At 43.5% G+C, this 72,089-nt stretch overlaps 1 protein-coding gene across 1 annotated transcript; it reads right to left on the bottom strand.

Moving 5' to 3' along the window:
- Positions 1–31,359: 31,359 nt before the first annotated feature.
- Positions 31,360–68,453, bottom strand: LOC137359793 (scavenger receptor cysteine-rich type 1 protein M130-like). The gene is made up of 18 exons (XM_068025492.1): positions 68,340–68,453; positions 67,442–67,626; positions 66,758–66,786; positions 65,391–65,699; positions 58,942–59,256; positions 51,014–51,328; positions 48,387–48,701; positions 43,511–43,551; positions 43,119–43,203; positions 42,771–42,839; positions 41,028–41,069; positions 40,521–40,631; positions 39,742–39,899; positions 38,428–38,602; positions 34,642–34,752; positions 32,780–32,911; positions 32,277–32,433; positions 31,360–32,009 (listed from the first exon to the last, which is right to left on the bottom strand). Exons 1-18 carry the CDS (start codon positions 68,451–68,453, stop codon positions 32,006–32,008), a joined length of 2,667 nt encoding a protein of 888 aa, XP_067881593.1. The 3' UTR covers positions 31,360–32,005.
- Positions 68,454–72,089: the final 3,636 nt, after the last annotated feature.

Here is a 72,089-nt window from a genome sequence, read left to right as displayed (position 1 = left end):
CTGCACTTCCGGGAACCGTATCCTTCTATTCCCATCCTATTCATGTATTTGTCAAGACGCCTCTTAAACGTTGCCATCTACCAGCCTCCATCACCTCCCCAGGCAGCAAGTTCCAGGCAATCACATCATCTGCACATTTTGGAATTCTACTCTGTATGCCAAATGCATGTCATTAATATATAGAGCAAAAGGAGCAGAGGTCCGAGCACTGATAGGGAGGAACAGCACTATCCACTATCCTCCGGTCTGGAAAAAAAAAATAATTTACCAAATCTCCCCGTTATCTGTCCTTGAGCCAATGTTTTATCCAATTAGACACTGACCGGTCTATTCCATATGCTTCAATTTTGTTAACATGCCTTATATGTTGTACTTTGTCGAAGACTTTCTGAAACTCCATATTGACCGCATCCATCACATTCCCTTCAATATTCCTTCACTGTTATTTCATCAAATACATTAATTGGATTTGTCAACCATGATCTGCCTTTAGGAATTCCGTGCTCGCTATCCCTACTGATGTTAATCTCTAACCAGTAGGTGTAGTGCATTTGCATGTCCAAAAAGCATTCGATAAGATGCCACATAAAAGGTTACTACACAAGACAAGTGCTTATGCTGCTGGGGGAAATATATTAGAATAGATGTAGAATGGCTAACTAACAGGAAGCAAAGGCTTGGGATGAATGAGTCATATTCCGGTAGGAAAACTGTAACCCGTGAGGTGCCATAGGGATCAGTGATGGGCGGCAACTATTTACAGTCTATTTTAATGAATTACATAAAGTGGATAAAGTGACCGACTGAATTGTAGCCAATTTTGCTCACAATACGAAAATAGGTCGGAAAGCAAATTGTGAGGAGGGTGCAGAGTTATATGAAGTGTTATAATTGGTTAGGTGAGTGGGAAAAACATTGGCAAATGGAGTATAATTGGGAAAATGTGAGCTAGACTACTTAACTTGGAAGAATAGGGGTAAAAAACAAATATTATTAAAATGGAGAGCGATGGAAAAATTCTGCGGTGCAGGGGGACCTGGGTATCGTTGTACATGAATCAGAATAATTAAGCATGTAGAAATAGCAAGTAATTAGGAAGGCACATGGAATGCTGACATGTATTGCAAGGCGGGGTGGAGTATAAAGTTGGGAATTCTTGCTAAAACTGCACATAGCGTTGCTGAGACAGACTTAGAGTACTTTATAGAGGTTTGGTCACCATACTTAAGGAAGCATATACTTGTATTGGCAGCAGTTCAGAGAAGATTCACTCGGCTGATTCCTGGGATGAGTGGTTTGTCTTATAAAGAAAGGTTAAGCAGGTTGAACCTATAGTGTTTGGAGTTTAGAAGAATGAGAAGTGATGTTATTGAGGCATGTACGATTCTGAGGGGGCTTGACAGGGTAGCTGCAGAGAGGATGTTTCCTCTCGTGGGGGAATTTGGAACTGTTGGGCACAATCTGAAAAATACGGAAATCTCCCATTGAAGGCAGGGATGAGGAGGAATTTCTTCTCCTCCAGGGTTGTTAGCGTTTGGAATGCTCTTTCCCAGAAAGAGTTAGCGGCTGGGTCAATCAACGTATTCAAGGCTGGGATAGGCAGATTTTTCATTGACAAAGGAGCCAAGAGTTTTTGGGGCAGGCATTAAAGTGGAGTAAGGACACAATCCAATCAGCCATGAATGGTGCAGCAAGCTCGAGAGGCCAAATAGCCTACTCTTTCTCCTGTTTCTTATGTCCTTATGTTATTTTCTTATATTTCTAATCGTAGCCATAGAATCACCATCAATAACTACCCTTTCTGTTACCACATTGTTAACACTGGTGTTCCCAATGTCCGTGCCCCCTTCCTCTCCCTCGTCTAACTGCTGTCCCTCAGCGGTATCATTTGAAAGCACAGCGTTATTTTTGACATGTCTTCTTATGACACTCAACTCTACCGCACCGCCATTTCTCTTCACGTTTCCAGTGCTGCGAAATTATCAGACTGCTGATCCAACGTCCATGTTTGAAAATGCAACAAATTCATCCAATTAGCTACTGTGATGACGAAACACAAATTTCATCAGCTCCGACACAAACTCAATTCCATACTTACTGATTACATGCCTTTAATATAAAATAAACCAATTTGGAAGACAACCAGATTCGATAAATTTTTTTCAAGCAGCCTATGTGGTCCATGATAAGCTGCTAAATGGCCGATGAAGCCAAAGTGTTTGGGAAGATGGGCATTCTCCAAGGGTCAGGTTGTGAGGAAAAATTAGATAAACTAAACCTGTATTCCCTGGAAGACAGAAGGTTACGGGGTAATTGCTCACTCTCTCAGTCACGGGAGGACCGTATGTAATGTTGCTCAGTCAACATAAACTGATGAGATACATCCAAGAATACTGATGGAAGTAAGGCAGGGAATTCTGGAGATACTGGCCATAATTTTCCAATCCTTCATAGATAAGTGTGCGGCCAGAGGACCAGAGAATTGCAAATATTACACCATTGTTCAAAAAGTGTGCAATTGCAACCTCAACATCTACAAACTAATCAGTTTAACCTTGGGGGTGGGAAATCATTTAGAAACAATAATCTATGAGAAAAGTAACAATTATTTGGACAAATTTGGATTTATTAAGGAAAGTCGCATGGAGTAGTTAAAGGAAAATCATGTTTAACTACTTGCTTGAGTTTTTTTTTGATGAGGCAATGGAAAGGTTGATGAAGGTAATGTGGTTTATGTGGTGTACATGGACTTCCAAAAGACATTTTATAAGGTGTCACATAACAGATATGTCAACAAAATTAGAGCCCATGGAATAAAAGGGACAGTAGAAGCATGGATTCTAGGTTGGCTGAGAGATAAGCGAGTAGTGGTGAACAGTTGTTGCTCAGACAGGAGGATGATATTTAGTGGGGTTTCCCATGGGTAAGCATTAGGGCCACTGCTTTCTTTGATCTAGATTAATGACTTAGAGTTGGGGGTGCAGAGCATAATTTCAAAATTTGAAGATGACACAAAACCTGGAAGTATTGTGATCTGTGAGGAGGATAGTGAGAGATTGCAAGAAGACATAGACAGGCTGGTGGAATGGGCGGACATGTGACAGATGTAATTTAATGTAGAAAAGTGCGAAGTGATTCATTTTCGTAGGAAGAACGAGAAGAGGCAATTTCAAATAAGGGGTACAATTCTAAAACGAGTGCAGGAGCAGAGGGATCTGGGGATATATCAATACATATCACTGCAGGTTGCAAGGCAGGTTGAGAAAGCAGTTAATACAGCATGTGGAATCCTGGGCTTTATAAATAGAGCGATAGCATACAAAAGTAAGGAAGTAATGGTAATGCTTTATAAAATGCTGGATCTGCCTGTACTGGAGATTGTGTCCAGATCTGAGCACCACACTTTAGGAAGGATGCTTACGCAGTTGAAACGGTACACAAAAGATTTACAAGATTGGTTGCAGGGCAAGGAAATTCTGAAAGGTATATGCTGCAGAAGCTGGAACCATTCCCCTCAGAGAAACTTGAGAGGAAATTTGATAGAGGTGCTCAAAATCACGAAGGGTCTGGAGAGAATAGATAGGGGGAAACTGTTGCAATTGGTGGAAGAGGCAAGAACCAAGCAACACTGATTTAAAGTGATTGTCAAAAGAAGCAAAGGCGGCTTGAGGAAAAACCTTCTTTATGCAGCCAGTGGTTAAGATCTGGAATGCACTAGCTGAGCGTGTCGTGGAGGCAGTTTCAATCGTGAACTTCAAAAGGAAATTGGAGAAATTTTCGGAAGATAAACAATTTGTAAGACTATGGGGAATTGGCGGGGGAGTGGGACTTGGTGTGTTGCTCTTGTAGAGAGCCAGCTCAGCCACAAGGGGTCAAATGGTCTCCTTCTGTAAACATTCTACGATTCTATGGAAAACCATTTAAACGTTCTGACTATGAGAAGAGCTTTGAAAGCAAAAATAATCTGTTGATACACAAACCCACTCATATTGGGGAGAGGCTGTTTATCTGCACAGCATGTGGGAAGGGATTCAATTTTTATCAACACCTGCTGATCCACAGGTGAGTCCACACCAGGAAGTGGTTCTTCATCTGCTCCGTGTACGGAAAGGAATTTAACTGATCATCGAACCTGCTGAGATTCCAGCAAGTTCACAAGTGACTGCAGGGGTTTATAAAGCTCTGGCTGGGCCACAAATAGAGTATTGTATCCAGTCGTAATTACCACACTTTAGGAAAGATGTGAAGGTCCTAGAAAGGGTGCATGGGAGATTTGCCAGAACGGTTTTAGGAGTGAGAGATTTTAGCTACAAGGTTGGGTTGGAGAAGCTGTGTTGGTTCACCTTGGAGCAAAGGAGATGATGGGAAATCTGATCGAGGTGTTCAAAATTATGACAGGGCTAGGTAAGGTAGACAAAGAAAAGCTGTTCCTATTAACTGATAGTACACCGGCTAGGGAACACAGATTTGCGGGGTTGGGCAAAATATACAGGGGGGATGTGAGGAACTATGTTTTTACATAGTGAATGATAATGACCTGGAACTCGCTGCCTTACAGTGTGGTAGAAGTGGAGAAATTCAATGATTTAAAAAGGCAAATGAATGGGCACTTCCCGGATTTAAACCTGCAGACCTATAGGGATAGAACGGGGGAATGGGATTATTAGATTTGTCTAAAGGCAGCTGGCATCAAGTCAGAAAGCTGAATGTCCTCCTTATGTGCTGTATTTACTGTGACTCATTTGTGTAATCTGTCCTTGTCAGGTTTTAGTTTAGTCAGGCTTCAAGATCGGTGCAGGCTTCGAGGGCCAAATGACCTGTTCCTGTGCTGTACCGTTCTTTCTTCTTTGTTAATTTAACCCTTGGAGACAAGGTACCATTCAGGTAAATCTATGCTGCACTGTCTCCAAGGCCAATATATCCTTCCGAAGGTGTGGTGCACAGAAGTGAACACAATAGTCCAGAAGTGGTCTAACCAGGGCTTTGTATATCTCAGTACTGATACTTGACAAATTTTCTCATGGACAGAAGTGACTAATCTTTTTTCCTTCCACATTTAAAGACGTTTGATATTCAGGTCCTCATGAATCAAGTGACAGTCAGACCTTGATGTGTTGCTTGATTTGAATTTCCCATTTGTCAATCTTCCCCTTCCAGATCCCTGTAAAAGGAGTTTACAAAAGCCATGACTGTCAGTCCAGCAGCGGAATTCACAATATTCTCTCCCCTTGCTTCCTGGTCCAGGATGGCTGCAGAGGCGCCCTGCAGCACATTGTCCCCTCCAAAAATGGCAGCCGTTAACCCGGGCATGTCACCGGGTGAAACACCGCAGCTGCCACCCTGCTTGGTGTAAATGTGAGACCTGGAGAATGTTATGGGGGTTTGAGGCCTACACCAGGTGATTGGAAGTCGGAAAATGTTCCCTGTTTTGCACTGGAGTCTGGGTCTGCACTCAGTGAGTGTGAAGCTTAATTTGCCCCGGAGTTTATGAACCCGTTCCCTCCAGCCTCCTCCTTCAATTTCCATTCCATTTCCAGGACTTTATCTCAAATTCCTTTGCAGATATGGTTCTCTTGTCCTCACCTTCCACCCCACCAGACTGTGCATTCAATGCCGCATCCTCCATCATTTCCCCCATCTCTAGTGTGATGCCTGCAAACACATCTTCCCCTTGCCTTTAAGTATTCCGCAGGGACCATTCCCTCCGTGACACCCTGCTCCAAACCTTTATCCCATTCAATACCCACTCTCCCTCCCATGCAAGAGCAGGGGATGTAGCAACTGCCCTAACACAGTCTGACTGTCCAAGGCCGTAAATACTCACTCAAGATGAAACAGCTATTCATTTGTACTTCATTAAAGTCAGCATACTGTATTCACTGCTCATGTTGCAGTCTCCTCTACAATGGGGAGATAAACGCAGACTAGGTGACCACTTTGAACATTTCTATACAGACTACAAGCTTGACCCTGAACTTCTGATCTCCTGTCATTTTAATTCTCGACCTTGCTGCCATGCTGACATCTCTGTCGTCAGCCTTCGGAACTGTTCCAATGAAGTTCAACAGCCGCTCGAGGAAGAGCACCTCATCTTTAATTAGGCATTACAATTCGGCGCAGACTCGTTGGGCCGAAGGGACTGTTTCAGTGCTGTATGACTCTAAGATCAGCCACCCTCTTATTGAATTACAGAGCAGATATCAGCCTATGCCTGGAAAATGTCTGGGTCTTGCTGCATTTCTACATGCAGTCATGAATGGTGCTAAGCATTGTTCAACCAGCAGCGAACTTCTCCATTTATGACCTTATGATTGAAGGAAGGTCATTGATGAAGCAACTGAAAATGGTGGGGCTTGGATACTATCATGCAAAACTCCTGCAGTGATATCCAGGAGCGGAGATGATTGACGACCAACAACTGCAACCATCCTCCTTTGCACGAGGTACATTTCCAACCAGCGGAGTGTTTTCGCCACGATTCCCATTAACTTCAGTTTTGCTAGGACTCCTTGATGCCATACTCGTTCAAATGCTGCCTTGAAATCAAGGGCAGTGGCTCTCACCTCACCTCTTGAGTTTAGCTCTTTTGTCCATGTTTGACCCAAGGATGTACTGAGGCCAGGAGCATAGTGGCCCTGGCGGAATCCAAACTGAGCGTCACTGAGCAGGCTATTGCTAAGCAAGTGCCGCTTGATAACATTGTCGGTGACACCATCCATCACTTTACTGATGATCGAGAGTAAACTGATAGCGCGGTAATTGGCTGGGTTCGATTTGTCCTGCTTTTTGTGTACAGGACATAACTGGGAAATTTTCCGCACTGCCAGGTTGCTGCCAATGTTGTAGCTGTCCTGGATCAGTTTGACTCGAGGTGTGGAAAGCAATGAACACAGGACTTCAGTAGAATTGCCGTTATATCGTCAGGGCCCATAGTTGTTGCAGTATCCTGAGCCTTCAGTCGTTTTTTTTTTATATAAACCCAAGTCAAGCGAATTGGCTGAAAACCGGGATCCGTGATGCTGGGGACCTCAGGGACAGGTCGAGATGGATCATCCATTTGGAACCTATGGCTGGGGATTGTTAGAAATTCTTTAGCTTTATCTGTAGCACTGATGTGATGAGCTCCCCCATCATTGAGGATGGGGATGTTTGTGGAGCCACCTCCTCCAGTTCGTTATTTAATTGTCCACCACCATTCACGACTGAATGTGACTTGACTGCAAAGCTTAAATCTGATCTGTTGGTTATGAGATCGTTACGTTCTGTTTACTGCGTGCTGCTTACACTGTTTTGCATGCTGTCAGGCGCAAGTTACCTGGTTGACACCTCATTTTTAGGTATGCCTGGTGTTGCTGCTGGCATGCCTTCCTGAACTCTTCATTGAACCGGGGTTGATACCCCGGCTTGATGGTAATGGCAAAATGAGGAACATGCCGGGCCATGAGATTACAGATTATGGTTGAGTACAATCCTGCTGCTACTGATGGCCCACTGTACCTCAAGGATGCCAGGTTATGAGTTGCTGGATCTGTTTGAAATCTATCCCATTTAGCATGGTGGTAGTGCCGCACAAAACAATGGAAGATATCCTCAATGTGAAGGTGGGACTTTGTCTCCACAAGGACTGTGCACTGGTCACACCTCCCAATACTGTCAGTGACAGATGCATCTGCGGCAGGCAGATTGGTGAGACGCGGTCAAATAAGTTTTTTTCCCTTGAGTTGGTCCCCTCACTTTCTGCCACATGCCAAATCTAGCAGCTATGTCCTTTTGGACTCGGCCAGCTTCTTCAGTAGTGGTGCTCCTTAGCCACTCTTGCTGACAGCCATTGGATCTTCCCAACCAGAGTACATTCGGCACACATGCAACCCTCAGTGTTTCCTCCTGGTGCTGTTCAACATGGAGGTGTACTGATTCATCAGCTGAGGGAGGGCGGTAGGTGGTAATCAAGAGGAGGTTTCCTTGCCCATGTTTGACCAGATGGCATGAGGTTTCATGGGGGCCAGAGTCAATGTTGTGGACTTACAGGTCAGCACCATCCCTACAGTATACCACTGTACCTGCACCTCTATTGGGTCTGTCCTGTCGTTGAGCAAGTGCTGTTTGATAGCACTGTCGATGATCCCTTCCGTCACTTTGCTGCTAACTAAGAGTGGACTTCTAGAGGAATCGTCTGGGCCTTTGTGTTACTGGTCTGGTGACATCACCGCTGTACCACTGGCTTCTCTGCATGTTTCTATGTACGTGAAGCTTATCCAAAGTTCTAACTAGGAAGCAAAGTGAAACATAACTTTGAAGTAAGTCTTTTTCGGTTTTGACTCAAGTTGTATGACCTTTCCGCTTTTTGTTAAATATTCCGCAGCATGAATGTGGTTTTTTTTCTTTCACTTGTGACTCCGTTAATCTGCAATGGAAACTGCTTGAAGCAATTAACAGGTTACTTTAGCTTGGAGAAAAAGCCCTTTCGGCCTTCAAAATTCATGCTGGTCAGGTTCGGTCCGTTTCCTGTACACCTGTATCAAGCATAGGGCACATCAAGGGCAATTTGGGTTGGGAACAAATGCTGGCCTTGCCAGCGAACCTCATATCTCTTGAAAAGATTAAATAAAAACATATCTTCCTCTATTTGTTTTAAAATATCGATGTTCCTGAGTTGAATAGTACAGCAAGTAACAATCACAAATGTTTCCGAAAATAATATTACCATCTCTTACCTTGTCTGACTGAAGTTAATAAGAGGTCCTTACCAGTGATAAGCAAAGGGATGACCTTATGTGCTGGGGGCTGGAATAGGAGGCGTCCACCTTGGGTACCTGGTCCCTTGGTAATTGGACCATTGAATGAGAAGATGTAATTGGTCAAGAGATTGGCATAAGACAACCACCAGCCCCCAAATTAAAGTACATAAATGGGCATCAGAGAAGAGAAAAACACGGACGAGATGAGGAGGCTCCTCAAGGTGGATCCATGTTCACTTCGGCTCAATACCGTGATCAGCCGAAAGGCACGGCAGTGAACAGTATGGCAGACAGCAGAGGCCAGGCCATTCCATCCATTCGATCCCGGATAGTAAACCATTCTCACCTGTCACAGGTCAGACAGCAGAGACCAAGGTGCAACTGCAATTATGGGTGATGTTAATCTGCATATAGACTGGACAAACCTAATTATCAATAATACTGGAGAGGATAAATTTCTGGAGTGCGTACATATTTTTTTTGGTCCAATCTGTTGAGGAACCTGCTACAGAACAGGCCATCCTAAACTGGGTATTGTGAAATGAGAATGTGCTAGTTCACAATCTTGTTGTGTGGGGCCACTTGGGAAAGAACGACCATAACATGGTAGGATGCATCATTCAGATGGAGAGTGAGAGAGTTGATTCCTGGACTAAAGTCCTGAATTTAAATAAAGGAAACTATGCAAATATGAAGCGCAACATGGCTCTGATGGATTGGGGGACGTTACTTAAAGGGTTGACAATGGATAGGCAATGGCTAGCATTTAAAGAGCGCATGGATGAATTACAACAATTGTTCATTCCTGCCTGGTGCAAAAATAAAACGGGAAAGGTAACTCAACCGTGGCTGACAAAATCAGGGATAGCATTAGATCCAAAGAGGAGAAGCATAAAATGGCCAGATCAAGCAGCAAAGCTGTGGATTGGGAGCAATTTAGAATTCAGCAAAGGAGGACAAAGTGATTGATTAGGAAGGGGAAAATAGAGCATGAGTGTACGCTTGCGGAGAGCATAAAAACTGACTGTAAAAGCTTCTATAGATGTGTGAAGAGAAAAAGATTAGTGAAGACAAATTTGGGTCCCTTACAGTCAGAAACGGGGGCATTTATAATGGGGAAAAATAAGTTACAGACCAATTAAATACATACTTTGGTTCTGTCTTCACAAAGGAGGACACAAATTATCTCCCAGAATCTTGGGGAACATAGGATCTAGTTAGAAAGAGGAACTGTATGAAAGCAGGAAATGGAGTTCGGGAAATTGATGGGATTGAAAGCCGATAAATCCCCATGACCTGGTAATCTGCATCCCAGAGTACTTAAGGAAGCGGCCCTAGAAATAGTAGATTCATTGCTGGTCATTTTTCAAAATTATAAAGATTCTGGAACAGTTCCAACGGATTGGAGGGTAGCTACTGCACCCCCACTATTTTTAAAAAGGAGGGAGAGAGAAAACAGGGAATTATGGACCGGTTAGCCTGACATCATTGTTGAGGAAAATGCGAGAGTCCAGTGTAAAAAATGTAATAGCAGAGTACTTGGAAAACAATGTTAGGATCGGACCAAGTCAACATGGATTTACGAAAGGAAAATCATACTTTATAAATCTACTGGAATCTTTTTGAGGATGTAACTAGCAGAATAGATAAAGGAGAACGAGTGGATGTGCTGTATTTGGACATGCAGAAGGCTTTCGATAAGGTCCCAAATAAGAGATTAGCATGCAAAATTGAAGCAAGTGGGATTGGGGGTAAGGTACTGATATGGAAACAGAATTGGTTGACAGACAGCAAAAAAAGAGTAGGAATAAAATGGGGAATTTTTCCAAGTGGCAGGCAGTGACTAGTGGCGTACCGCAGGGATCAGTGCTGGAACCCAGCTATGCACAATATCTACAGTCATAGAGAGATGCAGCAATCAAACAGGCTCTTTGGCCCAACGAGTCTGTGCCTACTGACAACCACCCAGTTATACTAATCTTACGTTAATCCCATATTTCCTACCACATTCCCACCGTTCTCTTACCTATTCTAGGGGCAATTTACAATGGTCAATTTACCTATCAACCTGCAAGTCTTTGGCTGTGGGAGGAAACCATACCACCGGGCAGAAACCCGTGCAGTCACAGGGAGCACCCGGGTCGCTGGAGCTGTGAGGCTGAGGTGCTAACCACTGCCCCACTGTGCCACCCGAATATTAATGATGTAGATGAAGGAATTAAATGTAACATATCCAAGTTTGCAGATGAGACTAAACTGGGAGGGAGTGGGAGCTGTGAGGAGGATGCAAAGAAGCGCCAGTGTAATTTGGACAGGTTGAGTGAGTGGGCAAATGCATGGCAGATGCAGTATAATGTGGATAAATGTGAGGTTATGCACTTTGGTGGCAAAAACAGAAAGGCATACTATTATCTGAACGGCGATATTTTGGAAAAGTGGGAGGTGCAGCGAGAACTGGGTGTCCTTGTGCACCGGTCGCTGAAAGAAAGCATGCAGGTGCAGCCAGCCATTAAGAAGGCAAATGGTTGTTCGCCTTCATAGCGAAAGGATTCGAGTACTGTAGCAATGGCGTTTTGCTGCAATTATACAAGGACTTGTGAGACCACATCTGGAGTATTGTGTGCAGCTTTGGTCTCCTTATCTGAGGAAGGATGTTCTTGCTATGGAGCGAGTGCAGCGACGGTTCACCAGACTGATTCCTGGAATGGCAGGACTGGTGTATGAAGAGAGATTGGGTCAATTCGGCTTGCATTCGCTACAGCTTAGAAGAATGAGAGGGGAGCTCACAGAAACCTACAAAATTCTAACAGGACTGTACACACTAGATGCAGGAAGGATGTTCCCGATGGCAGAAAGCCCAGTACAAGGGGTAACATTCTTAGGATAGGGGGTACGCAATTCAGGACTGAGATGAGGAGAGATTTCTTCCCCCGTAGACTGGTGAACCTGTGGAATTCCATACCACGGACAGCAGTTGAGGCCAGTTCATTAAAATATCTTCCAGAAAGGGTTTTATGTAGTTCTTTGGGCTAATGGGATCAAGGCATACAGGGAGAAAGCGTGAACAAGTTACTGAGTTTGGAGGAACAGCCTTGATCGTATTGAATGGCAGAGCAGGCTCGAAGGGCCGAATGGCTTAATCCCAGTACGATTTGTCTATGTTTTCTATTCCATCAATCCAATCCAGGATAGCAAACCATTCTCCCTGTCGCAGTTCAGAAAGCAGAGACCAGGCCATTCCATCCAACCGATCCGGGATAGAAAACCATTTTCACATGTCACAGGTCGGATGTCCATATTGTCTATTCTGATTTTGTGTTGTATTTGAACTATTGCTCCGAAATAAACTGCTTATAAATCCACGACCTCCTTTTGGGTAATCTTTAACACTTGAACAGATCTTAGAGAAGTGTTGGAGAGGAATCACAGGGCGGAAAAAAAGGCTTGGTTTACTTGGTTTGTGAGAAACGATAATCTCAGTTTGCCATGAGACAGATAGAGCTTACACTCGGTGAAACGTGTGTGACCTTACTAAGAGGGGTCCAGAACGTTGAGAGAACTTTGAATGCATGAAGCCAGAAGTGCAATGCCGTTCGCACATCACTGGGAATAGTTGATCAGCAGCCTGACAAAAAAACAGTCACCAAAATGAAAACAAAATACTGGGGATGCTGGAAATCTTAAATTAAAAAAAACAAGTATTTCTGGAAATACTCAGCACGTCTGGCAGCATCTGTGGAGACAGAAGCAGAGTTAACGTTTCAGGTCAGTGACCCTTCGTCAGAACTGGCAAATATTAGAAATGTGAAAGGTTTTAAACAAGTAAAGCGGGGGTGGGGCAAGATATAACAAAGGAGAAGATGTAGATAGGACAAGGTCACAGAATAGCTGACAAGAAGGTCATGGAGCAAAGGCAAACAATATGTTAATGGTGTGTTGGAAGACAAAGCATTAGTGCAGATAGGGTGATAACGAACTGAGAATTGAACATCCACAAGCACAAACATTAAAATAGTGGGTAAGGAAACTGAACAAACTAAGATTAAATAAAATAAAATAAACACTGACAAAATATAAAAAAGAAAAATAGAAAAATTAATTCAAAATAGAAGTAAAATGGGGGCCCGTCATCCTCTGAAATTATTGTGAAAAACAGTCACACCTGGAATAATGTATTTTGGAGGATTCCAGTGGGGTTTACAATTCCATTCCCAGCGGTAGCTCTGAGAGCATCCAGAAATGCAAATTTGGCTAAAAAAAGGAATGAGAACAGTTGGGCAATGGTGATCATCTCTGCACCTCACAGTTCAATAAAACAAACACAAAGCATTGAAGGGACCAGCAGATAAGTTATAGAAGGAAAATAAAGTTGGCAGGGGAACATTTGCTTCTTGCACAATAAGTTCCTCTGGGATCAGGAGGTAATGACACTGCACATTAGATGTAGAGAAAATGAGAGCAAATCTTGGATTAAAATGATTTATAGACAGAAAATACCAGACTAGATAAAGAGTTAGAAGATGTGAGGAGGGAATTTACCGGAATTAGACCAGTGTTAAAGCTCTGCCTCTCCTCAAGCTGAATCATGGGGAGGCGGTGGCGTAGTGTTGATACCACTGGACTAGTAGCCCCCAGAGGGCCAGGCTAATGCTCTGGGGACATCGGTTCGAATCTTACCATAACAAATCGGAAAATTTAAATTCAATTAATAAACGTCTGGAATTCAAATATCTATTCTAATGGTGACCATGAAACCATTGCCCATTGTTGTAAAAACTCACCTGGTTCACTAATCTACCATCGTAACCTGGTCTGGCGTACATGTGACTCCAGACCCACCGAAATGTGCTTGATTCTGAAATGACCTAGCAAGCTACTCAATTGTAATGAACGACTACAAAATCTAAGAAAAGCAATGAAACTGGAGGGACAACCTTGCATCGAGCTAGGCGCCAGAAACAACAAAAGCAAACCCAGCCTTTTCGACCCTGCGAAATCGTCAATGAACATCTGGGGGCTTGTGCCAAAATAGGGAGAGCAGTAGCACAGACTAGATTAGCAGCAGAAAACATACTCATATTCACCGATTCGTACCTCACAATGTTCCAGGCACCACCAGAACCATCCCTGGGCGTGTCCTCTCCCAGCGGCAGGACAGATCCTTGACTGCAGACCCCATGAAGCTTCATGGCATCAGGTCAAACATGGACAACGAAACCACCTGTTGATTACTATCTACAGCCCTGCCTCAGCTATTGAATCAGTGCTTCTCCTTGTTGAACACCAATTGGAAGAATCACTGATGGTAGCAGAGGCACAGAATGTACTCTGGGTAGGGGACTTCATTGTCCATCAGCTAGAATGGCTGGGTGGCACCACTACTGACCGAGGTGGCCGAGTTCTAAGGAACACAGCGGCCAGACTGGGTCTACGGTAGTCGGTGGCAGAACAAGCAAGAAAGGAAAATCTATTAGACCTCGTCCTCGCCAATCTGCCTGTCACAGATGCATCTGTCAATGACAGTTTTAGTAGGAGTGATCATCACACAGTCCTTGTGGAGACAAAGTGCCGTCTTCACACTGAGGGTACCCACCATCGTGTTGTGTGACACTAGCACCGTGCTAAATGGAATAGCTTTCATACAGACCCAGCAACTCAAACCTGGGCACGCATGAGGCGATGTGGGCCATCAGCAGCAGCAGAATTGTACTCAATCAAAATTTGTAACCTCATGGCCCGGCATTTACCCAACTCTACCATTACTATCAAGCCGGCGGACCAACTCTTGTTCAATGAAGGGCATGCCAGGAGCAGCACCAGGCATATCTAAAAATGAGGTGTCAACCTAGTGGAGGTACAACACATGTCTAGTTGTTTGCAAAACACCGGAAGCAGCATACAGTGAACAATTCTAAGTGATCCCACAACCAATGGATCAGATCTAAGTTTTGCAGTCCTGCCACTTCCAGTCGTGAATAGCCGTGGACAATTCAGCAACTAACTGGAGGAGGTGGCTCCTCACCTTTCCCCATCTTCATTGATGGGGGAGCCCATCACATCAGTGTAAAAGATAAGTCTGAAGCATTTGCAACAATTTTCAGTCAGAACGGCCAAGTGGATGATGCATCTCGGCCTCCTCTTGAGATCCCTAACATGACAGATGCCAGTCTTTCGCCAATGCTATTCACTCCAAATGATATCAGGAAACGACTGAAGGCACTGGATACTGCAAAGGCCATAAGCCTGACAATATTTCAGCAATAGTACTGAAAACTTGTGCTCTGGAGCTTGCCATGCCCCTAGCCAAACTGTTCCAGAACAGCTACAACACTGGCATCAACCCAGCAATGTCTAAAATTGCCCAAGTATACCGTGCCCACAAAAAGCAATAGAAATCCAACCTGGCCAGCTCCCACTGTTTCGGACTACTCTCAATGCTCAGAAAAGTGATGGAAGGTGTTCTCATTAGGTCATGGGATGTGGGAGGCGCTGACAAGGCCAGCATTTATGGCCCGTCACAAATTGCCTTAACAGTGAGTGGCTTGCTCGACCATTTTAGAGTCAACCACATTTCTGTGGGTCTGGAGTCATATGTAGGCCAGACCAGGTAAGGACGGCAGATTTCCATCCCTAAAGAACATTAGTGAACCAAATGGCCTTTACAACAATTAATAATTTTGTATTACCTTTTCACAACAATGGCACCATGAGACCAGCTTTTTAATTCCGGATTTTATAAATTGAATTCAATTGTCACTATCTTCCCTGGTGGGATTCTAACTCATGACCCCAGAGCAATAGCCTGGGCCTCTGGATTACTATTGCAGTGTCATTATCACAAAGCCAACGCCTCCCCTGCCATCAACAGAGCTATCAAGCATCACTCACTCAGCAGTAGTGTGCTCAGTGAAGTTCAGTTTTGTTTCTGCCAGGGCAAATCAGCTCCTGACCTCAATACAGCCTTACTTCAAACATGGATAAAAGAGCTGAACTCAAGAGCTGACATCGAGGCAGCTTTCGACCGAGTCGGAAATCAAGGAGCCTTAGCAAAACTAGAATAAATGCAAATCAGAGGCAAAGATCCGACGTTGGCTGGAATCATACCTAGCACAAAGGAAGCTGGTTGTAGTTTTTGTAGGCCATCGATCTCAGTCCCAGGACATCACTGCAGGAGTTCCTTCACGTTAGTGTCCTCGGCCCAACGATCTTCAGCTGCTTCCTCAATCACCTTCCTTCTAACCTACGGTCAGAAATGGAGATGCTCACTGCTGAGTGCACAATATTCAGCACCATTTGTGACTCAATGTGTAAATGCATCAATACCTGGGCAATGCGGCACGACCCGTCATCCACCTAGGTACCAGAAGCAACAACGACAAATGGAGGCCTGTTAACCCTGCAAAGTCCTCCTCACTAAAATCTGGGAACTTGTGCCACAGTCAGGAGTGCTGTCCTAGAGACTAGTTAAGCAACAGCCTGACATAGTCATACTCATGGAAACATATATTACAGATAATGTCCCAGACACCTGCATCACATTCCCGGATATGTCTGGACCATCCGGTAGGATGGACCCAGCAGAGGTGGCGTCCCAGTGGCATACGGTCATGAGGGAGTAGCCGAGCTGCCAGGGTGTTCTCCACATACACTCCAGACCCCATGAAGCCTCATAGCATCAGGTGAAACATGGACAAGGAAACCTCCTGCTGATTACAGCCTACCGCCCTCCCTCAGCTGATGACTCAGTCCTCCTCCACGTTGAAACCCACTTAAAGGAAGCACTGAGGGTGGCAAGGGCACGAAATGTACTCTGGTGGAGGACTTCAATGTCCATCACCGAGAGTGACTCCGTATCACCACGACTGACCGAGCTGGCCGAGTGCTAACGGACATAACTGCTTGACTGGGTATGCAGCAGGTGGTGAGGGAACCAACACGAAGGAAAACATACTTGCCTCGTCCTCACCAATATGCCTGCCACAGGTGCAACTGTCCACGGCAGTATTGGTCTGAGTGACCACCGCACAGTCTTTGTGGAGACGACGTCCCGCCTTCACATTGAGGAAACCCTTCATCTTGGTATGTTGCACTACCACATTGTTAAATGGGATACATTTCGAACAGATATAGTAATGCTAAGCTGGGCATCCATGAGGCGCTTTGAGTCATCAGCAGCAGCAGAATTGTATTCAACAACAATCTGTAACCTCATGGCCCGGCATATCTCCCACTCTACCATTACCATCAAGCCGGGAGATCAGCCCTGGTTCAATGAAGAGTGCAGGAGGGCATGCCAGGAGCAGCATCAAGCATACCTAAAGATGAGGTATCAACATGGTGACGGTACAATACAGGAGTATCTGCGTGCCAAACTACATAAGGAGCATGTGATAGTCAATACTCAGCCATCCCATACCCAATGGATCAGATCTAACCTCTGCAGTCCTGCCACATTCAGTCGTGAATTGTGGTGAACAATTAAAGAACTATCTGAAGGAGGTGGCTGCACAAATATCCCCATCCTCAATGATGGGGGGAGCCCAGCAAATCAGTGCAAAAGATAAGGCTGAAGCATTTGCAACAATTTTCAGCCAGACGTGCTGAGTTGATGATCCATCTCGGCCTCCTCCTGAGGTCATTTGCATCACAGATGCCAGTCTTCAGCCAATTCGATTCACTCCGTGTGATGTCATGAAACGACTAAAGGCATTGGATACTGCAAAGGCTATGGGGCCTGACAACATTCCGGCAAATGTACTGAAGCCCTGTGCTCCAGATCTTGCCACACCCCTAGCCAAGCTGTTCCCGTATAGCTACAACACTGGCATCTACCCTGCAATGTGAAAAATTGTCCAGGTATGTCCTGTACACAAAAAGCAGGACAAGTCCATCCAGGCCATCTTCGCCCCAACGGTTTACTCTCAATCATCAGTAACGTGATGGAAGGTGTCGTTGACAGTGCTTTCAAGCGCCACTTGCTCTGCAATAACCTGCGCAGTGAGCTCAGTTTGGGTTCTACCATGGCCATTCAGCTCCTGATATTATTACAGCCTTGGTTCAAACATGCACAAAAGAGCTGAACTCAAGACATGGGTTGAAAGTGACTGCCTTGACATCCTGAAAGTGGCAGCCTTGACATCCAGGCAACATTTGACCGAGTGTGGCATCAAGAAGCCGGAACAAATCTGAAGTCAATGGGAATTTGTGGGAAAACGCTCTGCTGGCTGGAGTCACACCTAGCACAAAGGAGGAAGGTTGTGGTTGTTGGAGGCCAATCATCTCAGCTCCCATATATCACTGCAGGAGTTCCTCAGGGTAGTGTCATATGAACATACAGACATACGAGCATACGAATTAAGAGCAGGAGTAGGTCACTCGACCCTTCGAGCCTGCTCCACCATTCAATAAGTTCATGGGTGAACTGATAACTGCACATTTCCATGTACCACGATAACCTTCTAACCTTTGCTGCAGCACAACATTTTTCAGTTCGGAAGAACATTCTCCAGCAGGGTAGTTTAAGTCTGTTTCTCTTTCTAAAAATGCTGCCTCGCCTACAAAGTAGGTCGAACATTTTCCGTTCACAGTTCAGATTACCAGCATCCGCAGTATTTCGACTTTTCTGAAGAAGATGGTATCAGGATGGCAAAGGGGAATATGATGGGATTAGGAAAGTGATCTCTTTAGGCACACACTTGGTCAAATGCTGCCTTGATGTTGAGGGCAGTCCCCTCCATTATCATTACCAACATTACCAGAAATACAGCAATCACTTATTTTCTTGTACAGTTTTGCTGCATTCGCCAACTGGAGAGTGGCAGAGTGTTTCTGAACCGTTCTTCTCAGAAATGCTGCACAACTATACTCCATATAAGGACTGTGTTGCTTTAGAAGGTAACTTGTGAAATCTTTGCGGAAACGTGGCCACTCAGAGAGACTGTCGAGAGAAGCAGAACACAAAGACACACTGACTGGTAATCAGAAGGTCTAAAAATTCACCATCGTTGAATTGTCCGGGGTGGGACGTGGTGTGTTCCCTGCAAGCATACAGGAATGTGCTTTATAAATGGTGATCATTTAGAATCAAAAAATAATTTCCATTACCGAAATATGTGAAAAGCAGCTCACAGTCTGCAGAGCCTCAGAACATTCACTGTATGCTTTGTTGTTCTGTTGAACTGACAGGAAGCGCCTGACATTGTGACAGTCACTAAACATACAAGGTCAGTGACATGCTTTCATCTGAACACCTTATTTGTCAAACAGTGTACTTGCCAGATATTGCACAGGCAGGAATTGAAACGTTCCAAAGCCCAGAATATAATTTGTTTGACTATTCCACTGCTGAAAACTGCACAGCGCTATAGTTACATTGATATAATACTGTCCATATCTGCCTGTGGATTTTGATCAGTGCCATGCGTGCATTTAACAAGTACTGCCTCCCTCTGCTGGTGAATACTGCATAGTACAATTGTTGCGTTCATACAGTAATACCTCCATTCTTTTGTCGGTATGACAGTGCAGTATTATAGTTATATATCAACGATGAGCGCAAAGACTACATTGATATAGTAATATCTACCTCATTTGGTGAATACCAGTTTATACCTCTGGTGGGGAAGACTAAACAGTGCACTGGCTACATTTGCACAGTGATATCCTTGTCTCTTTGGAATACGGATTAGTGCATTGGTTATTGTTACGATCAGGTGATGAGGGTCACACGACTCCACACTTGTCCTTCCTCTTATTTAACCGCAGCAGGGTTTATTCCTTTCTAAACACTGGATGTATTTATCACTTCAGTGAGTGTTTTACATTTTTCCTTTGTTGTGATCGTAAAATAAACAATTGGACAGGTTTTCTTGAGGTTAAACAAGGAAGAGGTGAGTTTATTATACTTAATAATCCGATCTAAGAAAAAAATTACACCACACATTCACACACGCACACAGGCACACAAACAAACAGAGGCACGCAAACACACACCTAAATTACAGCGTGATAATAAGTTGATTGGTGTTTGGATTAGAGTCCAGAACACAGTCTATCTTGCATCCAGCAAACAGCTTTACTTGCCCCACACGAGGTCTTCTGGAGCGAGGGAAAGAGACACCCGTCATGGCTTCTGCACATGGCTTGTGTGCTTTTTCCAAGGGGTAACTCCCAGCTTTCACAGAGATGGACCGACGGTCACATGACTGCCTCAGTGTATTGCCTGGAACATTGTAATGGGATTCAAGTTTAGTAATTTCAGTCCCTCAGGCCTCAGGATGTTAACGTTTACACCTGGAGGATTGGCTCTTTCAAGGTTAATGTTGTAGGCTGGCTCTGTGCAGCCTTCTAATGAAAGGAATCTCCTGTGATTAACTCAGTAGAGCAAGTCATTATTTTGTGTACAGGCCCATCACGCACACAGGCACACAAACAAACAGAGGCACGCAAACACACACCTAAATTACAGCGTGATAATAAGTTGATTGGTGTTTGGATTAGAGTCCAGAACACAGTCTATCTTGCATCCAGCAAACAGCTTTACTTGCCCCACACGAGGTCTTCTGGAGCGAGGGAAAGAGACACCCGTCATGGCTTCTGCACATGGCTTGTGTGCTTTTTCCAAGGGGTAACTCCCAGCTTTCACAGAGATGGACCGACGGTCACATGACTGCCTCAGTGTATTGCCTGGAACATTGTAATGGGATTCAAGTTTAGTAATTTCAGTCCCTCAGGCCTCAGGATGTTAACGTTTACACCTGGAGGATTGGCTCTTTCAAGGTTAATGTTGTAGGCTGGCTCTGTGCAGCCTTCTAATGAAAGGAATCTCCTGTGATTAACTCAGTAGAGTAAGTCATTATTTTGTGTACAGGCCCATCAGACATGTGTCTCCTCTTTGAGGCCTTGGAATGTGCAAGGTGTTCAAATACAAATTGTGGTGACCATCTTGTCTGCCAGCGTTCTAAACAAGTTAACTGTCGAATTCCAGCTTCTTCTGTTTCATTAAACGTTTAAAGTAGGTTTCCTATCCATGAATTTTTTTAAAAATCCCCTTTTTACAGCAGGTTTTCTTGACATTATGTTTAATATCATGATGCTTACCGCCACTGGTAGATCCTCCTCCATAAACTGCACTAATGGCTCCAACTGATGCAATATGTGTTTTCACACGAGACACCCTAAATTCATACAGTATTTCTTAACTGTTTCAAGGTCAAGAAAATAAATGTACACGGCATCTATTGAATGGCACACAGAACATCAACTGGTGACTAACCATAAACAGTCAGTAGTTAGTTAGAGATACAGCACTGAAACAGGCCCTTCGGCCCACCGGGTCTGTGCCGACCATCAACCACAATTTATACGAATCTGACACTAATTCCATATTCCTACCACATCCCCACCTGTCCCTATATTTCTTTACCAACTACCTATACTAGGGGCAATTAATAATGGCCAATTTACCGATCACTCTGCAAGTCTTTTGGCATGTGGGATGAAACCGGAGCACCCGGAGAAAACCCACGCAGACACAGGGAGATCTTGCAAACTCCACACAGGCAGTACCCAGAATTGAACCCGGGTCGCTGGAGCTGTGAAGCTGCGGTGCTAACTACTGCGCCACTGTGCCGCCCATATTTTCATTGACCTACAACGGACAAACTGACCAAGTTCATATAAACTGACCCCAACCATACATCTAAACTATTCATAAAATGCTCCGTGACTCATTAACTGAACAGGTCTCTAAAGCTGACACATCGCAACAAAATACATAACCATCGACATCGATTTGTGTTGTGATGGGTTCTCTTCGTTTCTTGTCCTAAATGTGCATCACTTTAAGGGAGTTGCGGAAAATTGTAGGTGCCTCTCCACTCTCACAGCTATGTGGTTGCTTAGTCTGCCTAGTTCTCATATTTCACTTTTACTGTCTCCGCTGACAGAATCCTCTGCATGGCGAGGCCCTTCAGAAGCAGGAGAACCAAGCCAGCAATTCCAAACTGAACAGTCACCCCTCATACTTCAGCACGCACCAGTTCGGCATTTAGCAAAATGCATGGGACTGATGGTGAGATAGCACAGTCTGTACAGGGTGAAGTTCACATTATAAGTGAGTAGCACTGGCAGTGTTGCAAGGTACAGCAGAGGAGAGAGGAGGGTGGTGAGTGAGCCCTGACACAAACTAGCATGGGGAATACCAATTCAATGCCTGAGTCTTCACGCAAAGGAAATTGGAATACTACCAGCAGAGAACGGTTGTGTGGGGAACCAGTTAAAGAGTGTCCACATCATGGATGAGACTATGGAGGAGCCAACAGTCTATGACTGGCACCTGGACGTTCCTGTTCATGGGACGAGTTGCCTGTGTTCTGTTATGGAGAATGTGCTGTCCTCGACGGAAGCTGCAATTAGGCTTACAATTCAAGAGCCCTGGTAACCACCAAGGCCAGCTTTGATTGAAGCCCAAACTGCTGCTATTCAGGCTGTGGTTTCTACATTATCTTCCAGCCTCGAAAAGTAGAGAAGCAGCGTTGACAGATTTAGTGGTTTGATTGGAGAGGAGCTTTGGTCGGATTACTGATGTCCTTTAGTTTTCTCTCATGAAGATCAGTTGGTTGATGATGTGCAGCCCCATGGGTTCAGACTGGCGCTACAGCAGCTGCAGATAGTGTCCTCTTTCAAGAGGGAAGTGCATCTGTGCCCTTGACAGACCCTAGTCCCATGCCCATGCAGGCACCAGCAAGTTAGTCTAGATGCACCAACCTGAAGCCAGTCCCATTCTCGGTCGCACCGCCGAAAATGCCGGTTGTAAATATCTGCAGTGCCATTTTTACGACTGCAGCAAGCGTCCACCACGCTGAACTAAAAGGGGCAGCTCTATAATTATAAAATACCAGCCTTCAAGGAAACAGTATTATTTGGTACATGAATGAATATTAATTTGAGTGCAATTTATTAACGGAGTCTGAGTCAATCGTCTATCCATGTCAATTTGTGCAAAATGTTTTGTTAATAATTTAGGGCCTTCAAAGTATGTTGGCATGTGAATGCCTCCTGCAGGGATTTTCTCTGTCCTGGTGCAGTGGAGATTTGAGCAAAATGTAGGGGAAGAATCAACTTCGTGAATCACTTGGTGCAGGGGTGGGAGGAAGGGGTGTGAGTAGCATTTCAATACAACCGATATTTAGTCACTTGTTCTCAGACTTCATATGTCATTCGCTGCTTCACCGTGCAATGCCAGGCACCACATGGTCAGCTTTCGGTGTGGTCTCCAATTCTGCTGCACAATGACAGTGCAGTGACTGGCACGGCAGAGCCATCTCTCAGTGTGGGCTCCAGGTCTGGCTGCTGATACATGGCAGTGGGAGGGAAATATGAAATATCTGTCAAAGAGGACCACATATCTGCCAATGAGATAGGAAAGAGGAAGGTTGATCCCAGGGTAACTGCTACTGTCGTGAGTCAATAGGGGATCCCCACACCGAGCACGAACCCACACTTCCTCCAATTCAACTTGTTTGTTCATTACCAATACCCGCTATTCAAAAATACAGGAGCGCTTTTAAGGCTGAAAAGTGCCAATGGAAAGTTGATGTGTTCACTGAAGCCTCATCCAATCGCCGTTGGGTCTCTGCAGAATATACTCCATTGGGAGTAATGAGTACCATGAACTCAGTTGGAAAAAGTACAATTAGATGCTTGGTTCATTCAGAAAGAATGTTCGGCACACTCTCTGTGAAAAGGGAGGAGGGGAAAGAACAGGTGTCGCATCATCCGACACTTGCATGAGATGTTTTTGTGGGAAGAGGATTGATTCTGGGATAGATAGAACACTAAACTAGGGTTTCACAAAGGGAATAGAGCCTTTGGATTGTTTAAAGGAGAGGGGGGACTGATACCTTTTGTGGTCACATGGCACAGGAAGTCGCAGAAATTGTAGAAAACTGTAGAATATGTAAGTGTTGCTGTGGAAAGTGAGGACAAGGCGAACTGGATCATGGCTCTGGTGGCGACGAGAAGGGATGAGGGCGGAATTGCAGGTCATGTGCCCGAAGAAGGGGAGTCTTCACCCGAGCAAAGACAGAAGCCAATTCGGAAATGATGATGTGGAAGATGGCGTCGTTGGAACTGCTGTCACAGAGACGGACATACCTGGAAAAGGCAATAGAGAACTGACACGAAGCATGATGGAGGAAGTCGGGGTGCATAATCAAGGTAGTTCTCTGAGTTGGTGGCGAATGATAGACATTGTGAGCTACCTGCCTATCCTCAGTTATGAAGATAGTAATTCGAGGATTCGAATTTGGGATGGGTTGTGTAAAGATAAGGTAGGCATGGCAGCTAGAAGCTGCCTTTTCAATGCAGCAGCTTATTCGGGAGCAGAGACTGCGAGCGAGTGAGCTGTTGGGAAGGTCAGTTTCAAAGTAAACTTAAATTCCTTTTGTTTTCAGCAGAGACCAGTGGGCTGCTGGGTAAGTAAAAACCTATATATTTGGGCTGTTGAAAATTACTTACCGTTCATTGCAGCAGCTTATTCGGGAGCAGAGAGTGCGAGCGAGTGAAAAGCTTTGATTCTCAGTTTCAAAGTAAACTTAATTTCCTTTTGTTTTCGGTGGAGACCAGGGAACTGCTGGGTAAGTAAAACCCAATATATTTGGGATGTTTACATAACTTACCTTTCATTGCAGCAGCTTATTCGGGAGCAGAGAGTGCGAGCGAGAGCAGCTGGGAAGGTCAGTTTCAAAGTAAACTTAATTTCCTTTTGTTTTCGGTGGACCACCAGCGGGCTGCTGGGTAAGTTAAAAGCTATATATTTGGGCCGTTTCTGAACACGAGACACTACACCAAAAGGATGTGGATGCTTTGGAGAGGGTGCAGAGGAGGTTCACCAGGATGTTGCCTGGTATGGAGGGCGCGAGCTATGAAGAGAGGTTGTGTAGATTACGATTATCTTCATTAGAAAGCCGGAGGTTGAGGGGAGACCTGATTGAGGTGTACAAAATCATGAGAGGTATAGACAGGGTGGATAGCAAGGAGCTTTTTGCCAGAGTGGGGGATTCAATTACTAGGGTTCACGAGTTCAAAGTGAAAGGGGAAAAGTTTAGGGGTGATGTGCGTGGAAGGTTCTTTGCACAGAGGGTGGTGGGTGCCTGGAATGCGTTGCCAGCGGAGGTGGTAGACGCGGGCACGATAGCGTATTTTAAGCTGTGTCTAGACAGATACATGAATGGGCAGGAAGTAAAGAGATACAGACCCTTAGAAAATAGGCGACATGTTTAGATAGAGGATCTGGATCGGCGCAGTCTTGGAGGGCCGAAGGGCCTGTTCATGTGCTGTAATTTTCTTTGTTCTTTGTTCTATCTAGTTCCTTACAGGCTTTAGTTACTACCTCCTCACCGTACACTGACCTCCTCATTTGGTTCCCATCCCCCTGCCACATGAGTTTAAACCCTCCCCAACAGCATTAGCAAAAGCACCCCCAAGGACATTGGTTCCAGTCCGGACCAGGTGTAGACCGTCCAATTTGTAATAGTCCCGCCTCCCCCAGAACCGGTCCCAATGTCGCAAAAATCTGAACCCCTCCTTCCTGCATCATCTCCAAAGCCACGCATTCATCCTGACTATTCTTTCATTTCTACTCTGACTATCATTTGGCACTGGTAGCAATCCTGGGATTACTACCTCCGAGGTCCTACTTTTTAACTTGGCTCCTAACTCCCTAAATTCTGCTGGTTGGACCTCATCCCGTTTTTACATATATCGTTGGTGCCTATGTGCACAATGACAACTGGCTGCTCGCCCTCCCCCTTCAGAATGTTCTGCAGCTGATCTGAGACATCCCTGACCCGTGCACCTGGGAGGCAACATACCATTCGGGAGTCTCGTTTTCGACCACAGAACCGCCTATCTACTCCCCTAACAATCGAATCACCTATGACGATAGCCCTTCCACTCGTCTTCCCGCCCTTCCGATCAGCAGAGCCAGCCACGGTGCCATGAACCTGGCTACTGCTGCCTTCCCCTGGTGAGCCATCTCCCTCAACAGTATCCAAAACGGTATACCTGTTTTGGAGGGAGATGACCGCAGTGGACTCCTGCACTGCCTTCCTGCTCTTTCTCTGCCTTTTGGTCACCCATTCCCTTTCTCCCTCAGCAATCCTAATCTGCGGTGTGACCAATTCGCTAAACGTGCTATCCACGACCACCTCAGCATCGCGGATGCTCCAAAGTGAGTCCGCCCCCAGCTCCAGAGCCGTCATGCTGTTTAACAAGTGCTGCAGCTGGACACACTTCCTGCACGTGAAGGAGTCAGGGACATCAGCCGTGTCCCTGAGCTCCTACATTGAGCAAGAGGAGCATGACACGGGTCTGAGATCTCCTGCCATTTCTAATCTTAAGCTTAACTTAGTTAAATAAAAAAGGAACGAAAAGTTTGTACCAATCACACGATAAAAAAAAAATCGAAAATGCCTTTCCTTATCTACACACCACCGATTCCTTTTTTTTGGTACGAGGAGGAGGGCGGTTGGGAGACACTACAGTGTAGTGTCTCGGGTTCAGCCGCTGCCCAAATATATAGGGTTTTACTTACCCAGCAGCCCCCTGGTCTCGGCCGAAAACAAAAGGAAATTAAGTTTGCTTTGAAACTGACCTTCCCAGCTGCACACTCGCTCGCACTCTCTGCTCCCGAATAAGCTTCTGCAATGAAAGGTAAGTTATTTTAAACAGCCCAAATGTATAGGTTTTTACTGACACAGCAGCCCCCTGGAGGTCCGCTGAAAACAAAAGGAAATTAAGTTTAATTTGAAACTGACCTTCCCAGCTGCTCACTCCCTCGCACTCTCTGCTCCCGAATAAGCTGCTGCAAAGAAAGGTAAGTTATTCTAAACAGCCCGAATATATAGGTTTTAACTTACCCAGCAGCCCCCTGCTCTCTGCCGAAAACAAAAGGAAATTAAGTTTACTTTGAAACTGACCTTCCCAGCTGCTCACTCCCTCGCACTCTCTGCTTCCCGAATAAGCTGCTGCAATGAAAGGTACGTTATTTTAAACAGCCCAAATATATAGGTTTTTACTTACCCAGCAGCCCCCTAGTCTCCGCCGAAAACAAAAGGAAATTAAGTTTGCTTTGAAAATGACCTTCCCAGCTGCTCACTCGCTCGCACTCTCTGCTCCCGAACAATGAAGTCAGTGTGACTAAGCAGGCAGGGAGCAGATGATGAACGCAAAGGGACTGGTGGTCTGAGGTGCATTTTTTTAATGCAAGAGGTGTAGTAGGTAAGGCATATGAACCTCGGGCTTGGATTAGTACCTGGGAGTATGATGTTATTGCTATTACTGAGACTTGGTTGAGGGAAGGGCATGATTGGCAACTACATATCACAGTATATCGATGCTTCAGGTGGGATAGAGAGGGAGGTAAAAGGGTGGTGGAGTTGCATCACTTGTCAAAGAGAATATCACAGCTGTGCTGAAGGAGGTCACTATGGAGGACTCGAGCAGTGAGGCAAAATGGGCAGAACTCAGAAATAGGAAGGGTGCGCTTACAAAGTTGGGGCTGTACTACAGGCCTCCCAACAGGGAGTGTGAGATAGAGGTACAAACATGTAAACAGATTATGGAAAGAATTAAGGAGCAACAGGGTGGTGGTGATAGGAGATTTTAATTTTCCCAACATTGACTGGGATTCACTTAGTGTTAGAGGTCTAGATGAAGCAGAATTTGTAAGGAGCATCCAGGAGGGTTTTCTAGAGCAGTATGTAAATAGTCCAACTCGGGAAGGGGCCATACTGGACCTGGTGGTTGGGAATGAGCCCGGCCAGGTGGTTGAAGTTTCAGTAGGGGACTACTTTGGGAATAGTGATCACAATTCAGTAAGTTTTAAAATACTCATGGACAAAGATCAGAGTGGTCCTCAAGGAAGAGTGCTAATTTGGGGGAAGGCCAACTATACCAAAATTCGGCAGGAGCTGGGGAATGTAGATTGGGAGCAGCTGTTTGAAGGTAAACCCACATGTGATATGTGGGAGGCTTTTCAAGAAGGGTTGATTAGCGTGCAGGAGAGACATGTTCCTGTGAAAATGAGGGATAGAAATGGCAAGATTAGGGAACCATGGATGACAGGTGAAATTGTGAGACCAGCTAAGAGGAAAAAGGAAGCATACATAAGGTCTAGGCGGCTGAAGAAAGACGAAGCTTTGAAGGAATATCGGGAATGTAGGATCAATCTGAAACGAGGAATTAAGAGGGCTAAAAGGGGTCATGAAATATCTTTAGCAAACAGGGTTAAGGAAAATCCCAAAGCCTTTTATTCACATAAAAGGAGCAAGAGGGTAACCTGAGAAAGGATTGGCCCACTCAAGGACAAAGGAGGAAAGTTATGCGTGGTGTCAGAGAAAATGGGTGAGCTCCTAAACGAGTACTTTGCATCGGTATTCACCGAGGAGAGGGACATGACGGATGTTGGGAATAGGGACAGATGTTTGATTACTCTAGGACAAGTCGGCATAAGGAGAGAGGAAGTGTTGGGTATTCTAAACGGCATTAAGGTGGACAAGTCCCCAGGTCTGGATGGGATCTATCCCAGGTTACAGAGGGAAGCGAGAGAGGAAATAGCTGGGGCCTTCACAGATATCTTTGCAGCATCCTTAAACACGGGTGAGGTCCCAGAGGACTGGAGAATTGCTAATGTTGTCCCCTTGTTTAAGAAGGGTAGCAGGGATGATCCAGGTAATTATAGACCGGTGAGCCTGACGTCAGTGGTAGGGAAGCTGCTGGAGAAGATACGGAGGGATAGGATCTATTCCCATTTGGAAGAAAGTGGGCTTATCAGTGATAGGCAGCATGGTTATGTGCCGAGAAGGTCATGTCTTACCAACTTAATAAAATTCTTTGAGGAAGTGACAAATTTGATTGATGCGGGAAGGGCTGTAGATGTCATATACATGGACTTCAGTTAGGCGTTTGATAAGGTTCCCCATGGTAGGCTGATGGAGAAAGTGAAGGCGCATGTGGTCCAAGGTGTACTAGCAATATGGATAAAGAACTGGCTGGGCAACAGGAGACAGAGGGTAGCAGTGGAAGGGAGTTTCTGAAAATGGAGACGTGTGACCAGTGGTGTTGCACAGGGATCCGTGCTGGGACCACTGTTGTTTGTGATATACATAAATGATTTGTAGGAAAGTATAGGTGGTCTGATTAGCAAGTTTGCAGACGACACTGAGATTGGTGGAGTAGCAGATCGTGAAGGGGACTGTCAGAGAATACAGCAGAATATACAAAGATTGGAGAGTTGGGCAGAGGAATGGCAGATGGAGTTCAATCAGGGCAAATGCGAGATGATGCATTTTGGAAGATCCAATTCAAGAGTGAACTATACAGTCAATGGAAAAGTCCTAGGAAAAATTGATGTACAGAGAGATTTGGGTGTTCAGGTCCATTGTTCCCTGAAGGTGGCAACGCAGGTCAATAGAGTGGTCAAGAAGGCATACGGCATGCTTTCCTTCATCGGACGGGGTATTGAGTACAAGAGTTGGCAGGACATGTTACAGTTGTATAAGACTTTGGTTCGGCCACATTTGGAACACTGCGTGCAGTTCTGGTCGCCACATTACCAAAAGGATGTGGATGCTTTGGAGAGGGTGCAGAGGAGGTTCACCAGGATGTTGCCTGGTGTGGAGGGCGCTAGCTATGAAGAGATGTTGAGTACATTAGGATTATTTTCATTGGAAAGATGGAGGTTGAGGGGGGACCTGATTGAGGTGTACAATATCATGAGAGGTATAGACAGGTTGGATAGCAAGGAGCTTTTTCACAGATTGCGGGATTCAATTACAAGGGGTCCCGAGTTCAAAGTGAAAGGGGAAACGTTTAGGGGGCATATGCATGGAAATGTCTTTCCGCAGAGGGTGGTGGGTGCCTGGAACGTATTGCCAGCGGAGGTGATAGACGCGAGGACGACAGCGTCTTTTAAGATGTATCTAGACAGATACATGAATGGGCAGGAAGCAAAGAGATACAGACCCTTAGAAAATAGGTGACATGTTCATGATAGAGGATCTGGATCGGCGCAGGCTTGGAGGGCCGAAGGGCCTGTTCCTGTGCTGTAATTTTCTTTGTTCTTTGTTCAAAGTTCATTCCTTTCAGTTGAGAATTAGGTCAGGAAACTACACTGAAATAGTCATCAATGCACCCAAACAAGATGCCGTGTGCTGGTGGGAGTTGAGGGTCTCAAAGGACTGGTTGGCTGGGCAAGTGATAACGATGCAGAGAGGCTGCACGTCGTAGTCAGAGATACTGGTGTATGTGGAAGGTACATCCTGGTAGAAGATGGATTGTAAAGCGACTGGACATCCCGGTATGGGATGGTAAAGTAGAGAACTGAATATTTTGAATGGGCTAACTTGTCGATGGTTTGAACATCCTGGTTAGTGACAGAAGTGTTGAGGGTATGGCCGTCCTGATGAGGGATGGAGTAGTAGGGATCCGAATTTCTTGAATGGATTGGGTTTTAAAGGGATTGATCTTCCTGGTGAGTGATAGAGTTTCAGCAGAATTACATGCTCTGGAGAGAGAAAGAGAAGTTTAAAGGGAATGAACATCTTGGTGGGAGATGTAAATGTAGAGTGGTTGGACGGCCTGGGGAGGGATGGAGTTGAGGGAGTCTACATGTCCTGTTTACAGTGTTGGACTGGATGTCCATGGCGAAAAGGAAACATTGCTGGCCAGGACACCAGAGTAGTTAAAATCGTGGTTGGCGACAGCAGAAGACAAGGGGAGAAAGTGCAATGGAAAGAGTTAAGCTCCATCGGAAAGGAACAGATTGAAATGTTGAGTCTATCGAGGTAGTCTTGTTTGTGGATGTTTGCAGGATTTAGATGGGTCTGTGCGCGGTTACAGGCACGGGGTGAAGATCTCAAGAGGAAATGAGTTCAATGATAGTATGGGAAAGGATGACATGATGTACAGTGTTGTGGTCATGGTCTGGGTGAGGTGGAGCGATATGTCAGAGAGTTCGTGTTTAGGCTCCCCAAGGTAGAGGTCTTTTCAGAAAACATCAACAGCGATTCCATAGTCTGCAGGTTTAATGACAACGTCAGGGTGGGGAGAATGAATTGCTGCAGATCACAGGGACATTGATAACAAAGAGTAAAGTGGGGCAGGATTCATTTCATCACAATTGCCTCCACCTTAACACAAACCTTCACTATTTTACTCTCTCAAGTCCCCCTTTTTCCCTGGTTCTGTATTTGCTAAAAGTAATAAATTTTGACTAATATATATTTCTGAAGAAATCACATTAACATTCAAAGCTCTCGCCACAGATGATATCTTAGCTGTTAAGTATTTCCAGCATGATTCGTTTTCAATTCAAATGATGGTCTTCGTCTGCTGGTGGATACGGGTATTTCAGTAAGCCAACGAGTCAGAAAAATCACAATTTTCTGGTGTTGCTGCTCTCCCGACAGAGTAACAATTGCGCTCTGCTGATAACTCACTGAAATGTTTAAAATTGACGGCAAAAACGCATGGATTTCTGACCAGATTCTCCTACTCTGACGCCATCCTCTGGGAGAGTGTAGCACAGTAAAAGAACATTGTATTGTATCTAGGAATTGGTGTTTATTTAGCACATGAAACATAAAAGAGTTTTTGATATTGACAAAGGCACAAATTCCAACTGCAACATTGAATAAATGCTTTTAAAAATTATTTTTAAGGTTATTCCTATTGTACATCAGCACTTACATTATAAACTGCAGTAATTTGTCCACATCGAGTAGATGGCGATGGAGGAAGCAGATACAAGAAATGCAGATTAAAGAGACAGACAATTTATTTGTCACCTGACGTGTTCTGAACCTTTTTTTAACAGGCTATGGAAAAGTGAATCGGTTACAAAACGAACATTACATAAACTCTTTATTAATCAGCAATGATTTTCATCTCTGTAACAGTGCTGGTAATTAAATGTGGAGTAATATATCTCACTATTTGTATAGACAGAGAAATGATCCGATATCAATTATGTTGTGTATTTTAATTAAACAGAAAACACACACCTTCAAACAAAATATGGAGAAAAGCCAAATCTAGTTATTTCAACACAAAGTAAAATGATAGTTAATTAAAATAAAGTGATGTTTATATAGTAAAGCAAAGCACATTCATCATGTTCACACTGTTGGAAAAATTCATGCCATTCCCTCAGATTTAACACAGATTCGCCTCCAGACATCATTCACAGGATTTGAGGCTGACTTTTACCTGAAAAGACAACAAAAACGACTTGAGAGATTTACAGCAATGTTACCCATCAAACAAATACATCAAATACCGTATCTGATCTCCTCAGAATATTTCTGCTTCAATAAGCCTCCTATATCTTTAGTAAGTACAGAAAATGTTCTCTTCTGATACTTTGGAATCACTGACCATTGAAAACACCATTAATTATCATATTAATATCGGAAACAGCCGGGACTGCCGTGTCAGCACAAATACATGGAACAAATAATAAAGCATTCATCTTACCGGTGTGATGGAGATGTAAGATGTTGAACCACACAGTCACTGCCCATTGTTAGTGGAATGTCTGCTATTGTGAACGTGTCACAGTGAACATCCTCATTGTTTTCAGGACTGGAGGGAACCAGCAAAGCAGTATCAGTGCGGGTCTGAGAGCTGTATGCTGTGGAGGGAAAAATTATGCATTAATGATTGGACTGAAAGCGGGAACGGTGCGGGTCTGAGAGGTGTATACTGGAGAGAGAAAGATGATGGATTAATGATTGGACTGGAAGCGGGATCAGTTCGGGTTTGAGAGCTGTATACTGTGGAGACAAAGATTATGGATTAATGACTGGACTGAAAGCGGGTTCAGTGCGGGTTATCTATATATGTGTCAATAACGTAGAGGGGACTGGAATTTGGTGGCCTCTGAATGTTTTCCAGCTCCATTCACCGCGTTGTTTTTTTTACCGCTGGGTGATAGCAGATAAAATGGATCAGCTGGTGACTGTGGGAGTTTAACTCACCAAGAGTGGAGAGATCACCGCCGGCACTTGTCAGTGTGAAGAGATCATCAGGACCACTGCCCAGCAAAAAGTGCCCATCCTGAGTGTCAATGGCTCCAATATCAACGTCATCATAATCAGCGGGAACCAGACCTGAGAGGAAATAATGATTTTCACTGAAAGTAAATGGTAACACTGAATGCTTAGAATTATATTATTAGACGTCAGTATACACGGGCCGGCCAGGGTAGACTGTGATCTTCAACTACAGTGAGATTAGAGGCTGGCGAATGGTGGGAACTTGTCGTGTCACGACAGGTAAGTCATCGCTCATGCTATGTTTAAAATGCAGCCTGCAATCGACTGAAAGGAACGGCAAAGTAGGACATTGGTTGGGAGACTGGCAACCTGCATGTTTGGCAGATGGCAGCAGCCAGAGCAAGGGTGGCGCCCAGGTTTTCGCATGCCTCCATGGAAGTGTTCCTTCAGACAGAAAGGGCAAGGAGGGAAGCGCTTTTTCATCGGGACGGGAGGAGGAGGCCAGCTAGGCAGGTGGGGAGGGCGGCGGCATGGCAGGAGATTGAGCAGGAGGTAACCAGCCGTGATGTGGTCCCATGTAAGAGGTTTCAGTGCAGAAACAGGATCAATGCCCTGATGTAGTATGGCAAGGTGAGTGCAGTGCCTAACATTAAGCTGACGGCCTCAAATGTCAGAAAAGATGAAAATATATTTGGGGAAGGGGTGCCCCCACTCATTGGTTCAGATCCTCCTCCATCATAGTGCACAGCTCAGTGACCGCCTCCCTGGAGAGGCACAATCTTCAGTGACACTGCTGTTCTGACATTTGCAGGAAGCAGAGACTCTGATGGTAAACCCTCTCTGATGGGTCGCATCTTCTGCACTCAAGAAGCTGCTTGCGTGCTACTGTGAGACCTGCTCGGCCACCCTCTCTTCCAGCGTCATGATCCTTGTCCCTCTCTGGGTGCTGCAGCCCAAATCTCGCGGACTACAGTTCTCTCCATCTCTGATGCTCCTCCACAATGGGAGACCTCAAAACAGGAGTGGATGACATCTATTGTAAATTGTTGCACTCATTTCTCAATGCCTCCACTCTTTTCACTTTGCATACATATGTTGCAAGTCGGAGAGGATGCTCATCCTGAATACTTCTGTTGTGATCGCCAAGATCGGTCAGCCTCCAGATTGCCAATAACGTGATTCAGTATCTCTCGCCCTCCCTCCAGTGCCACAATGCTTTTCACAGCCAAAACTGACCTTCCTCTGAGCTTCCGCCTCCGTGTAGATGGCGAGTCTCTGAAAGCTGTTGTTGTTGCCGGCCTTTCACTAATTTGTGAATAGTTCGGAAAATTGCCATGAATTTCCTGTTTTATAGGCTCAGTTATCTGCCCAGAGCCTTATAGTGCAGCCTCCACCCACCAGCTCTGCCGACTCTGGGAATATCACCTAACAGTGTAAAGATGTCGAGCTTCCTTTGCACCGCTATCCAGTGGCAATTTCCCTCCCAATCTGCAGCCAATGTGTAATAAAATTCTGCCCTCCGTATTAAAGTCACATGTATCCCGTTGAATCACCTATCCAACATGCACACAAATTTCACATTTCACTGCCCAGACAACAGTGCCGGAAAACATCATGAACTGAAAGTTTAATTCCATTATACTACTGGGTGCAATCGGGATGATTTTGTAGAAATCCAAATTATTTCTACATTTTTTAAAACTAAAATCAATCAGCAAATCTCCATGTCTTCAGCAGCATCATTTTACAGCGAGTAAGTTCTGATATATTTCATTGTTAATTTTAGATAGCAGACAGCGTGATGGATTAAAAAGCCTGATGATAACAAGTAAAAATGTACCCACCCTGAATACTGGAGGAGTTCCCTTCAGAATTTTCTGATCCAGGATCCGTGTCACCCAAACTGTGACTGGTGTAATATTCAATCTGATTGAGGGACTGAATGGAATCAGTAACTGTTAAACACAAACATGGATGGTTATTGGAGAGATTGAGTGGGACGTTCGAGCAAATAACAATAAACCGTCATCATCTGATGACAATGTACTGGGACTTTGTATCTGACACGATTGTGGAACATTCATCACAGGGACTGCAGTGGTTCAGGAGCATCTTGGGATGGACCAATAATGTTGGCTCACACAGCGAGCAGTTAAAACAATACACAGTACAGCTGGTCGTTCAGATTTCAGACATCAGCGCAGAAACAACAGTGAAAAAATAGTCAGTTAGCACAGTTTCTTAATACAGAATCCCTCCACCCTGTCCCCATCTCTTTCCATTTTAGAGTCTCAAATGGCCGATGTTGGCTCCAAAACTAAACCCCACCCCGGATAATGGGGCAGAAAAGAGTGCAAGCAGGCTAATAACGGATTTGTTCTGAAAGTCATAGAGTCGTGCAGCATAGAAACAGGCCCTTCGGCCTATCGCGTCCATGTCGACCATAACGAATATCTATACTAATCCCACCTTCCTGCATTAATTCCATATCCCTACATGCATTGCTCATTCAAGTACCTGTCCAGATGCCTCTTAAATGTTGCTACTTTTCCTGTCTCCACCATCTCCTCAGGCAGCTAATTCCAGATACCCACTATTCTTTGTGTGAAACATTTACCCCTTTGATCCCCTTTAAACCTCCTCCCTCTCACCTTAAATCTATGCCGTCTAGTTTTAGTCACCCTTAACATGGGAAACAGACTCTGGCTAACTATCCTATCTATACGTCTCATAATTTAACATACCTCTATCATGTCCCTTCTCAGCCTCCTTCGTCCAGGGAAAACAGACCCAGCCTATCCAATCTCTCTTTCTAACTCAAGTCCTCCAAACCAGCTAACATCCTTGTGAATCTTTTCTGCACCCTCTCCAGCTTAATCACATCTTTCCTGTAGTCTGGCGACCAGAACTGCACACAGTACACCTAGTGCGGCCGAACCAACGCTATGTACCACTGAAACATGACGTCCCACATCTTGTACTCAATGGCTCGGCCAATGAAGGCAAGCATGCCATATGCCTTCTTCACCACCCTGTCTACCTGTGTTGCCACTTTCAGGGAACTATGTACTTGCACCCCAAGGTCTTTCTGCTCAGCAACACTCCCACGGCCCTGCCATTCACTGTATATGTCCTGCCCTGGTTTAACTTCCCAAAATGCATCACTTCGCACTTGTCTGCGTTAAATTCAATTTGCCAATCCCTTGCCCACTTTTCCAGTTGATCTACATGCTGTTGTAACCGGCCTCTGATCTGAAAAACAACCCTCCACCACTACCCTCTGCCTCCTATCATTATGCCAATATTGTATCCAATTGGCTACCTCTCCCTGGATCCCATGTGTTTGAACCTTTAGGAGCAACCTACCATGCAGGACCTTGTCAAAGGCCTTGCCAAAGTCCATGTAGATATCGTCCACCACCCTGCCCTCGTCAATCCTCTTGGTCACCTCCTCAAAAACCTCAATCAAATACGTGAGACATGATTTCCCACGCACAAAGCCATGCTGACTATCCCTAATCAAACCTTGCCTTTCCAAATGCTTGTAAATCCTGTCTCTCAGAATCCCACCAATGATGTAAGGCTCACCAGCCTGTAGTTCGCTGGCTTATCCCTGCTTCCCTTCTTAAATAACGGCACAACGTTAGCCATCCTCCAGTCTTCCGATACCTCACCTGTGGCTAACAATGACATAAAAATATCTGCCAGTGCCCCAGCAATCTCCTCCTTTGCTTCCTATAGCATCCTAGGATACACCTGGTCAGGCCCTGGAGATTTATCCACCTTAATGCGCTTCAAAACCGCCAACACCTCCTCCTTTGTAATGTTGATATCCTCCAGGATATCTGTTCTCTCCCTTGAACTCACTAGCTTCCATAACCTTCTGCACGGTAAATACAAACTAAAGTATTCATTTAAGACCGCGCCCATTTCCCATGTCTCCACACATCGATTCCCACAGTGATCCTTAAGGGGACCGACTCACTCCCTAGTTACGCTTATACTCTTAATATACTTCTCGAATCTTTTATGATTCTCCGTTATCTTAGCTGCCAGGGAAATCGTCTTTGTGTGTTTTGTTGTAAACTGAGTAATTTATCTCAATGGTTAAATCGCCCTGCAAATATAGTTCAGGACAGAACTTATATCGGTATGGTGGTGTTGCTGCCCCAGTATCATGAAGCAGAATTTGGAGATTTCATGTTAAACTTCAGAATACAAGGTGTTAGAATAAGTTTCTTGGTGCAAACCACCGATTTCAGGTAAGGAATTCCCGATGGGAAAGTGTTTCTGATCCAGAATTCCAGTCACCTAGAAAAATAAAATCTGAGTCAATGTGACTATCTCCTTCTGAGAGCAGTGATTATTTATGGTCTAGTTTAAATGGAATGAAATGACATGATAGTTATAAACAAATAGAAATCACGTTCTTTCAGCATTAGCGGCGGGTGGGAATCTTCCCAAACCCATTGCTCATCTTACTATACACACAGAAAGACACACTCGCACTGTGACAGGGCTCCTTCACATGGTGATAGTGAGCAGATTTCTGACAGTGTTCAGTCAGTAACCTGACTATTAAAATGGGGTATTTGTCTAGTGAAAATTCGGTATGAAATATAAAATACAGACCTGAACGCCGGATCTGATAGGAATCCTTGCCAGGTGGAATATTCCCAATCTCTTCATAAATTGCTTGGTACAAACCAGCCAGTGAACCCTTGCCGCTAGTGACAGAACCTGTCAGGTGGATGGTGGGGAGATTAAAGTTTAGTTGCAACCCATGAGCGTTTAACAGTAAATTATCTGCGAACACTTCCAAAATGGCAGAGATTGTGATAGTAAAGAGATAAAGCCAGGTATTGTGAATGCGGAGTAGTTTTATTGTCCGTATTTGTGTATATGTCTTTGTGTCTATTTTTCGACATACTCATATGTTCACCTGCAGCAGACTGGGGACAAATGTGTTCACTGAGGAAAAGTTCAATCAAGTTTGTCAGAAACGATCTCCCCTGACAAAGCCATGCTACTATCCCCGATTAATGCCTGCCTCTCCAAGTGGAGATTAATCCTGTTCTTCTGAATTTTTCCCAATACTTTCCCTACCACTGATGTTAGATTCATCTGCCTGTAATTACCTGGTTTATCCCTGCTACCCTTCTTGAATAATGGTACCACATTCACTGTCCTTCAGTCCTCTGATACATCTCCTGTACCAGAGAGGATTTGAAAATGTGTGGCAAAGCCCCTGCTATCTCCTCCCTTATCTCACATAGCAGCCTGGGTCACATCTCATCTGGGTCTGGGGATTTATCCATTTTAAGCCAACTAAAACAGCTAATACTTCCTACCTTTCAATGATAATTTGTTCAAGTATATCACAATCCCATTCCCTGATCTCTACACCTACATGGGTCGTCTCCATGGTGAATACAGATGAAAAATAATCATTTAAAGCCTAATCTACATCCTCCGACTCCACACACTGATGGCCACTAATCGGTGGTAATCTTATCCTCTTGCCCTGAATATACTTCAAAAAGACTTGGGATTGTCCTTCATCTTGCTCCCCCAGTGTTTTTGCATGGCCCCTCTTCGCTCTTCTAATTACTTTTTTAAATACCCCCTACACTTCCTATGCTCCTCTAGGGCCTCCACTGTTTTCAGCTCACTGATTCTGCCATTAAACTCCTTTTTGTTCCTTATCCAATCCTCTAAATCCCTTGACATCCAGGGTCTCCTGGACTTGTTGGTCCTACTCTTCAAGGTTAGGGGAACATGCTGGCTCTGAGCTCTCACTGTTTCCTTTTTGAAGATAAGAGACCATGGGATCCAGAGCAATTTGACAAAGTGGATGCAAAATTGGCCTAGTGGCAGGAGGCAGAGGGTGGTGGTCAAAAGTTGTTTTTGCGAGTGGAAGCCAGTGACCAGTGGTGTACTACAGGAATCGATGCTGAGACTCTTGCTGTTTGCACTGTACCTTTAGATGTAAATACAGGAGGTATGATCAGTAAGTTTGCAGATAACACGAAAATTGCTGATGTCGTAGACAGTGAGGAGGAACGCCTTATATTACAGGACGAAATAGATGTGCTGGTAAGATGGATGGGGTCCGAGCAAATGGAATTTAATCCTGAGAAGTGTGAGGTGATGCATTTTGGGAGGACATTCAAGGCAAGGGAATATACAATGGATGGTAGGACACTAGGGAGTCCAGAAGGTCAGTGGGACCTTGGTGGACTTGTTCATAGATCACTGAAGGCAGAAGCACAGGGAGATAAGGTGGTGAGGAAGGACATATGGGATACTTGCCTTTATTAGCCGAGGCATAGCATATAAGAGCAGGAAGACTATGATGGAGCTCCATGAAATGCTAGTTAGGCCACAGCTGGAGTACTGTGTACAGTTCTGGGCACCACACGATTGGATTGATGTGATTGCACGGGAGAGGATGCTGAGGAGATTCACCAGGCTGTTGCCTGGGCTGGAGCATTTCAGTTCTGTAGAGAGACTGGATAGGCTAGGGTTGTATTCTTGAGCGCAGAGAAGGCTGAGGGGAGCCCTGATTGAACTTTACTAAATTACGAAGGGCATTGATAGGATAGATAGGAAGAAACGTTTTCCTTTAGCAGAGGGGTCAGTTGCCTGGGGACATGGATTTAACATAAGGGGCAGGAAGTTTAGTGGGGATTTGAGGAAAAAAATATTCACCCAGAGGATGTGGAGTCTGGAACACACTGCCTGAAGAGATGGTGGAGGCAGGAACCCTCACAACATTTAAGGTGTTTAGATGAGCACGCGAAACACCATAGCATACAAGGCTAAGGGCCGAGTGCTGGAAAATGGGAATAGAATAGATAAGTGCTTGATGGCCGGCACATGCACAATGGGCTGAAGGGCTAGTTTCTGTGCTGTATAACTCTATTACTCTATGACTCGATGACCTGATCTGCTGCTTGTGTTCGTTTGTAAACTACTGCCAGTCTAGTGAGGTTAGAAAGCTTGATCGTATCAACTTTTGGACTGTCTTGTTTCAGAGCCTGTTCTAGTCGGGTCCTCGGCAGAGATAACAGGCCGAAGCTGTCCGAGCTTTCAAATCTTTCTGAGTAAGAGAGAGAGCTATTTCTATAAGAACTCTATGTTATTATGGAAAGTGTTTTTTATTAAGAGGCCCCTTTCTTATAATAAATCAGGAGTGTGTTAGTTGGGTGAAATATGAGTGGAAGCGTTGTTTTGGAATGTAGAATCACCGCTGGTGAATGCAGAAGGTCCTATACAAATTTCATTTGTCAAAATAACAGGCAGACCCGGTTAGACAGCTCGAGATTGGATGCCCAGAGCCAGAATCTGAAGGGCTGGAATTGATACCCAATGGATGAAGGAAGATTTAACAGTCAAATAAATAGCTGAATGCACAGCCCAGAAATTCCAATCAAATTTCCTGATCCATTGTTACAATAAGTAAATTCTTCCAGAGTTTCATGTATTATGTGATGAACTCTCACAGTGAATGTGGACACTTGAAATTACTCTCCAGTTTAAATGTCACCTTTCACTAATTGCGAGCACGTTGAATTGAGAAAACCAGCAAAAAAAATTACAATGTGTTTCTAACAAGGCCACTTGACGGTCCATAGAAAGCTGCAATGAACGAGAAGTTTGGCAGTATGTGACACAATATCTGGGATTTTGTGTTGGATCCGCGGTAAGATATGAGCCTCACCTCTTCTGATTGACTTTTTCTGTATAACCACCATCAGCGAGATGAACACACAGATTAGCAGGACTCCGAAGCAGACCGCAATTAGGATGGAAGTTGTTTTATATCCCTGTTCTTGATGACAACAAGAAAGCTTTAATACAGACACAGTCCGTCTTGCATGATAAAATATTTATATAAGTATTTAATAATTAGATCCACTGCTTCCGGGCAATGAGTTGGGCTGAACATTCCCCAGTATGTGTGGTGCACATTGCACCAGAGGAAAGTGTGAGCCAATCTAAATTACAGAGACAGTGCCCCCATGTTTCTGATCAGTACAGGACAGTTCAGGTACAGTCAGAAACTGGGATTAGCGGATTTTCAACCGGACCATTTGAAATATGCGGTGAGGAAAATTTTTTTCCAGTCAGTGAGCACATGCTTATAGTATCTTGAGGAAATGACAAAAGTACCAATTCAACTAATACAAACCCGAACGCTAGCTGGAATACTAATAATGGTAAGTACCTGCAGATGAGGACGGGTAAACAATCGGAGGCACATCGAGTCCTGTGGAATATATTGTACAAAACGTTCAGGAGGATTTCAGCACTTTCCATTTAAACGATAAAAATTGTTCTTAATTTCCGAACTAATGAGTCAATTTAACAAAACAAGGCACCCTAACCCCACTCTCCAAACCCTGCCACCCTCACCGGAACAAATCACACTGGCATCTTCCTTGTGATCACAGTCAGACTGAGCCGGCGATGAAGAAGGACAGTCGGCCAGAGACGATTCGCTTCCAGTGCATTTCACCTCATCCAGCCAGATAACACCGTCACCCTGGGAAAAAGTAGCTCCTCCTGGGGCCAAAAGAGCGTGACCACAATCCAGCTGTCTGCAGACAACATTGGCATCGGCCAGATCCCAGGAATCATCACACACCGTGCCCCAGCTGTTATTGCACAATATCTCAACTCTCCCGGAGCAGTTGGTGTTACCTCCAAACAGGCGCAACCAATGTCCAGAATCTGGCAAAGAGAATCAATGGTTATTATTGATGTAGTATAAGAAAGTAGTACATGTCAGATAGTTGGTATAATAAAGAGGAAGTAGCACCTGGTGAAAGCCCACGTTTACAATCATATTCTCGAATGCAGTCCTTTGATCTGTGGGGCTGCTCCTCAGTTACTTTTGCTTCTGTTGAGAAGAGAAACATGCTGACTGTATCACACACCAATGTTTGAAATGACACTCGCACATTTAGAGGTTTGTTGTGTTACCTGAACAAACAACACCAGCATCCTCCCTGTGTTCACAGTTGTGTTTACCCCACGGTTCTGTTTGACATTGCCAAAGGAACGATTCGTGTGAAATACATTCCATCCCATCGAGCCAAATGGGTCCGGATCCTTCTCCGAATGACTGAGCATAATAATCGATCGAACTGAGAGGACCGCACTGTAATTGTTTACAGATCACTTCTGCAACACGTTCAACAAGTGTATCCGAGCACACTGTTCCCCAGGTGCCATTGTAGAAAACTTCCACTCTCCCCTCACAGCGATGCTTCCCATTCACCAGCCGCAGCTCTTTGTGCTCTGTCAATGACACAAGAAATATCCAGATAGTTAGATTGATAACTCGTTGTATGTTCATACTGCACAGCTCAACACATGCTGCACCGGTTGTGTTCACTGATTTCCAGTAATTATTTCAGAAAAGCGATAGAAAAACACTGACAGCCCATAAAGTAATAAAGAATAATCAACACGGATTTCACAACAGAAAAGACAAACAACGTTATTGAATTCTTTGAAGAAGTTACAGAAAGATAACAGGGATAATGCAGTCGATGTAATATGCATGTTTTTTTTCAGAAGGCCTCTGACAAGGATCATGACTGAGGTCAGAGCCTGTGAAGTCAAGAGATCAGTGGAAGAATGATAGGAAACCAGCTACAAAGCACACCGTCCGGGTACAATGTGGTAACCCAGAATGGTGGAAGTTGGGAAGTGGTGTTCCACAGGGCTGGGATCACTGCTGCTCAACATTTACATGAGCGATTTGGATTTAGACAAGGGAGACTTAATTTCAAAATTTAAGATGACAGCAATTTGGGGATATAGTTAACACTAAGAAAGACAGAGACAAAATACGGGAATACGTTAATAAACGGGCCGAATGGGCATACAATTGCCAAATAAGTTGAATAGAGATAAGTCTAAGGTGCTCAGTGTTGACAGGAAGAATAAAGAGGCCACGTACTTCTTGCAAAATAAGAGTCAAAATGATGTCGATCAGCAAAGAGATCTCGGGATACAGAGGCACTAATCACTTCGAAAGTGACAGAGACCGAAGTTAGTGATCATAAATATAGGATAATCACGAATAAATCTAATAAGAAATTCAGGAGAATTTGTTTGTTTTTTTACCTAGGGAGTGGTTTGAATTTTGAATTCCGAACACATGCAATTGCTGAGGTGATTTGCACTGATGCCTTTAAGGTAAAGCTATACAGGTACATGAGGCAGAAAGAAGCAGGAGGATATGCAAAGAGGGTTAGGTGCAATGATGTGGGGTGATACTCGTGGGCAACGTAAACACCACATTGACCAGTTAGTCCGAATGGCCAGATTCCGTGCTGTCCATTGTATGCAATTCGAAGCCATATCTTCCCTGTGAAACCGCGTGCACAACACTACGGAAAATGGGCACATGGAAGCACCTTCACCTGAACACATGATCCTCACATCTTCTTTATGAGAACAGTCGTGGTGACCCCACGATGCTGAGGGACATTCCCAGAGAAATGATTCGTTACCGGAACACGTCAGTTCATCCAACCAAACTGGCCCTGAGCCTGGTCCACAAGATGCAGGAAGTGCCAGGTCCAATGCCTTTCCACAACCCAGCTGTTTGCAAACCACGTCAGCGTCCGCCAGATCCCAGGAATCATCACAAACTGAGCCCCAAGTCCCATTGTAATAAATCTCCACTCGGCCAGTACATGGGCTTCCACCGTCAGACAGCCTTAACTGCACGTGGTCTGTTGGATAACAGTACATGAGGATTATACTTTCAATAGACATTCACATCATCACTCAATACAACTGATTTTACCATCACCAGCTCAAAAAATGAACGTGAAAAGCACCTGTGACAGGTAAATAAAACTATACAACAGAATATCTGTTTACACTTACTTCTTACATAGAATGTAAAGAACGGCAATGTTTCAGATATGCTATTACATCTGGCTTTGACAAGTTCTGATCTCCAGTTCCCCTTTAATGTTTTGAACGCTGTGTACGGTGTCAAACAGGCAATCACTCACACGATTCACAGTTAATTTATACTCATGTTATATAACTGTATCTGTTCCTTGTCCATGTATGTTACCCTAATTTGTTATCTTGGTCAGACATTTACTGCCATCTCCTATTTCCCTCATCTTCAATTACAAGTGACTTGCATTTATCTAGCGCCATTAACGTAATTAAACATCCCAAGGCGCGATACAGGAGTGATATCAAAGACATTTTAACACAGAGCACCGAAAAATATATTAGGTCAGATGACCAAAAGCTAAGTCAAAGAGTTAGTTTTTATGGAACGTCTTAAAGCAGGAAAGACTGGTTGACAGGCAGGGATATTTAAGCAAGTAATTCTAGAGCATGTGACCTTCGCAAATAAAGGCACGGCCGCCAATGGTGCACAATTAAAACCAGGAATGCTCAAGAAGCCAGAACTGGGAGCTGCCAGTCTGGAGCCGATTGCAAAGACAGGAGCTGTGAGGCCAGGAAGGGATTTGAAAACAAGGATGAGAATTTTAAAACCTCTCGTTGCTGGGCAAAGTAGGTCAGTGGGCAGAGGGCAGATGCCTGAGTGGCAAATGGTCGAGACAGCGGAGCTTACAGAGGTTGTAACTAGTGAAGCCAGCCAGGATTGCATGAGCATCATCGAGTCTGGAGGGAACAACGCTATCGACAAGACGAGATAAGGGCAAATGCGGGTGATGTCATGGAGGTGAAAATAGACAGTGTTAATGAGGATATGGAGATTTGATAGGAGGATCACCCTGGGGTCAAATATAACACCAAGATTACAAGCTGTCTGGCTGAGTGACAGACAGTTGGCATGGCGAGAAATGGAGTTGGCAGCAAGGAAACATGCGATGGGGACTGATGGTTTCTATCTTTTCAATACTGAGTTGCAGGAATTTTCTGCTGATGCAGTACTGAATGTCAGCCTGGAATTCTCACAGTGTACAGGCATTGGAGGGCTCAAGAGTGTTGAATGTGAGGTAGAGTTGGATACAGTGAGATACATGTGGAAACTGAGGCTTTGTTTGCGGATATCGCTGAAAGGCAGCATGTAAATGAGTAATGAAGTGTCAAAGGATCGATCCTCTGGTGACACTATAGGTGACTTTGCAGAAGCAGGAAGAGAAACCATTGCTGGCAACTTTCTGACCATGACTGTACAGATAATACTAGAACCAGCTGAGTGCAGTCCCACCCAGCCGTGTGTTAATGGGGAGGAATTGGACAAGTATTTCATGATCAATCATATAAAAATTTGAGACAAGTCAAGAAAGAGGAGGGGGAATCGTTTATATTTGTCACAATCACTTCGGATGTCATTTGTTTTCGGCCTGTGGTGTGGATAGAAAATTGATTTGCGTAATTGAAACATGCAGCTTCATATAAGATGAGCATGGATTTGGGAGGCGACAACACATTCAAGGACTTTGGCGAGGTACGATCAGTTGGAGCTGGGCAGTAACCTGCATGGACAGGTGGTCAATGGTTCCTTTCTGAGGAGAGGTGTGATGACTGCTGATTTGATGGAGAGGAGCCTGAAAATGTAGAGAGAGAGAGAGAGAAAGAGAATCGTTAATATTGCCAGCTAATATGGAACCCAGGAAGGGAATGTTTGTGTTCAGTAGTTTAATAGAAATAAGGTGTAGACAGCAAAATGTGGATACCATCAACAGCACAGGTTCAGAGAGAGAGTGAAGGATTCTAGGAGAGAAACAAGAAATGTGAATTCAGGGTGATCGTATGGGATGGGGGTGGGAACTGATAGGAAGTTAGGCCTGATGGGTTGGGGAAGAAAGGGAGGTGACTGAACGGATGTTTTTGAACTTTGTGACAAAAAGTCTATGAGCTCCTCTCAATTATTTTTGGAGTTCAGGGTGGATGAGGCAGGGGAGTGGTTCAGGAGGAAGATTTATGATGGAGAATATTTGCTGTGCGTTTTCTTTGGCTTCCTGGATAATCTTTGTCAAACAGGAGGATTTAGTGAAGATGAAGAGGACCCAATGATGCTTTATGCGACTGATACATTCAGGATTATATTACCAGATAGTTCCCCACATGTCACCGTGCCTTTCTGTTTTTCAATTATTTCAGGGAATGTTGGTGTCACTGGCAAGACCAGCAGTTTAATCCATGCTATTTATTACTTCATGATTACTTTATTACTCCACTTCATATTGGAGAATGTAAGGTCCACAAGTCCTACCCTTAAACATCAGCCTTGCAATATGCAGTATCTTCGTGTGGAACTACGTTCTAGGGTTGTGTTGATTATAACATTATTAACATTATCATAAATCAATTTAATATTAATTGCATAAGAGAATCACTTACCTTTGAAAGGATGGGACTCTGTCTTTGACAAGGAATATATTTGAGTAATTTTAGATACATAAACCGCATGTCTGAGCAGAGAAGATGCAGACCTGTCTGTCCAGACAGACTGCTGCAATTATGTTAAATGAGCAAACGAAACATGTGAGGCACATTAGCAATTGCGATTGTCTGTAAAAAATCAATGAACTAAACGACTAATTCTATCAATATATGACTGTTGGACCGGACCAAAGAGGGAAGAAAACAGGATCTCTCTGCAAAATGTTGGACAGGATCAGGAAGCGCCTACGGGCAATTGAACTGTCGATGTGCAGACCTCCCGGCTGAACAGAAACCAGTATTTAATCTGGACTGGACAAAAATGATTGGACTAATTGCGTCAGGCACTTTGGAGAATAAACATCAGCAATGTGACCCATCAGATACAGAAGTAGAAGACAAGGAGAAGACACATGGCTTCTGTAGGTGGGCATAAATGTTGGGTGGAGCTTAACATCTACCTAACTGAAGAACAAGATGACATACTCGACTCTGTCCAGTGGCTGAGTGTGTAATAACCATTCAGCACTGTAAACTTCTGACGTGAAACGCTGGAATGTATTGATTTCCGCAGTGTCCGAAGAAAATGCTTACTGTAACCAATCGGTATCAAATCTGAATCATTAACTATCTCATATGTTGTAAGTTCCACATGTCGTATGCAAATAAATGTTCATTGGAACAACCCGAAAACATCTGCCCACACTCAAGCCAAAGGACTTGCAGGTTGGCAGGTAAATTGACCATTATAAATTGCCCCTAGCCGTGGTAGGGAAATATAGGGACAGATGGGGATGTGGTAGGAATATGGGATTAGTGCAGGATTATTATAAATGGGTGGTTGATGGTCGGCACAGTCTCGGTGGGCCGAAGGGCCTGTTTCAGTGTTGTATCTCTAAACTAAACAAAACTAAACTACACTCTGCATAATGCAACATCCCCAGAACACATGCATGCATTAACATGCCACACAATGAAACTTTAAAGTGTCTAGTCCAAAACATCTGTCTACTTTTATACACAATCTAATGAAACTAGCACCAGACCAACTCCCACACAGCTACCTCCACTTATATACTATACAGTCGAACTGATTGCAAGCTTGGCGCCGGATTTGATACCACAGCTGAGAATCCAATTCCGTATTCTCTTTCTCATAAGGCCGTTATCTTTCACCTCTATCATCATTCACCTCCCTTCCTGCCTCAGCCCATCTGCTGCTGAAATGCTCACCCATGCTTTGTTGCCTGCAGAATCGAATATTTCAATGTTCTCCTGGGCGATCACCCATCTTGCATCCTCCAGAAACATCAGCTCATCCAAAGTTTTGTTGCCTTCCCTACATGAAGCCCCTCTCAGGAACGCCATGGCACTCGACGATCTACTGGTTTCCCTGCGATCAATACCCAGAGTTTCCAAATATGATCTTCATGTTCAGACACCTTCATGCTCTCCCCCTGCATCAGTATAACCATCTCCAGCCTGAATCATTTCAGGAGCTCTGCTTTTTTCTGAAAACAGCTTGTTGCACTTCACCCACTTCAATTGCCCACAACTTTCAGTTTTGCCTTTAACCATCTAACCCCCAGATCTGAATTTCCACCAGAAATATTTCCGTGTCTCCGGCTCTTCAAATCCAACCATCTGACTAAGAACAATAACAAGAAATGCTGGAATCACTCAGCAGGTCTGTCGGCATCTGTGGAAAGGAGAAGCAGAGTTAACGTTTCTGGTCACTGACCCAAAACGTTAACTCTGCTTCTCTTGCCACAGATGCTGCCAGACCTGCTGAGTGAATCCAGCATTTCTTGTTTTTGTTTCAGAATTCCAGAATCCGCAGTATTTTGCTTTCATCTGACTAAACATTTCGTCACCCACTCTAACATCTCTTTGTTTGGCTCTGTGTCAGTTTTCTCTCCGTTTACATTCCTGTTAAACCCCTTGTGATGTATGTGTTAATTGAAATTTCTGTAATACAAACGTTCTTGCTGTTTAATTGTGTCCGTGTCCTCTCTCTCTGTACACCACCCCAGCTCCCCGACCGCCCACCATCCTCTCCGACTCTCCTCGAGTGAAATTACTGCTTTGAGAAACCCAGGAACAAGTAACCGATATTATCACTTTTCTCAGCAGATTAGACATTTCACTTTTATGTTTTTGTAAAAGCAGTGAAGAATTTGCTTACCTGAACACAGGACCCATACATCCATACTGTCAGTGAGAGACGAATTCAATGTGAATAAGATGCAGTTCTGGAGCTGCAATTCGTTTCCTTCACACTGGACATCATTCACCCAGATGGGTCCTTCACTCTCTCCGTCCTTTGAATAGTTATAAGCGGCTGTCGCTTCACCACAACCCAGCTGTGTACAGACTACATTGGCATCATTCAGGGTCCAGTGTCTATCCTGCAATCTCCCCCAGCTGCCATTGTAGTAAATCTCCACTCTCCCATCACACCAGCTTCCCCCGTTAGTCAGACTTAGTGACCAATTTTCATCTACAACATGAAACAGATTGAGAATGGTGAAACTGAAGCAAAATATCTCAGAATTTACTGCCACCCGAAAAGTCATTAATATTAATGGTTACTATTCCTGTCATCATTGTTCAGAAGGCTTGTTGAAAGATCATTTTCACCATTACCTTTTCTCTGTAAATACATTTTAGAGACGTACCGAGTAGCTTACGGTTGCTGAACTGGGGACAGAGGGTAAAATGAACTGTAGGTGATAGCCGAGGGACTGAAGGCCGTCCTCCTGTCCACATGCACTGATATTCCAGCTCTCGCCCTGTACTTGAAAATATCATCAACTTTTCTTCCAGTTTAACCTCCTTATATTCACATGGTCCATCTTCAACTCTTCCATTCTCTTCCTCAACATCTCTGTCTCTGCTTCTGGGGATAGGTTATTAACTAATATAAAGAGTAAACCCAGTGACTCTCACAGTTACCTTGTCTATGCTTCCTCACACCCCAATTCTTCGAATTACTCTATCACATTTTTTCACTTGCTCCATCTGCAATGTCTGGTGATGCAAACTTCCATACCAGTGGTTCCAGATATGTATTCCTTTTTCCTCAACCGAGGACTCTCCTCACCTCCTCATCCACCCACCATGGTTGACAGGGCCCTCAAGCACGTCCATTCCATTCCCCAAACGTCTGCTTTCACCCTTTCCCCCTCCCGGAATAATGATAGGATTCTGATTCTCCTCATCTTCCACTCCATCAGCTTCCATATTCAACAGATCATCTTCCACCATTTCCACCACCTTTAATGTGGTGCCACTACAAAGCACATCTTCCCCTTCCCTCCACGTTTAACATTCTGAAGGGACCATTCGCTCTTTGGCACTCTGATTCACTCTTCAATCATTCTCAGCACCCCTTCCCCCAGGACCTTCCCATGAATGCGCAGGAGGTGCAGCCACTGTCCTGTTACCTCCACCTTTCTCACCATCCAAGCCGCCAAATACTGCTTCCAAGTGAAACAGCGATTTTCTTGTACTGCCTTCTCTTTAGTATACTGTATTCACTGTATTGACTGATCATGATACCGTCTGCTTTACATTGGGACACCAAACATAATTGATTGCTTACTTTGCACAACACCTTTGTTCAGTCTGCAAGCTTTACCTTTAGCTTCCAGTTGCCTGTCCTTTTCATTATTTATTCTGCTCCCACTCTGACATCTCTCTCCTCTTTCTCCGACACAGTTCCAATGAAGATTAACATAAGTTTGAGAAACAGCACTTCCTCTTTCCACTAGACTCTTTACAGGCTTTTGGAATGAACACTGAATTCAGCAATTTCAGGAAAGATTCCCTCCCCTTTTTTGGACGATGTCTTGCCTTCCAATTTGCAGCTCCTCTCGAAATGTGTTTTTCACTTGGCCCATTCCTATCTCTTTCTGCCTTGCATTGTCCCATTTACCATTTAATTCTTCCTGCCTTCCACCATATCACAGATTGTTCCTTTCGTTCTTTCCTTGCTTTCCCCTTTCTTTAAAAACTGTTAAATCTCTAAGTTCTGATGAAAGATCTGCAAACTGTAAGGTTGATTCTGTTTCTTGCACCGCAGATGCTGCCAGAACTTCTGAGTATTTTCAGCACTTACTGTTTTTATTACCTATATTTTAAATTGTGAAACGTGGGAGCAATTTGCGTTGAGCAATGTCAAACGGACAGCGATCAGTTAACTGAGCAGATAATCTGTTATAAGAGGGCGCTGGTTGAGGGATAACTGGGAGAATTGTAATTTACATCAAGTTTGTGAAATAATCAAAGACATGGCATATTGGTGAAATAACGAGTTACTTCACTCACTATCATTTTATTGCCCTTAATGGAATGGAAATTAAAATTTATCTCATGCTATTTAGTTGGAAACAAGTTCACAGTTTTTTCTATTGCACAGCTGATCTTTGCAGAGAATTCCATGATAATTCATATTTGAACGGCCAACATTGATAACAGTTTCAATGCTCGAGCAAAATTTCCATTCTATGGCAGTGGTCCTGGGAGCAAATTGCTGATTCTATAGCCCTTGAATAATGCCCTAGATTTACCACAAAAGAGATATTATATGAGCGATAAGTACTAATCACGAGACATTGTATGTATTCAATGTTTACTGGAGTGAAGCTCTTTGATTCATTTGTAATTTAATTCAGACCAATAAACCGACAAACACATCTCAGAATCTTAGAGTCGAAGGAAGCATGGAATCAGCGACCTGTGGAAATAGTTAATGATGCTTGACAGCAGAACAGTTGGTGTATTTCAGTTCAATTGACTGAGATGACTCACCCGTACAGATGACACTGGCATCATTTTCATGGGAGCAGCTAAACTGTTCCCAGGATGAAACAGGACAATCCCACAATCGCGTCTCATTCCGCCGACACCTGTAACTTTCCTTCCACACTGGACCGGCTCCCTTCCCAAAGTGAGCTCCTCCCGGGATTGAGGTTACTGTCCCACACTGCAAGTGCTCACAGACCACGTTGGCGTCTTCCAGATCAAAGTACATGTCACTCAGCGTCCCCCACTGGTCTCCATGCAGCACCTCCACCCGGCCAGAGCATCTGTTCGTCCCATCAACCAATCGAGGTCCATGTTTCCCTGTATTGGAAACGAATCCAAATCCAAATAATTTATAAATCATCCTCTGCATAGAAACAGCAAAATAGAAAATGGGTATAAAAGTTGAATCTTATGTACACGATTATCTATCCATACTTTACACAAATTATCTATCAAAAAACAATTAGAATTACCACAGCAACACAAAAGCAAAATACTGCAGATGTTGGAAACCTGAAATAAAACAGAAAATATTGGAAATACTGAGCAGGGCTAGCAGCATCTGTGGAGAGAGCAAGAGAGTTATGTTTCAGGTCTGTGTATTTCATCACAATAATTACTACAGGACCTCTTTAAGAAGTTGGCTGAACACTCAAAAATTAACAGCTCTTCTTGCAAACGCTAATCGATTGTTGGTCTTTATCTCTTGGATTTTGGAATGTAAACGATGAAGGATGTGATGATTCAGTTGTATCTGTTGTCACGTTTGGGCACGGCACTTCACAAAACCATTGGCTGTGGAGGATGTTCAGGACAGTGTCACTAGAATGGCAACAATGCTTTAAACGGTACATTATGAAGATAAGTTGCATAAACTTTGTTTGTAATAGATTTAGTTTAGAAGGATTACAGCTTATCTAGTTGATGTGTTTAAAATGGTTAAGGGGTTTGATGGATGAGCGAGAGAAGATCTGGAGAACTAATACAAAACAAGCCCATTTCGGAGCTGCTTTTCTTTATGCGGATGTGGACATCTCTGGCAGAGGTGGCAGTTATTGCTCAACTCTATTTGCCCTTGAAACCGGTGTCAGGACCGTCCTCTTGAACTGCAATTGCCTGCATGGGGAATGTTCTTCTGCAATGCAGTAAGGTAGAGTTAAGGCAAAGTGTGCAAGCATAGACTGTACCTTTAGCTGCATGTGTTGTCAGCAGAGTGGGAAGTTTGGAATTTGGTAATTAGTGGCTAAGACTTAAATCTAGCCGTAACATTTAGCAATTCGCTTGGAATTAAAAACCAAACTGCAAGGCAGTTCATTGTTCGCAGTTAACAGGGTAAGTCAGGTTAGCAGTAAGCTGTCAATCAGCTGTGATTGTGCGAACTCGGGTAATTACTGTCAGCTGGAAACTGTCTGGACTGTTGTATCTCGAATGTGCCTCAAAAAGCATATAATATTGGACGTCATTGCAAGATGATTTGAGTAAAGGAGCAAGATGTTACTGCACCTATACAGGGCTTTGGTGAGACCACACCTAGAGCATTGTGTGCAGTTTTGGTCTCCTTATCTGAGGAAGGATGCCCTTGCCATTAAGAGTGTGCAAAGTAGATTTACAAGGCTAATTCCTGGGATGGCAGGATTCACGTATGAAGAGAGATCGGATCGACTCGGACTATATTCACTAGAGTTTAGAAGAATGAGAGAGGATCTCAGAGAAACCTATAAAACTCGAACAGTACTAGACAGGCTACATGCAGGGAGGATGTTCCCGATGGCTGGAGAGTCCAAAACCACGGGTCACAGTCTCCGGATATGGAGTATGCTATTTAGAACCGAGATGAGGAGAAATGTCTTCACTCAGAAGGTGGTGAACCTGTGGAATTCTCTACCACAGAAGGCAGTGGATGACAGATCTCTAAATATATTCAAGAAGGAGATAGATATCTTTCTTAATACAAAAGGAATCAAGTGATATGGGGAAAAACGGGAACAGAGTACTGAATGAGATGATAGGCCATTACTTTTTTTGAATGGCGGAGCAGGCTCCAAAGGGCTGTCTGGCCTACGCCTACTCCTATTTTCTATGATTCTATATTTAGACTTCTGGTAAGGCAGAGTGTAAACAAAGATTGCAATGTTAACTGAATACATTATGAACATAGTGGGAAGTTAGAGTTTGCTCAGAGTAAGAATTCGGTGCAGAGGGGTAAAAGGAGGTATTTTTTATTCTTTCACAGGGGGTGGGAATTTCGGGCTCGGACAGCATTTATTACCAATCCCGAACTGCCCTTGCAAAGATGGTGGTGAGCCGCCTTCTTGTACCACTGCAGTGCATGCGCTTTCAGTACACTCACAGTACTGTTAGCAAGGGACTTCCAGGATTTGACCCAGCGACAGTGAAGGACCGGTTATATAGTTCCAAATTAGGATGGTGTGTGCTTCGGAGGAGAACATGCAGATGGTGTTCCCATGCATCTGCTGTCCTCGTCCTTCTAGGTAGTAGAGGGTGAGCGTTCGGATGGAGGTGTTCTGTTTTGTCTGTTAAACTGGAGTCAGTGACTAGAGCAACCGGTTTAAAAGAGCGCCACAGCCAGCAGTAGCACAGCCTATTGGAAGGGGCTGAGAGACAGACACCTGGCAAATAGAGGGACAAACTCACTCAGTGAAGCAATTGTCAGGTCAGAGTGTGAGAGGGCGTGGGTAAGTTGTAAATACGGACTATGTTAATTGATGAGTGCTTAGTGTTTCGGCGTTAGCTAACCAGTAAAATAGTGTTAAAGCTAAAATGCATCGACAAATAATTTTACCTCTAAAATAAAGACAGACTAAGTTCTGGCAGAGCAGGTTTTTTTCTGGATATTGGAATTTGTAGATAATGGAACTGAACCGAGGGAACTTGTCTGTAGTAGATATCTCAACCTGGAACCTCTCTGGCTCAGGATCATAGAGCTGTTGTGGGAATTGGAAAAACACCAACACATATGATAGCAAGAAGAGTATTTGACAGTTTGCTGCAGATTTCAGTCACACCTTGTCGAGAGCTGCAGGATCAGAATGAGGTTGTTGCAGCTTATAGTGTACAGATTTGAAATCCAGATGTAATGGAGAACGAGGATATACAGAAGTGAACAGGAACAAAGTGCTGTCTATTTGTGAAGATCAGGATGAAGACTGTTAGAAGGACAGCCACAATGTTGACCGTGATACCTTCGAATAGGAAGCTGTTCAAAAGGAGGAGGAGTGGTGCATAATGTGATACTTTTAAGTGATTCAATAATTAGGGCATTAAGAGTCCCACACAGTATTTTCCCAACTTGTGCGAAGTGAGGGTTATCTCAAATCAGAATGCAAGATTGGGGTGGAAATATCCAGTCGTTGTGGACCAATTCGGCATAAACAACATTGCAAAGAGTAGGCAAGAGGTTCTTTTCGGAGAGTACCAGGAGCTGAAATATAAAAGAAGATCTCAAGGATTATAATATCTGGATTATTATACAAGCCGCTTGCACATTGGCATAGGAAAAATAAACGATCAGGGAGATGAACACGTGCTTGAAGGTTATGATGTTGGAAAGAGGTTTTACCTTTCAAAGGACCCTGGCACCTGTACTGGGATATTAAAGAACTATTCTGTTGGAATGTGAAGCACCTGAATCGGGTTGGGATCAGGGTCCCAGAATAAAGGATAAATAGGGTTGTTACAGGAACCTTAAACTAGTAAATGGGTGAGGGGAGGCTGGTGGGGGGCGGGGTGAGGGGGTAGAGCACAGTTGTAAATGTAACATATCTAGGTGCTACAGGGAAATAGAAAACTAAAATATTCAACATTTGAGTCAGACCATTTTACGGTTTTACATCACGTGCCTTTGCGCTGAGAACAGCAGTTGCTTTCTTGAAAAAGCAGTTGTTAGAAATACTGACAGACCACGACGTTTTGGGCCATGTACTCTGCCCATTGTCTGGAGAAATAATTGTAATTGGTGGAAGCAGTCTGTTTATATGCAGTGCAGAACGGGAATGTGGGCAGGATCTTACTACTGATAGGTTATTACATGTTCTTGTTCTGTTTTTTCTTGGTCAGTTAATTATATTCCATGAGAGGTCAGTATATGCCATTATTCTTGCTGCTGATTCGTCAGTTGTTGTGCATCGTGGCAAGTCAATCCATGCTACTGTTCTGGTCGTGGTTTGTTGGCTGCACAGCAGGTGCTTGTGCGTTTCTCGAGGAGGGAAACCCTGATATTCACCGAGGAACAGGTCACTGTTAAGGGGAAGGTCTTGTGTTTATCGATCTCCATAGCTTCCTTGACGCAGTGAACGGCACAAGCCTGCCATCAAGGAAGCTCAACTCAATGACCACCGCATTGAATGGTCCAATTTCAAACTCAACCTCATCTATTATGGACTGGCGTGCACGACACAAGAACATCATAAGTATAAAAGAGACCAAAAACATGCAAAAATGCAAAAAGAAAAATGCACAGATCTTCGTGAATGGCAGAGATACAAAGAATAGCAAAGGATGACAAAACAGTTCGCAAGAGCTCCAAAACTTTTACAATAACTTCAGAAATATATTGTCATTAAAAGCAATGTGGTCTCATTACAATGACAGTTGTGATATTATAAATGAAAATAAGGAAATGGCAGGAATTATGCATAATTTCGTTGCATCAGTATTTACATGCACACAACTTTTATTAAGGTTCTTTGTTGCCGCAGTCGGACAAATGCTGCCCTGACATTGAGGGCAGTCACTGTCATCTGGAATGCAGCTTTATCATACATGTTTGTACAAAGGGTGTGATGTGGTCTGAAGCTGAGGGGTCCGACAAACCCAAACTGAGCATCAGTGAGTAGTTTATTGGTAAGTACTGCTTGATAGCGCTGTAAACAACACCTTCCGTCCCTTTGTTAATGATTGAGAGCAAACTGCTGGATCAGTAATTAGAAAATTGCAATTGTCACACTGCTATTTAAAGAAAGGTTAGCGAGAGAACCAAGGCAATTATAGATTGGTTAGCCTAACAGCAGTTGTCAGGAAATTACTAGAGTGTACATTTGAAGATGGAGTGTCTGATCACCTTGAAAAGTGACAGCCAATCAGAGAGAGCCAGCGTGGATTTGTAAAAGGTAGATCATGCTTGATGAACCTGATCAAATATTTTGTGGAGGTAACTAAAGTAGAGAACAGGGGAACCTGAATGGATGTTATTCAGATGAACTTCCAGAAAGCACTCAGCAAAATCTCTTGTAACTGATTGTTGGCTAAACTTGAAGCTCATAGAATTTAGGGAAATTATTGACCTGCTTCGGACGTTTGTTTAGTGGCAGGAGATAGACAGCAGGGATAATGGGCAGCTCATCTAACTGGCAGGATGTGATGGCGCCGTCCCACAGGAACCTCAACTATTCACCATATTTATTAATGATTTAGATGACTGGATAGAAAGCCACATATAATTGACATACTCAATATTGCCATTGAAATAAAATATCAGCCATATTGTAATCATGCATATTTTAAGCATAACTTTACAAAAAAAAAGATTCCGTGACTGTGTAAAACTATTTCAATATTGGTGAGCGTGAGGTGTCCAAGTTGGACTTAAACAGATTACAGTATTTTCTACATGGTGAAAAGCCGGATGCAGCACAGGGAAAATAGACTTCAGGGTCATGGGAAAGTACAGGAACGAAAATCAAAGCAGCCAATGGAATACTGGGATTTATGTCTAGAGGAATGGAATACAAGGGTGAAGAAATGATGCTGCAGCTAAAAAAAAACTGGTCAGGCCCCATCTGGTGTAATGTTAAGCTATGGGCAATATGCTTTGGGAAGGATATGTTGACCAAGGAGAGTGTGCAGCATAAAAGATGCGAGAATGATTCCTTGGCTTCAAATGTTTCTGTTTTTTATTCATTCATTTGATGTGGGTGTCGCCGGCAAGGCCAGCATTCATTGCTCATGCATCGTTACCTTTCACAACTGGGTGACTTGTTAGGCTATGTAAGAGGACAGTTAAGAGTCAACAGCATTGCTGTAGGTCTCTGGTCACATGTCGGCCAGACCAGGTAACAATGGCAGATTTCATCCCCTTAGGATATGACGAAACAAGATTTTTTTAAATAACAATCGACAATGGTTTTATGGTTACCATTACTGAGACTAGTTTTTAATTCCAGATTTATTAACTGAATTTAAATTCCACGAGCTGCGATGGTGGGAATTGAACCAGCGTCCCCAGAATTAGCCTGGGACTCTGGATTGCTAGTCCAGTGACATTAGCACCACACCATTGCCTCCCCTCATTATGAAGAAGGATTACACAAACTGTGGCTGGGTTCCCTGAAATTTATAAGAGTCATGTCCTTTCACATTCCCAGCCTATGTCTTCCAGCTGCTGGAAAGTCTTTGGGAATTCTGCAGGTGAGCTACTTGCCACAGAATGCCGATCATCTGACCTGCTCCACTCGCCACTACATTATTGTGAATGGTCTAGTTCAGTTTCTTGTCACTGACAACACCCAGTAGGATTTGATGGTGGTAGTGAATTCACTGATTATAATAGCTAGGGGAGATGATATTGTCTCTCTTGTTGGAAATAGTCATTAACTGACACGGAGGTGGTGAGTGTGTTACTTTCTACCTATCAGCCCAAGTCTAAATAATGTCCGGATTCTTGATGTAATTGGGCATGAACTGTTTCTTAATCCAAGGAATTGTGAATGGAACTAAAGACCATGCAATTCTCAGCAAAAAGCCCAACTTCTGACATTTTGATGGTGGGAAGGTAACTGACGAAGCACCAGAAGATAGTTGGGCCTCAAAGAACAATTAGGAAACACATTTTTCTATAAAAACAGCGGCAATCTGGAACTTTCCCTAACAACGTCCAAAGTAAAGAGCTGTGGATGTTACATCTAATCTAAATTTTCAAGACTAATATTGATAGATTTTTGTAAGCTCGGTGTATCAAGGAATCTGGTTCAAAGCCAGGTAAAGAGACTTGAAGAACATATCAGGTATGATCTAACTGAATGATCGAACAGGCTAGTGCAACTGAAAGCTCTGTACTGATAATGTGGATATGTGTCCGATCCTGTCATATTTAGCGGGTAAAATACACACTTTCTATAAAATAACTTTGTAATCTTTCAATTCTGGCCTGATTGCACTGAGCAGTGCTGGAGTACAGCCGTGCTTTTATACCCTGCCGTTCAGTTAGTGTTAACGTGGGCACAGTGGAGCAGTGGTTTGCATCACAGCTCCAGTGACCTGGGTTCAGTTCTGGGTGCTGTCTGTGCGGAGTTTGCATGTTCTCCCTGTGAATGCGTGGGGTTCTGCCGCGTGCTCTGGTTTCATCTCACAGTGAAAGACTTGCAGGTCGAAAGTAAATTGACCATTGTAAATTAACCCGACTGTGGGTAGGGGCAAGGAGAGTGGTAGGTAATGTAGGATCAGTAGAAATGGGTGGTTGTTGGTCGACAGACAGTCGGTGGGCCGAAGGGCCTGCTTCAGTACTGTATGATAAGAATACTAACGTGGGCAGGGAGGATCAGAAGGCTATTGTAATGTCGGATCATTCGTGGTGTTCAAATTAAAGTATCGAAATAGGCCAGTGCATATTCATTTAGTCAACTCCCAACTGTTGCAGCCAATATTCAATTCTAAATATACATTCGGTGCAGTGGTAAACAAACTTGCGAAAATTCTGCTTCTTGCAAAATAAATGTTAAGTTTCAGAACCATCTTGTTTACCAGTAATTGTGGGTATTTTGTACCACGTTACACCAGACCTTGAGCAGTAATAATAAACTATAATGACTAGTTTAGATATGAACCTTTCAGACAGAAACATGGGAATGCCACCTTCCTCAGTTTTCCACATGTTAAGCAGGGAGTTGTCTGCTTTTCAGTAAGTCTGTACTCACCGGAACAGATCACACTGGCATCGTTCCTGTGGCTGCACTCCTGCTGATTTCCTTGAAAAAGACGGCAGTCCAATAAACTGGTCTCATTTCCAGTGCAGTCAAAGATATCAGACCGTACGAGCCCAATGCCCTCTCCAAAATGAGCATATCTTGGCACCGACACGGCGACTCCACACTGAAGCAGACTACAGACCACATTGGCGTCTTTCAAATCCCAGTCAAGGTCACACACTGTTCCCCAGTTTTCACCGTACTGGATCTCCAGTCTGCCTGAGCATGGGGAGTCTCCGGATGTTAGTCGAGGATATCTGTGATCTTAATAAGCATATTATATCATAATTAGCATAATACGTTAATAATCACAATAATACATAGATTTTTATTTCAATACGCATCTGATTAATCACAGATCTGGCACGAGCCGTTCTCAGATTCTGTTCAAAACTGATGATGCTGGGTTTCCTGTATCACTACTGCTTATAATGTGACAGGACTATAATCTTTAAAATGTGCCTTTATTTATTTATAACTTACCCAGTCGCCGTCACTGTATCAGCAGTTAGAACTGGGCAAGAAGTATTGTGTGACAAGAACTGGTGCTGGGAGTACTGTTGTTCATATTTAACATAAATGATTTCGACTCAGAAAAAGGACGTACAATTGTAATATTCACTAATGACATTGACTTGGAGCAATAGTTAATACAAAGGCAGATTGTGAGAAAAATACTTCATGTTAACGAAATTGTAAATGAATTTTCATGCAGATAAATGTGCACTTACACATTTGGGTAGGAAGACTGAGAACCCATACTCCTTGGACAATGATAATCTAAATTGTGTCGCGGAGCAATGGGACTCAGGGGTGCAGATATAAAAATCAATAAAATAGCAATACAGGTTAACAAAGCTCTGGAAAATACAAAAAAAAATGAGTTTTATTAAAGAGAGATACGTTGAAAGGGGAGTCACACCCAGCACAAGGAAAGATTTGGTGTTGATTGGGAGGAGGTTGATTGGGTACTAACCAGTCAGTGTTTCCCTACTTTTCTAGGCAGTGTGCAACTGAGCAACTTCACACCATATCAGTTGAATCCTAGTGCTGTAACTGCTGTAACTGTACTGGATCAGCTTGGCTAGAGTTGTCGCTAGTTTTAGAGCACTGATCTTCAGCACTACAGCTGGAGTATTATCAGGCCTTTAACTTTTGCTTTGTGCTGCGTGCTCAGCCGCTTCTTAATGTTGTGTGCCGTAATCTTCGGAATGGACCAAACAATAGAACGCATTTGCACAGCGCTAACCCATTGACATGAATTGTCACACAATACTTCTCAACTTTTGTCAGTCTGAATAACTACCTTTAACCCACAATTTGTTGACTGTTTTGTAGCCAGTTTGCTACAGTCTGTCTTGATCACCCTTCAAAGCCCTTCGTATGCAATTAATTACCCTGCAACCACATTCACAGTTTTAAGTTTAAAAACTGGACAGACAGTTTGCGACTAACAAGCTGCAGCAGTCAGCATATAATCATAGAATGTTTACAACACAGAAGGAGGCCATTCAGCCCGTTGTGTCCATGCTGGATATCTGTAAGAGCACCTCACTAGTCCTATGCTTCTGCCCTTTCTACATAGACATGCAAAGATTTTCTCTTCAGGTGCTTGTCCAATTCCATATTGAAAGCCACAATTGAATCTGTCTCCATCAGACTCGCAGGTAGAACATTCCAGAAGATCCTAACCACTCGCTGTGTAAATAACTTATTCCTCATGTAAACCTTCACTGTCCTGCCTCCAAGGCATTTACATCATTCCTTAAATAAGGAGACCAGTACTGTACACAATACTCCAGATGTGGTCTCAGCAATAACCTGTATAGCTGAAGCATAGCCTCCCTACTTTTGTATTCAATTCCACTCACGATAAATGATAACATTCGACTAGCTTTCTTAATTACGTGCTGTACCTGCATACTAATATTTTGAGATTCATACACTGGGACACGCAGATCCCTCTGCATCTCAGAGCTCTGCAATCTCTCACCATTTAGATAATATGCTTCTCTTCTATTCTTGCTGCCACTATGGACAATTTCACACTTTCCCACATGAAACTCCATTTGACAGGTCTTTGCCCACTCACATAACCTATCTATATCCGTTTGCAGACTCCTTATGTCCTCTTCACAAGTTACATTCTTACCTATCTTTGTGTCATTAGCAAATTAAGCAACCATACCTTCGGTCCCTTCCTCCAAGTCATTGATATAAATTGTGAAAATGTGATGTCCCAGCACAGATCCCTGTGGCACACCACTCGTTACATCTTGCAAACCAGACAATGAGCTATTTATGCCTACTCTCTGCTTCCTGTTAGCTACCCAATCTTCTATCCATGCCAATATGTCACCCCCTACACCATGAGATTTTATTTTCTGCAATAACCTTTGATATGGCACCTTATCAATGCCTTCTGGAAATCTAAGTACAATATATCGAGCGTTTTCCCTTTATCCACAGCACTTGCAACTCCCTCAAAGAACTCCAATCACTTGCTTAAACGTGATTTCCCTTTCACAAAAATATGTTGACTCTGCCCGATGACCTTGAATTCATCTAAATGCCCTGCTATAACATCTTTAATAATAGTTTGTAACATTTTCCCAAGACAAATGTTAAAGTAATTGGCCTGTAGTTTCCTGCTTTATATAATCCCTTCCTTTCTGAATAAAGGCTTTGCATTTGCTATTTTCCAAACTAAAAGAACCTACCCCGAATCCAGGGAATGTTGGAAAATTTAAATTAACGCCTCAACTATCTCACTAGCTACTTCTTTTAACACCTTAGGATGAAGTCCATCAGGACCCGGGGACCTGTCAGCTCGCAGTTCCAACAATTTGCTCAGTACCATTTCCCTGGTGATTGTAACTTTTTTGAGTTCTTTCCTCCCTTCCATTTCCTGACTTACAGCTAATACTGGGATGTTACCTTTACCCTCAATATTGAAGACCGATGCAAAATATCTGTTCAATTCACCTGCCATCTCCTTATTACCCATAATTAATTCCCCAGACTTATTTTTTACAGGATCAACGCTCACTTGGTTAACTCTTTTCTTTTTTGAACAATATCTATATAAACCCTTACTATCTGTCATTATATTTCTATCTAGCTTTCTCTGGTACTCTAATGTTACCTTCCTTATCAATCTTTTAGTCGTTATTTGCTTTTTTGTATATATTCTGTCCAATCATCTGACCTGCCTCCCATTTTTGTGCAATTATAGGCTTTTTCTTTAAGTTTGATACGACCTTCAACTGTTTTACTTAACCACAGATTGCGGTCCCACTCTTGGAATGTTTCTTTCTCATTGAATTGTATCTACTCTGTATATTATGAAATATTCCCCTAAATATCTCCCACTGCATCTCTATTATCCCTTAACCTGATTTGCCAGTTCACTTTAGCTCGCTCTGCGTTCATGCCCTCATAATTGCCATTATTTAAAGTACTAGTCATGGACCCACTCTTCTCTCCCTCAAACTGAATGTAAAATTCAATCATATCATGATCGCTGCATCCCAGGGGCGCCTTAACTATGAGGTCATTAATTATTGGTGTCTCGTGGCACAATACCAGGTCTAGGATTGCCTGCTCTCTGGTTGGCACCGCAGCGTATTATTCCAAGAAATTATCCCGAAAATACTCTATGTACGCCTTATCTCGGCGACTTCGGCCATCTGCTTTTTCGAGCTATATGTAGGTGAAAATCCCCCCATAATTATCGGTGTACCTTTCGGACAAGCTTCCATTATTTATCCCTTTATACTCCGTCCCACAGTGTGGTTAAGGTTAGTGGTCTGTACACCACTTTTGACAAGTGACTTCTTGCCTTTATGAATTTTCATCTCTACCTAAACGGCTTCCACATCCTGGTCTGCTGAACTTAGTTCATCCCTCACTATTGCGCTAATACCATCATTATTTAACAGAGCGACCCCTCTACCTATTCCTAGCTTCCTGTCCTTCCTAAATGCCATGTATCCTTCAATATTCGGTTCCCAATCTATATAGTGTACAGGACACAATTTCAAAGTTTGCAGATGACACAAATTTTGGAAGCATTGTGAACTGTGAGGAGGATAGTGCGGATCTTCAAAAGGACATTGACAAGTTAGTGGAATGAGCAGGCAGGTGGCGGATGAAGTTCAATGCAGAGAAATATGAAGTGATTCATTTTGGTAGGAAGAACATGGAGATAAATTATAAAATGAAGGGCTCAATTCGAAAGGGGTTGCAGGAGTAGAGGGGCCTTGGTTGAATAGTGCATAAGTCATTGACGGTGGCAAGTTGAGCGAGCGTTTAATAAGGCGTTCAGTGTCCTGGGCTTTATTAATAGGTGCATGGAGTACAAGAGTAAGGAAGTTTTGTTGAACTTATATAAGACACTAGTTCGGCCTCAGCTGGAGTATTGGGTTCAGATCTGGGCTCCGCACTTGGGGAAAGATGTGAGGGCATTGGAGAGAGTATGGAGACGTTTCATGAGGATGGTTCCAGGGATTGAGGAATTTCAGTTATGAAGCTAGATTGGAGAAGTTATGTCTGTTTACCTTGGAGAAGAGAAGGCGGAGAGTTGATTTGATCGAGGTATTCCAAATCATGAGGGTCTCTATCTACTCCATGGAAATGTCACAATCTCAAGCCAACTCTCCATTCGTCAACCCAGCAGCCGCTACCGGGCATGTACTGTCAGCCCGGCTGTCCATCTGCAATGATCGCTTGGCCTCAAATCTGATATAGTACACAGATTGTGAAGGTGAGACTGGGGAGCAGGGGAGGGAGGGAGGTTTCTCAGCCTCGTGGAGCCGTAGTAATGGGTCCGCAGTAATTGTGGGTATCACAAGAGGAAAATGCTCAGAAAGATCCCACTTACAGGGTGGGAACTGTTTCCACTGGTGAAAGGATCGAGAAGGAGAGGGCATCGATTCAAAGCATTTGGTAAAAGAAGTAAAAGTGACATGAGGAAAATCTTTTCCATGCAGCGAGTGTTTCAGATCTGGAATGTTTACCCGAGAACGCGGCGGAGACATGTTCAGTTGAAGCATTCAAAAGAGAATTAGACAGTTCTATGAAAAGGAAGATTGTACAGACTTATGGAGAGAGGGGAATGGAACTGAGTGAATGTCTCTTTCAAAGAGCCCATACAGACATGATGGGCCGAATAACCCCCTTCCGCTCTTTAGCAGTTCAGTGATTCTGTGATATCGCCTCTCCTCCGTGTTCCAACCAGAATGTATCAGTTCACACTTCTCTGCATGAAATTGCATCTGCCACCTGTCCGCCCATTTCACCAGCCTCTCTTTGTCCTTTTGAAGTCTATCACTATCCTCCTTATAGTAACTGGTCAGGATTTCAGGAAAAGATTAGATTTGATTAGAGATACTGCAGTGAAACAGGCCCTTCTGCCCACCGAGTCTGTGCCGAACATCAACCACCCATTTATACTAATCCTACACTAATCCCATATTCCTACCAAACATCCCCACCTGTCCCTATATTTCCCCACCACCTACCTATACTAGTGACAATTTATACTGGCCAATTTACCTATCAATCAGCAAGTCTTTTGGCTTGTGGGAGGAAACCGGAGCACCCGGAGAAAACCCACGCAGACACAGGGAGAACTTGCAAACTCCACACAGGCAGTACCCAGAATTCAACCCGGGTCGCTGGAGCTCTGAGGCCGCGGTGCTAACCACTGTACCACTGTGTCGCCCTACTCGCTTTTCTTCCAATAGTTCAACGGTGCTGAGTTTAATCGTTGCAACTGCTTCCTGAACTATCTTAGCTCTTTTGTTTAATATTCTGTGCATTTCACTTTCTTAATATTTGCCAAAATGTAAATGGCAATGCGCACGCAGCGGTGGGATCTGACAGAGCCGTTTCCTCTTTGTGATACTTTGGCTCCCCAAGGCTGAGAAATCTGCCTCCCTCCCCTGCTCCCCAGTCTCAGCTTCACAATCTGTGTAATATATCAGATCTGAGGCCAAGCGATCATTGCAGGTGGACAGCTGGGCTGACAGTACATGCCCGGTAGCGGCTGCTGGGTTGATGAATGGATAGTTGGATTAAGATTGCGAAATTTCCTGCTGTTCAGCTCATTCACTGCAGCTTTAGGGAAAATCTCAATGGAAAGTGCTCTGTCTGTATTGCAAATGTGCTGAGTATCAGGTATTTACTGCTCCCGGTGGAGAATGTTTACTAAATATATTACTAATGATATAAGTTTGAACAGTGAACCTAATATTAATGATAATTTTAACCAGAGATTACTGGAATTATTATCATCTGATTTTCCAGGTACGGACCGACCCGGATTGTTTTATTTTCGCTTCTTCACAGATTCTATCTGCTGCGGCGGCAGATGAGAAACTGAGAAAGATTTTTACCTGAGCAGATGACGCCGGCATCATCGGAGTGCGACAAGGAATAGTGATCCCATTGATATGATTCACAGTCCCGCAGAGCGGCCTCGGTTCCGCTGCACGCTACATCAGCCGTCACAACGGGTCCGGTCCCTTCCCCAAAGTGAGCCCAGCCCGGTGCAGAGACCGCGGTCCCGCAGCCCAGCTCCCGACACACAACAGCTTCGTCCGGCAGGTCCCAGTACGATCCATACACAGTCCCCCACTGTCCCCTGTAGTGAATCTCCACTCTCCCAGCGCACCGACTGCCCCCATTCACCAGTCTCAGCTTCACTGTCTCTGTAAAATATCAGAAATATCACCAAGAGGTTATAGTGTGTTAAACCCACAGGTTCCCAGCGCACGGACCCTCCCCATTCACCAGTCTCAGCTTCACCGTCTAGGTAAAATATCAGAAATATCTTCAAGCGGTCATGGTGTGTTAAACCCACAGGTTCCCAGCGAACGGACCCTCCCTATTCACTGGGCATGAATTGATAGGAACATCGGTCTGCACCCTGGACCCTAATAAAACCCGGAGTAAATATTACACATGAAGAAAAATGAAAGGGAATTACTAATAAACAGTGCAAACCAGCAGGGAACCGGGCGGCAGCGAGATATTCCCACCAACACAGAGGCTCCAATGGGATCTGAATAGAGACAAGCTCATAATATATTTAACCTGCAGAAGTGGGGAGATGGGCGTGGTTGGTATGATCACATGTTTACGTGCTCAGTACTGAATGGACGAACACAGTGAGATCCCAGCACCTGGAAAGAGCAGAGTAAATTGCACCCTCACCCACCATAGCCAATAAAGACAGGGCTGGATGGTGATGTGATCTGGAGATCAGAGCAGATTGGTGAGGTGGACCTTTGGACCGGTAACAGTGTCAGTGGAGCTGATAATTCACACTCTGCTCTTCAGACACCCTCAGTTAGTGCCCCTCGACATGAAGAGAGCATTCATCTCTCAGCTAGGTAACAGTGTCTGTGGAGCTGACCCTTCACACTCTGCTCTTCAGAGACCCTCAGTTATTGTCCCTCCACATGAAGATAGCAGTGATCTCTCAGATAGGTAACTGTGTGAGTGGAGCGGATCCTTCACACTCTGCTCTTCAGAGACCCTCAGTTATTGTCCCTCCACATGAAGGCAGCAGTCATCTCTCAGCTAGAATTAAAGACCTTTGCTAACATTATGAGGGACACACTCCCTTTCTGGCTAGCAACCGGGCAGCGGGTTAATCCGTGATCAAAAATAGTACAGAGATTGTCGTCCAAGCTTAATATTTAATGGGTTGGATTAGAGCAAAGAGATAGCAGGTCGTGTGAAAATAATGGGCGATTACCTGACGGGTCAGCCTGACTGTTCCCAGGTCTGCCTGAAATGAGAAGTTAACAATTAGAGTTCACTGGGACAAGAAAGGAATGACAATGTCAGAAAGAAAAGAGACAAATACAACTAACTGCAGGGTCATTATTCCTTTCGCTTTGCAGAAGAAATTATACCGGGATCTGTGATTTCATTTCTTAACACAAAAAATACAATTTCTGCAAAAAATTAATATTGGTAATGGGCCAAAATGTATCCAGAAATGTTTTCACATATGCACACACTGACACCCGGATACACTGTCTCCTTGTGGTGATGGTAGGTGGGCTCCATGTATTCCCAGTGTGAAGGTGCTCTGAGAAGGCGGTGGTGATGGTCCTCTCCCTTCTAGAATCTTACAATGAAACAGAACAGAGGGACGCCATTCGGCCCATGGTGCCTATGCTGTCTCTTTGTCAGAGCTGTCTAATTAGTCCCACTGCCTTTCCCCATCGCCCTGTAAATTTGTGCTGATGGTGCTCTGACCCGTGTGTAGGTGTCCTGAGAAGAGGGTGGTGATGTAGCCGCCTTTAAACCCACTGGTGATGGCACTCTCAGTGAATTCAGCATTCCGATCGAAAGTTCGAGAAGGAATGGGAACATTTAAATTCAATTAAAGATTTTCTCATCCTGTGGTAAATTTCAATGCCTTTTAATTTACTGCATAATCTTCCACTGGTAACTTTCAAAGTTTCTGCTGTTGCTGTTATCCTGGTGTGGACTTTCCCGCTCACCCATTTCCCCTGCTCTTACTGACCAACAGCGACTCCCACTTCCCAGCACCTCAGATTTCAGTGGTCGCACGGTTAACTTCCTGATATTTAGACCAATGGCTTTGGTGCAAAACTGTTAAGTTATTTATACATGTTATACTGATGTTAACTTGCTATCGCACCATGTTACCACAAAAGGTGTTATAGAGAAATATTAATTAGAAATAACAATAAATTCAAAGGAGGTGAACTGAAACGGGACAAACGTGGGATATTCAAAGCACAGAATTGAAACTCTTGAATGAGTTAAAAAACCAAGGATAGGGGTGGTTTAGGGGTTACAAAATACAGTCAATGCAGAGAGTTTATAAGTGCATATTTCTCACGGCAGTTTACTCGGTGGGTCAAGAATCAAAATGATTATATCCATCTTTTTTAGGTCCAACTTGAACAACATTCGCAATTAAGCGAACTCTTTTAGATTTCAGAAGCAAATGAATTGATAGAATTACAGTTATTGCAGCTTACAACCACAAGCAAAGCAGCGGACAGAAGGAAATCATATCAAGCAATCCGGATTCTGTGCGTCAATAGCATTATCAGTAATTTTTAACAATCTATCTCCATAACACATGAGCTAGTGCCTGAAGAAATGATACCATTGTTATAAATAACCAAACACGCATCAAACATTTACAGAACTGAGACAAATTGTTCTGGGCACTGTCTGTTAATTTTAAATATGGAAAAGAATTCAGGATTTGTTCCACAAGTTGACCAGAGTATGGGACTTGTGGAAGGACATTATAGAATTTAATAGGAGTAGGGTTAGGCCATACTTCCTACCCAGACGACTCCGCCGTTCAATAAGATCATGAATGATCTATTGCCCCATCTCCACTTTCCCACCTTTCCCCAGAGATTGGGAAAAAACTCCAGATCTTTCACTAAACACCGCATCGCACGATACAAAAAGTATGGGACATGTGGAAAGAGATGCCGAAACACGTCTGGATGTTGGAAACTACATCAAATGTATGAATCATGTAGAAATAGATTGAGAAATACTAATTATTACACAACACCGTGCACATAAATGTATGAAACAGAAAGCATGATTTATTATAAAAAGTGATAGTTTTGAAGATTGTCGGTGACCAAATAAAACTGTTCACACACCGAATCCCCCTGAAACCAGTAGCATCATTTCTGGAGGGTGTAATTGATAACTCTATTGATAATCAGTACAAATGAACCAATATTGGATTCCACCTCCAATTAATATAATATACAATATTTATTGTCCTTTCTGAATATTCCAAATGCTGTACACAATATTTAATCTAATTCTCTGTATGACACGGCACTTCACTGAGAAATTCCGTGGACAGAAATCTCAATGTGGGATGAGTCGACTGGATGGAGATCCCGGTATTCTGCAGTTCTGACTCCCATAAACTCGATTGCAACACTGACTACTTTTTACTTCCAGGAGTCTCCGTTTTCAACGCCTGATTAGAACTTTAACTCCAGTCTGCTGCGTCTGTACTAGAGTCTTAGGAAACAACATAAAACCGACTCTTACGGTGTTTATATTCAATTTTGGTACTAAAACTAAATTTAACTCATATCTCCTCTGGAAATGCAATTAAATGTTAATCAGATGACAAATATTAGTTCAATTTTTGCTGTCAACGACAAAAATGGATAACATTTCCCTATTTGAAATCAAACAGGACAAAATGTATTTAATGACAAATTTATAAATTAAGGAAACTGTTTCAATATTCACTTTATACGATCTCAATAAATGACAAATTAAAATAAATATGCACTTTCCTATAAATTGATTTTGATCTGGTGCGGATTGCTAAAAACAAAAATTCAGGGAGTCAGCTGCATTTCATACTTTCCTTCTGTTCTGTGGCTTGCAGAAAATATTCTTAAATTACTTTCAAGATCAGGATTTTACAACACAATCCCTTTTACAAAACCAAAAGAAAATTCATCACGGAAGTATGTAATAACATTTAGGGAGTGTTTCCCTGTCGTGAACCTGCATTTGTTGTCGATAGACATTAACAAATGTAACCAAACCCGCACTGGAAACAGTGAGAAACTGAATCGAATCATCGACCGAAAAACTCTGCAAAAATATCGAGCAGGTGGAAGGAGACTATTCATGATATCTCATTAAACACTTCACGATGCTTTACAAAAAAGGAGCATGTGGAAGGAGACTTTGTCACACTAATCATTATTTGACACTGTACATACGAATATGTGAAATAAGTTGAGAATTTATAATACAAAGTTCGAAAGTTTCAAGGTCATCATTAAGTAAACAATAATAAATGTAAAATCTTCCGCAGATTTTGGAATATTCACTAACATTATCTTTTGGACAGACACTTCACAATTACAGTAATAACTGATGCTAATTCAAGTAATATTGGTTCTGTCTCGAGTTAATATATTATACAATATTTATAGATCATGTACAACACTCTAACGTGGAACAAACTTATTTAAATTATTTCAGTTCCACTCAGTGTATCATATAGTGTCAGACAGCACTTCTAATGTGAAATACCTGGGACAGAAATGCCCGTGTGGGTTCAGTCAGCAGTAGATTTAGCTTTGACTGCTGTTCCATAATCTCTGTGTTACCATGGACCCCAGACCCCAAACCCCGAGACCTTCTATTCTCACTCTGATCACATTCTGCTGCTCGATTGCTGTGTTTATATAATCTGCTGAGAATTTCAACTCCAGTCTGTCGTGTCGGTACAATAGCCGCAGAGGACCACATAAAATAAATTGCCACGTTATTTGTTTTCAATTTTGGATTTAAATGAAAGTTTCGCACATGTCCCACCAGGGAATTGAGAAGACGTGTTCATCAGATGTAAGATATTATAAAAACAATGATTTCTGATAGAGAAAGAATGGATAATTGTTCTGTATTTAATATTGATAGAATGTAAAATCAAGCCAACAGCCCAAGATCCGTATTCAATGCGAATTCCACAAATGATATAAACTATTTCAATATTCGCTTCATATGACAGCAATGAAACATTGTTTATTTGTCATAAAGCATGCCTGCTTTTTAAAAATCATTCGGAGCAACTAGCGATTGGAGAAAAGGATACAGGGAGTCATGTGCACTTCATTTTTTTTATCTTTTCAGTGGCTTGAATAATTTTTTTTTAAATAATCCACAAAACAGGATTTTACTCTCCAATTAGTTAATATTCACGGAAGTATAATTCGCTGAATACATAAAGTATTGGATAGCACTCGGACTAAGTTTTCCTGTCAGTAAACCAATAAAGTTTCAATGGACAGAGATTAATGAATGTAACCAAACACACACGGTAAATAGTGAGAAACAGACTGAATCATCAATGGAATAAAACAACAAATATGCAACAAGCATGAGCCGTTGGAGCAAGAATAAAGAACATTATCACGAACTCATTACACACTACATGACACTGTGTAAAAATATGTGATTGGGAAAACTGAACTATCTTTAGGTACTGTACATACAAATGGAGGATATATAATAATGAATTTAATGTAAAAGATATTAATTTTGAAGATCATCACTAACTGATCAATAAGACAGAGCAAATTCCCCAACGATTCAGGAACTTTCAGTAACGCCATTTTTTGCAGAGTGCACTTGATAATTATACTAACAATGAAAACAAATTGACAAATTTTGGTTCCATCTACATTTGAGAGGAATTATAGATTGAATATTACACTTCAAAACTGAACAAACTATTTTAAAATATTTTGTCTCATGAACTGTATCACTAGAAGAGCAGACAACATTTGTATTGAAAAATATCTGTGACAGAAATGTGTGTGGCGGTTCATGTCAGCCGTAGAAGCAGTTTTGACTGGTGCTCGACACTCAGTGAGATAACTTACACACAGACTCATATACAGTCTATTCAAACAAAGACGGCACTCTACTTCTAACAGTCTCGCTTTAAATAATCAGATTAGAATTTCAATTCCAGCTGGCTGTGTCAGTGTAAAAAACGCAGGGCGGGACGGCGGGGGGAGTGGGGGCGGGGGGGGGGGGGTGGGGGCGGGTAATAAAACAAACTGCCTTGGTCTTTGTGCCCAACACAAATTCAACTGGGAATTTAAAATACCCGTTAATGAGATGTAGAATATTCCAAACTCGTTTACTGTCACCAATACAATATTACTGTCAGCAATAACTCAATTGTTAGCACTCTCGCCTCTGAGTCAGGAGATGGTGGGTGCAAGTCTAATTCCAGAGACTTGAGCACAAAATGTGGGCTGCCACTCCAGTGCAGTACTGAGGGTGTGCTGCACTGTCCAAGATGCTTTCCATCGGAGGAGAAGTTAAACTGAGGCCCCGTCAGCTCTTTCAGATGCAGTATTTGGAGAGAGGGCAGGGGAATTATCCCGAGTGCTCTGAGGAATGTTGATCCCTCAATCAACATCACACACACACACTAAAGGTATTCTGGCCATTATCACATTGATGTTTGTCGGAGCTTGCTCTGTGCAACATGGCTGCCACGGTTCCTACATTACAGTATGGAC

The sequence above is a fragment of the Heterodontus francisci genome, unplaced genomic scaffold (genome assembly GCF_036365525.1).
Source record: "Heterodontus francisci isolate sHetFra1 unplaced genomic scaffold, sHetFra1.hap1 HAP1_SCAFFOLD_329, whole genome shotgun sequence".
Classification (NCBI taxonomy): domain Eukaryota; kingdom Metazoa; phylum Chordata; class Chondrichthyes; order Heterodontiformes; family Heterodontidae; genus Heterodontus; species Heterodontus francisci.
The sequence above is the reverse complement of the archived record's forward strand: the minus strand, read 5'-3'. Positions and strand labels throughout refer to the sequence as shown.

Bases quoted from the DNA above. Each gene is read 5' to 3' on its own strand.
- LOC137359793 (XM_068025492.1), bottom strand. From the start codon at position 68,453: ATGCGGTGTTTAGTGAAAGATCTGGAGTTTTTTCCCAATCTCTGGGGA. The intron at 67,627-68,339 runs GTAGGAAGTATG...ATAACTTAACAG, and splicing joins TGAACGGCGGAGTCGTCTGG to TTTTGCACCAAAGCCATTGG. The intron at 48,702-51,013 runs GTGAGTCATCTC...TTCATGTTGTAG, and splicing joins TGCCAGTGTCATCTGTACGG to ATGAAAATTGGTCACTAAGT.